Below are 72,089 nucleotides of genomic sequence, written 5' to 3'. Positions count from 1 at the left end.
CCCAGCGCCCAACGGCAGGCCTTTCCAGACCCACTCTCTACAAATCATATTGTTAGGGCCCTTTACATACGAGCCCAAAGTCTTCCTTGGGCCGTTAAAAATTGTGTTCCTACAATTGGCGCCGTCTGTGGGAAGGCTTGCACGCTGGCGCAGGTTGCGGTGGAGTCAACTCTCTGGCAAGCAGAGGTTCGCAGGGTTTCCTCCATCTCCGCCTATATGCAGTTATTGCTCCGATATAAACTTCTGCTAGGGGCTACGCCTTGCAGTGCCAATGGCGCGGACAGCTCTAGGGGCTTCTGGCCTCAAGTCGGCTCTCCCCGCCCGGATCTAGGGGCTAACCTTCGAAAAATAAATAAATACAGAGGAAAAACTGCTTAAAATTACAAGTTTTGGACAGAACTAAGGCCTTGCATGGTCCTCGGACTCAAGCCTATGGAGAAACCAAGTAGTTAAAAGAAAAAATCACAAGTTTTGGACAGAACCAAGGCCTTGCATAGTCCTCGGACTCAAGCCTATGGGGAAACCAAGTACAGAAGAAAAAATCACAAGTTTTGGACAGAACCAAGGCCTTGCATGGTCCTCGGACTCAAGCCTATGGGGAAACCAAGTACAGAAGAAAAAATCACAAGTTTTGGACAGAATCAAGGCCTTGCATGGTCCTCGGACTCAAGCCTATGGGGAAACCAAGTACTTAAAAGAAAAAATCACAAGTTTTGGACAGAACCAAGGCCTTGCATGGTCCTCAGACTCAAGCCTATGGGGAAACCAAGTACAGAAGAAAAAATCACAAGTTTTGGACAGAACCAAGGCCTTGCATGGTCCTCGAACTCAAGCCTATGGGGAAACCAAGTACGTAAAAGAAAAAATCACAAGTTTTGGACAGAACCAAGGCCTTACATGGTCCTCAGACTCAAGCCTATGGGGAAACCAAGTACAGAAGAAAAAATCACAAGTTTTGGACAGAACCAAGGCCTTGCATGGTCCTCGGACTCAAGCCTATGGGAAAACCAAGTACAGAAGAAAAATCAAAAATTTTGGACAGAACCAAGGCTTTGCATGGTCCTCGGACTCAAGCCTATGGGGAAACCAAATACTCAAGAAAAATTACAAGTTTTGGACAGAACCAAGACCTTGCATGGTCCTCGGACTCAAGCCTATGGGGAAACCAAGTACTCAAGAAAAATTACAAGTTTTGGACAGAACCAAGGCCTTGCATGGTCCTCGAACTCAAGCCTGTGGGGACACCAACTACTTAAAAGGAAAACTACGTTGCATGAACCTTAGAATCTACTCGAGGAGAACTCCCCATTAACAGTTGGGTTAATCCCTAAAATTGCACGGATCCCCCAGTCTACTCTTGGATCCTCAGTACCAAAGGGATTGATGTAATATAGGGCAATATGTTACCAAAAGCATAATCGAAGTCCCTCACTACTTGGCTACCCTCTCGGATGAATTATTTAGAGTTCATTGTTCTCGGACATTTGTTTTGCATGTATCGCACAGCCCTCGGCCGTTATCTCGGTTAGTTTCATGAATTTAATTTATTGAGAATTACCATTGCTATACTTGATAATGTCAATAAGTTTAAACTAGTAGGAATTTGTTTTAAGGCATTTTTCTGCTCTAAGTATCCTTAAGGGCAAGCGTATATTTAATATTCATACACAAAATAGCTGTTGCAGAAAAGAAAAGTATTTAGAAAGAAATAAACTCATCTTTTATTAAGACAAAGAAATAGTACAGTGTACAATGAAAAGTTGGAATAAGCTTATACTAAAGCTAACTACGTAAGTGAAAAGAAAAAATACAAGAGAATGAAGATAAAGCCGAAGAAGAAGCACAGAGGAGAGGTTGGCTGCTGCTCCAAGATGTTGATTAAGGGAATCATTCCTCAATACTTTTACATGCCCATAACTCAGGCAGCCAAAGAACCCAACATGGGGCCTACACCGTTGAAGAAAAGGTGCAGAGAGCGCCTGGCTTCGGGCTAGCGCCGCTAAAGAAAATGTGCAGGGAACCCAACTTGAGGTCCGCACCGTTGAAGAAAAGGTGCCGGGAACCGGAAGTTGAGGAGCCCCCACGAAAATTTGCCTGCGACAAGGCAGACGGCGCTGATGGTGGAAATTCTTTCTTCTGACATACCAAAAATCTGGCATGACCAGAACCTGCTTCGGATTTTGACTGAAAGAGGGAGAAATACCATCTTCCCCCTGTCAAAACGGGGGACTGGCTTGAATCTGTGCCATCCTTGCCCGTACCACATCACCTTGAGTATTATGAGGATTCGGTGCCTCTGAAGCGTGCGAAGACTTTTCATCCCCATCCATGCCTCAAACATCTTGCTTTGAGGCAGAATGGCACCAGAAATGGAGATCGTGGATATGGCAGAAGGAGTATGATTCTGAAGGGAACAGGAGAGTTCATATGTAAGGGGAGTGACCGCCTACCCTATTTATACACAGAGCAAACCGATGGCATTTAATTTATGCAAATTTCCAAGGAATGCTACGGACAAGGCAGACTTGGCTCAATTTCCAACCTTATCCTCAGCCGTAGGATCTGAAGATCCTCGTGAAGGCACACCTCGAGTACCGAAATGTCAAAGGACTCCGCGTGAGTGGAAAATAAAGGAGTGGTCCTCATCTTGACATGCCTCCCATGTAAATGGAAAAGCGCAAATAATAATAGAGTGCAGGATTTTGAGCAAGCCATAATATGGGCCTAACGTCACCAAAACCCTCCTCCCCAACTAAAAAGTCGGGCAGCAGGATTTTGAGGGGCTATTGTGGGGCCCGAAATTTGAGGTCCCAGCCCACTTTGTATTAAAGGCCCAAAGCCCAGGCCGAGGAGCCCTACTGCCAAGGACGCGCAATGAAAGCTCCTTGAAGGCCCAAGGATGTGGCCGAGGACGACTTTACGTCCAACCTCTCACAAAAAGCTCCTGAAGAAAAGGACAGATTCAGTACAAGAGCAGCACAAGGGAGAAGGCTGCCAGCACCTTAATGTGGAGCCCATCGCCTGACAAACCCATACTCATACCATGCTATCCAGTTTTTCCCAACCACTCTGACGTGAGGATTGATAAGACGAGTAACCATCCCAAAGAAGGAGAAACTGACACGTAGATGAAGAAAGGGAAATGAATACTAGTATAAAAGGGAAAAGAGAGCTAAAAAGGAAGGGGTCCAAAGAAAGGAGGAGAGAAAAGAGGAAGGCTGGTAAGAAGGTAATGCTCCCCGGATTAAGTCCGAGGAGCCAAACCTTTCGAACCATATCAACGTAAGGCTCAGCTATACAGTCCCAGCCTACCTTTGTATGAGTTCTCATGAAACCCGGACCAGACCCCTGCCTAGCGCCCAACGGCAGGCCTTTCCAGACCCACTCTCTACAAATCATATTGTTAGGGCCCTTTACATACGAGCCCAAAGTCTTCCTTGGGCCGTTAAAAATTGTGTCCCTACAGCAATAATTTAAAATATATATATATATATATATATATATATAGAAAATTTACATTTTATACCTAATAATATCCTTACAAAATTTTTTAAAGTGTTAACAAAATATAAAAATGACTATCAATAGTATTTAAATTATATATATAGGAATTATATTATGCATCGATCTTATTGTATATCTTTAAGTGTATCAATGCATATGCATGGAATTACAAGCTAGTAATAATAATAGGTAAAACTGAGAGAAAATTCAATTAGATTTCAAATTGGAATTCAATTAGAGTTTAAATTTGTGCTAAGTGTCTTATCTAAATTTTAAATTTTTGTGCCAAGTGAGTTAATTTAGTGTAAAAATTAGATTTTAATTAGAGTTTAATTTTGCACCACGTGTCCCATTTAATCTAAATTTTTTAATTTTTGTGATAAATGGATTAATTTAGTGTAGAAAACGAAGAGTCCAATATAAATAAACCATAAAAACCTAATCATATAACTAAAAACAATTCAAATTTATAAGTCATTTATGTAATATACCATGACTATGATATATATATATATATATATATATATTAACCAAAGGTTAAAGAAAATTTAATTAGAATCAAAATTGGATTTTGCTTTTGTTAGCTTTCCATACAAATTAAATTATTTAGATTTTTGCTATTTTTTTTCTAAACTAATGAGCATATTTTTTTTTTCATACAGTTTCTACTTTCTATTTAGATATTTTGTATGTGAAGATATTGAACGTAACAAACTGTAATCGCATTGAACAATCCCATACACCTATCCCCTTTCAATTTAGGAGATACTATTTGACCAGTTTATTATTTTATTTTGTGTTGTATTTAGCAAAATTTCGCAGAAAATAATTATGAATTGATATTGTATATGTAGTATTCAATAGTGATTTTTAAAATCATATACGTAATAGTAATGTAACGAGAAACTTAGCGTAATCAATATCATGAAAATTGTAAGAAAAAACTATTTTAATACATCCAAATGTCCTAGTCAAACTATATCCTATATGTTTAATAACCTAAGCTAACATTAACAGCACAACTACAATTCATCATTCCCGTGTATAAGCATGGGTTACATATTAGTATATATTAATAGGCAAAACTTAGAGAAAGTCTAGTTAGAATTTCAAATTAGAGTACAATTTTGCATCATATGTCCTAAATTATTTATTTTTTAGAGAGCTTTATTCTCTAATTTTATATTCAAATGTGGGATCACATCATAAATATTTATCTAAGTGAGTTATTGAGTACAAAAACAAAAGAGTCTAGAATAAATGAATCGTAAAAAAAAAAAAGTGCTTCACAGTAACAAAAATTAAGAAGTAATAAAAAAATAAATAATAAATAAATATGGATAGTTTACATTTTATAACTAATAATATTCTTACAAAACTTTTTAAAGAGTTAACAAAATATAAGAATAGCTATTAATAGTATTTAAATTATATATATAGAAATTATACTATGTATACGTATTTTATTGTATATCTTTAAATGTATCCACACACATGCATGTATATATAGACTAGAGAAAATTCAATTAAATTCTATAATTAAAGTCCAATTTTGCACCATGTGTCTTAAGTTATTTATTTTTAGAGAGAGTTTTATTTCTTAATTTTAGAGTCAAATGTGAGACCACATCATAAATATCTATCCAAGTGAGCTATTGAATACAAAAACCAAAGAGTTTGGAATTAATGAATAGAAAAAAAAAAAATTTAAATAGACAATTTACATTTTCTAACTAATAATATTCTTATAAGACTTTTTAAAGAGTTAAAAAAATATAAGAATGAATATCAATAATATTTAAATTATATATGTAAGAATTATACTATGAATCTTAATGTATATCTTTTAAGTATATTCATGCATATGTATAGGGTTACAAACTAGTATATATTAATAGTTAAAACTAATAGAAAATCCAATTAAATTTTAAATTGAAATTCAATTAGAGTCTAATCTTGTGTCATATGTCTCATCTAATTTAAGATTTTTATTTTTTGTATCAAGTGAGTTAATTTAGTATGCATTTGGCAATACTTATTTTTATTAACTTATTTTACTATTCAGCTTATTTTTGTTACTATCCATGGGTCTCACTGCACTTTTTAGTACTATTCATGGATCCCACTATACTATTTCAGTTAACTTTTACCTTTATCTACAGTACTTTCAGTAAAATGTTTTCAGTTTCAGCAAAATAAGTGGATCCCAAATAGACCCTTAGTGTAAAAATTGGATTTTAATTAGAGTTTAATTTTGCGCCACATGTCCCATCTAATCTAAATTTTTAAAAAAATTTGTACCAAGTGAGTTAATTCAGTGTAGAAAACGAGGGATCTAATATAAATAAACCTAGGTAATATATAACGAGTGGTCTAATATAAATAAACCTAGGTAACATATATAAAACCAAAACTTAGAAAAAATTGGTTAGAATCAAAATTAGATTTTGCCTTTGTTAGCTTTTCATACAAATTAAATTGTTTAGATTTTTGCAGTTATTTTTTTTTTCCTGAACTAATGAGTATATTTTTTATACTGTTTATATTTAAATATTTTGTATGTGAAAATCTTGAATGTAACAAACTGTAATTGAGCTAAACAATTCCATACACCCATCTCTATTCAATTTAGGAGATACTATCGAACCAATTTATTCTTTTATTTTGTGTTGTATTTAGTAGAATTTCACAGACAATGATAGTGAATTAATATTGTATATGTAGTGTCTAATAGTAATTTTCAAAATTAATGAGAAACTTGGCATAACCAATATCTCAGCCTGATCCTACTAATTTATGTAATTTTTTAATACAATTTGAATCGTGTAAGGGATTTCTGATTATGGAATGGTACGATTTTTTTGAATTATATACCAATTTTAAGTTTTAATAACCATGCTGTGAAGACCATCTTCAAGGAATCGAATGCAAATTTTAGGAAATTAAGGACCTTCTAACTAACATTCAATCTCTTCTTTCCATCTTTCACGGGTTGGGACCATTTTTTTTTAAGAAAAAAGGTAGTCTCACGAGTTGGGAGGTTTATTGTACCACACACCAAGATCAAAAAGAGTATTGGACATTTATTGATACTATTTAGCTTTTACCCAATGTTGTTGTTGTTGTTGTTGTTGTTGTTTTTTTTTTTTTTTTTTGTTTTTTTTTAAGGAACTACCCAATGTTGTTAATTTCAGAGTACAAATATTTAGGAGGTTTTTGGGAGATGGTTTTGGTCATAATCGTGGGTGTGTCATCTGTGATGCATTCATATCTATAGAGTTTAAAGATTTTGGAATAGTAGAAGGTTTTTGCTTTTAGTTGGTCTACATGTTGTAGAGTCTAGGTAAAGGTTTAATTTAGATTGTAATAACTTTTCTTGGTATAGTTATTGAGTAATGCTATAATCACAAACTATTTTACAATATTTTTACAAAGTGTTGACCTGGGCCAACTTCTTAATGGTTTTTATTTAGACCCACTATTAACATCACTTTTTTATTTATAAATAACCGCTCACCACATCAGCGGTTTGTAGATTTTTTTGTAAAAAAAGTTTTTATTTCTAGCATTACTCATAGTTATTTGTTCTATTTGGAAAGATTTCTCATGTGGTGGTTTTTCTCTTGAATAGCTTTCTAGCCTTTCCTTGGGTTTTCCACTTCATTACCATATTGATGTCTCCTTTCTAATCATATTATGGGCTTTTGCTCTTTCTTTTTAAAATATCCAACAAAATGTCCAATATTTGAAATTAATTAGGAAAATGCCCCATTACTTGCTTACATTGATTATTTGTGAATTAAAAATGGCGTTATTGGATTGATTGAATAACTTGGTCAATTCACATTATAAGTAACAACGGAAATTTCCCAACACTATCTATAGTGAAGCTTAATTTGCCTTATTACTCAAGTTTCCTGCAGGTAATTGGACATTTTTGAATGGAAAACCATTATAAATATACAAGTTTCTTTGATCAATATTCATCAGATAATAAGCTAAGCCAGTAATAATTTATTGTTCGAACAGAAATTGACACCTTATCAACCTATATTATATATATATATATATATATATATATTTATATATTATGCGTACACGTTTACTTAATCCTATGTTTAGAAATTAGGAAAATGCCTATAAAAAAAATAAATAAAAAATTGGGAAAATGTTTTGAATCAATTCCATGGTCTAGATTGGATTTGGTGCTCAAGTCCAAATCTACTATTTTCATTTCAAAAGGAATCATATCCGCCTAACTAGATCATCAATTATTTTCATCTTATTCGAAAAAAAAGGGGGAAAAAAAAAAAAATTCTAACGGTTGTTGGCCAAAATCATATCCCATGTTTTAATTAATTTAGATCAGTTGGAGGATCTTATAGTTTAAAAATCCTTGATTCCACATGCCATGGCTTTATGCGAAATGGAGAACTTTATTCTTACAAAGAAATATATAATTCTATTACAAAAGAGTTAACCAGTAATCAACTAACCATTCATCCCTTCAACTAGAAGTATATTAACTATATAGTTATATATTTATTTATTTGATTTTCGAGCTACGAAGAGATCCTTAAAGATTAGTATCACATAGTTTTAAGAGCCATTAATTTCATGATGTGTTTCTTTTTTAATTTGGATAATAACAATGTTCTAATTATGAGGGAATTGTTAAATTCAGAATAATTTTGATTGGAGTCTTTGGAGATATGCAACAATTTTTTTAGTTTTTACCTTTGTCTTGGTCATATTGTTGTGTCTTGGACCTTTTGGACAAAGGATAAACCATTAACTTAAAATATAATTAATAATAAATACTTTCATATATATACACCTATAGTGCATTCTTTGTTGTTGTAATATTATACTCATAATTTTATGATGATCTACTTCTCTACCTGTAAAAAAATTCAATTATACACTTCCACCCAAGCTGTACATGTACAGGAAATGGTCCAAATGAACATGGATAGAGCCAAAAGGATTTGCTGAAATGGGATTCACATCCCCGACAACTTGTGATCTACTAAACATTGCATGTGTAGTAGGTATGGAACAAAAAGAATTCCAGAAATTGTCGCTTCCCAGTAACCAAACACCAGCTCTCTCTAATCAAGTTGTCACTTCTTATACATTTGTGAGAATTTGAGAAAACAATTTATTGGAATGGCCTAAATCCTATAATGATAATGCATCCTTCTAATCAATGACAAGAAAACAAATTTCCAAGGGTAAACTAGAAAGATCCCATTAACACCAAAAAAGAAAAAGAAAAAAAAGGGAGAAGAAGATGGAAGTGCTCTATTTGTCATGTTGATGACTACATGGATGAGCTTAGATGAATCAGAACCTTGCATTATTGTACGACTGATGTATATGGGTAATGAATACTTGGAAAAAGGATTATCATGAAGGTATTGGTCATTGATCCTTTGATACTTAAAATGTTAATGAATTTTTTTTTTTCAAAGCATATTATTTTTGGAAATTCGAGTGCATGTATACCAATGCTCTTGTTTTCCTTTTCTAAAAAAGGATCTTTAGGAGGATTATTTTCCTGAACATTTACTGTTGTGGTTAATGGAGAATACTGTTACGACTACTTGTGTTAGAATGCAATTAATATGTCGATTACTCATCTAAATATAGGTCAAGTTGAGGTTATCCTCACTCCTTCCAAGTTTTCTCGAGTTGATTTGTTTTTGTTATGAAATAGCAGAAGCTCTAACATCAATTATTATTATTTGGAGCTAGCAGAAGCGCATTCACATGAACCAAAAAATAAAACATCCACAAGAGACAATGATTTAATGTGGTTCAACCAACTCTATGCCTACATCCATGGGCAACGCCAAAAAAAATATCCAATATCAACGATATGGATTATAACAACATTGATCAAACCTCACAACACTCACAACTCACACAAACAACATCCACAAATCTCATCAACACACAAACGAAACCTCTCATAAACACAATTTCACAATCCCAATACCCCATCACACTCAATAACTCTCTCACACTCACATAACAAACAAATTCTCAACACATAATAGTGGGTAATCTTTCAATCCCAGAAATTTACCAAATTACTCTTCAAAGAAACTCGCTCGTGTTTTTTTATGAGTCTTTTTCCTCTCCCCACGTGGATGGAACCCTGGGTAAAAGCCACAACAATAAGTGAGAGGGTGTCGTAGGCTAGCTATGCTATGTTGATGGGAAAATTCTTAGGTACTCCTAAAACACAAAAAAATGAAGTTTCCTTCTCTCACATTCATGGTGGACCATACTATGAATTTAATAAGTGGACTTCACCATAAATGTGAGAGGAGAGAGTACCATTTTTCGTGCTATGAGAGTATCTAAAAATTGCTAAAGTTTATGATGTAGACCGGATGCTGACTACATGCATATCACCAACGAAAGAACAATTCATAGAATCTAAATCCAAAACCAACATTCTAACCCATTATGTTCTTCCGATTGGACATGTGCTATGTTGAGTTTGTCTTTAAAAACATAATGGATGCAAAAAATATTTCCTTCTTTTTGAATAATAAAATGGACTCAATGTGAGAATCTTTCACCACAGCTAAGCAATTATATGTTAAGAGCAGCAACCATTTATTTGTCTGCATCTAACATCACCTTTTTACTTTATCTATAAGCAATTTTGTTCTTGGATGAAGGAGATATATAATTCACTAAAACAAGCAGTGGAAAGATATTAATTAAGTACAAATCCCAAAATAGTATTTATGTAATTATTTTGTTTCTAGTCTCAAAAATCAACTGTTTAACCCTCTTGACTTAGTTTTTGTTATCAAATTTTCCAATCTCTAGAATAGTCAAAAAGGTTTACATTGTGGGGGGTGTTGATCTCTTTTCAACTACTAAAACGGTCGCGATCAGAATGGCATTCAACACATGACCAAAGAATAGAATAAATCATCCTATCTTGTTATAATATTATTCCTTGCTTGTAGGATAGTCCATTCAAACTTTGGCTTTAGAGTTGTTGGAATAGGATCAATTTCAAACAGATGACCCACATTCTTACTGACCCGTCATTGACTTAGTCAATAGTCACTACACTACCAAACCCATCTCGTACGACAATAATTTGCCAATAGAATCGAATCAATTAAACTAGGGAATTTGTGTCAGAGAATTATAAATCTTCAAACTGTTTCCATGTACGTTTCCAACAGTACTACAACTAATTGTATTAGATTCCAACACAATTTAAGACCAACTTTTCAGAGACTAATTAGCACTGACATTATGACAATGCCAAGCATTTTGCATGTGATTGAAGGTTTTTCTTTCCTTTTGACATGATTGAAGACCGAAAGTTTAAAGTCTAGGTTTAGAAGCATGTCAAATACTGGTCAACTCAGAAGCCCATAGCTTTTCTGATTGTTAAAGAATTAAAGCCCATTGTTTAGGAACATGCAAAAGCAAATTTACCACAATTCCCGTGGTAATTCAGTGCATGCCTCAATTGCCCTAAATATGCCTAGGACTCTAGCAATTCAAGTCCCACGCGCTATAGCTTTGCATGAAATATTGAGACCACACTAGCTAGGCTCAATAAGTACACAATAAAAATTGGTCCATGATCTACGTACGCTTATCTATTATATAGCTGAATACCTAGCCAAGACTTTGATAATGGCATTTTGTTTTCCTAGTAAGGAAGAGGAGGGCATGCATTTTTTTTCTTTCTTTCTTGGGATGTATTCAGGGTATGAAGTTTATTGATGTAATTCTAAGTCAAGCTCAAAATGAGTATAAAAATGACAATAACAATCAAGTTGCTTTGCATCACTATTAAACACGCTTAAGCGTTAAAAAAAATGTGAATTTAATAATTTAATGTAACAACGTTCATGATTTATTCTCAATTGACATTTCTGCAAAAATTAGAGACCTTTACGTGTGTTTTGGTACACAAACGAGACTTTTTCCCCCATAAAGTGTAGCCCTAGGTAAGTGCCCCTAACGCGCATGATCATTGAGCATGGGCACAACTTTTACCCCAATTTTCACTGAAATTGTTTTCCCTATGCCATGTCCAATCATCCTTCTCCTTTGGCCCTTTGCACTCATTTAAAATCCCATAAGAGAGGCCCCACGGGAAAAAATGTAGAACGTTTTCTTGCAGATTTCACCATCTTTGCAAATACACACCTTTCCTTCTTTTTAGCTTCCCCTAGCCTCCAACCTTTTATGGCATGCTTTGCTTTTGTTCCTACTGGGTACCAATAATGCAATTTTATTGCCAAAATTAAGATAAAACATGGAAAAAAAAGGAAGTGTAGTTGGTACTTGGTACAGAGTCTTTTCCCTACCTTTTCTCATTTCACACTTTTCTCTTTTTTTTGGTTGGTTACTCTTCTTTTTCCTTCTTTCTCTTTGTTTGAGAGTGTTTGATAGTACTCTAACTGACGTATTTGGTTGGTTGCACTTGCATATAAAATATGTGCATGAATAAATTTACATCAATTTAATAATGGCACGAAAACTCAAAGAGTTACGCAATGCCATGTCTAAGGATAACATATATAGTAGGGGTACCTGATGTTAACAGCAACACTTATAGTATGTTTGGATACCGCTTATTTTACTGAAAACTGGAAATACTGTAGTAAAATAATTTTTAAATATATGAATAGTACTGTGAAAACCATTTTTAATGAAAGTTTTGGTGAAAAAAGAGGTTTGTGGGTTCCGTGAACAATGCACGGGACCCACTAAAAAAGACAGAAACGCGCTTCTCAAAAAAAAAAGACCAAAACGTAGACGCTCAAGTTATCATCCGTATCCAAACGGATACCTAGTCAAAGAGAAATTAAATTGATTCAAGATAGTTTACTCTTATCTTAATCCTTGATTGATAGTTGTGGGGGGTAAAAGACCAGGAGGTCCATGTCAATGTCTACATTGGGCCAAAGGTCCAGTCCAAGGAAAAACCCATTCTCGGCCATGGGAATAACCCTCCTCGGCATGGATGTAGCCGAGGACAAAGGGGGCAACCTGCCACTAGTAGTGACACTCCAGGTCATTCCACGGAACAGAAAAAGTACTAAAGTAGAAAAGGACAACGGAGAAAATGGAAATGTCAGAGGGAAAAGCTACCATGATTTCATTCAGTGCCTTGTGCTTGATATAGCCATGTTTTTCTGCCTTTACAACCACTCCCAACAACTAGAGAGGAGGGCTGATGGGACAAGTACCTACCCTAGGAACCTCATTCAAGAGGAAGGAAACTACTATAAAAAGGAAGTGGAGGGAGACAGAAAAAGGGGCTGAGACCTCGAACACACCAAAAAGTCATCAGAAAAAGCTCCTCGGACCGTGCCGAGGACCAATCCTCTCTGTTAAACTCAGTTCATCTCAGCTTGATCGTGAAGAACACCGTGTTAACCATTGTCCATACACTAAAGCCTAACTCTTTGGCCCACTCTCTACAAATTGATTGTACTGGGCTTACTGGTCTAAAGTCCCATACATCTTGGACTTGAACTGAAAAACGTGACCCTACAATAGTGATCATCAGCAATGTTTAAACTTTAATCACGGATTAGACACAAATATTAGTATAATAGCTATTTGCAACTTTCTTTTTCCTTTCACACCAAAAGAAACTAAAATGAGAGAATTAAGGGGGGCGCCTCCCTCCTTTTGGCCTGTTGTCTAGTCTCGCATTTGAAATTAATAAACTGCTATAACATATGAAACATTTTAAGCAAATATATTTAGTTGTTTGATTCTACCCCCCTAATAAACCAAAAACAATGAGATATGATCATTGACTCAAATGCGTTAAATTGTTTGATTGTGCACCGTACATAAGAAAAATGCATCTAAGCATTTGAATATGAGAGAAAATAAGCTTGCCCATTTCTTTGAACCAGAACTAGTTTGTCAAGGAATCTGATAGACACCATTCACAATTATAGATGCTTTTAAAAAACCCAAAAAAAAAAAAAAAAAAACCATTATTTCTGTCTTAGTTTTTAGCTGTCGACATGAATTATGTCACGTTCATATATATTCTTCATTTTTGCAAATCCAAAACAACTGAGAGAACGGTGCCTTCATGGGAAAAAAGTATAGCAGCCAGAGATGTGGGGCTGGTCAAGCCTCAAGAAAGCAAAGAGTTGAACAGCCACCCAATAAGCCAGGACCCACACCCACCAAAAAAATAAGAACCACGCATAGATCATGGCCAATTAATTTGGCCATCATGCCCACAAACTCACAAAGCCTTAGCCACAAATAAAAGGGTAGGGGTCCATTATTATGTGGTCACATTCATGCTCCACTAGTCCTGTTTCTTTTACCCTCTAGATAATTCCATTCATATATTTTAGAAAAAGATATATATATATATATATATATATGTGTGTGTGTGTGTGTGTTAATTTTATATATATTTGTGGGCTTTCGGGGTGCCCTAAGCGTTCCTGTTTCTTTCTTTATTTTTCTCTCCGACTACACTATTTATTTTTAATGATATCTCAATCTCTAATTCTTATGCAAAGCCAAGTGCTTCACATAAGAAACATTAAAACATAAAACTATGCTAATCCATGGTATTATATATACAACATCATGATCACATTATTTACGTCATTCTTATAATATTTTATTACAAGGAAAAAGACAGAATAGTATTAACAATTATTATAGGCAGATAATGTAGAAGAATCAACCAATTGCAGCTTGCTAATTTGGATAGCTTCTAAAAATTACCATACAAGCTCACTGGTCGAACGTTGGAGCTAGCAGCTGCTAGATTCTAAAAATTGCGAGTAGGCTTTTATGTATATTTCATGAATTAAGCTTTCACACCTTATTTTTTATTTTTTCAAAGATGAAACTAAATCTCATATGCTTACAATATAATTAAAGTTGGATTTTAGAAATTGTGATTAGAGCACTCACAGCAGTGGTGTTAAATAGCTATATTTTAATTGGTTTCTCTCTCTTCTTTTATTAAATTAATCTTTTTTCTCTCTTTCTTTCTTTCTTTTCTCTTTCTTTTTCACATTCACTCTTTCTTCTTCACCGAACCAAACCCAACACTTCTCCCTTTCAATTTTTTTTTTTTTTTTTGTTCCTTCCTCCAGCCATTTTTTCTCTATTTTTTCTTTCTACATCACCTTTCTTCTTCACTAAACCCAACCCTTCTCTTCTCCACCTTCATTTTTTTATTTCTTTCTTCCTCCAACTCCTTACCACTCCTTAGCCACTGCTCGCCAAGCCACCTGCGACCCAAGTCCTAAGTTGTTGCTGACATAAGTCCCAAACCACCGGCGACCTAAGCCTGGTGGTGGTGGGTTTTTTTTTTTTTTTTTAATTAGAGTTGTGGGTGGTGGTTGTTGAGGTGGGTTTGTGGTGGTGGTGGTGGGTTGTTGATTGGGTTGTGTTTGTGGGTTGTGTTTGTGGTCTGTGTTCGTGGTGGTGGTGGGTTGTCCCAAGCCATTACTGTGGGCAGTTGTTGTTGGCTGTGGCGGTGGTGTGGGTTTTTTTTGTTGTGGATTTGTGGGTTTGTTGAATTTTAGTTGTTTTTATGTGTGATTTTGGTCGGTTTTTGAGATGATTTTGTTGCAAATTTAATGGATTTGGGTTGTGTTAATGGTGGCCTGTGGACAGTAGAGGTGGTTGTGGGTTGTGGGTGGCAGTGGAGGTGGTTGGGGTTTTGGGTTTGCTTATTGTTCTTCAGAATCTTTAGATGATCGGTTTGTGGTTTTTTTTTTTTTTGCAATTATTTTATTGTAGTAGATATATTATTTTATTGTGATGTTTATATTATCTTATTGTGTTGAAAGCTAAAATAGATCTACTACTACAGGATGTTTTGTAAAATGAGTAGGTAAAATAGATAAAATAACTTTTTGTGGTGCCAAATAGCTAAAAAAATAGCTCTACTGCTGTGAATGATCTTATGTGGTTATCTTCTTTTTGCGACAAGTATCTACCTTCTCACAGGGCTGGCCCAAAGGTTTCAGAGGCCAAAGGCAAAATTTCCAAATGGGGCCTTATGTTATCACTTAAATAATATTTAACTAGCATTTTATATAATAATTAAAAAAAAAAATCATTCTTTCTACATTTTAATATGATTTTTTTTTTAGAAAATGTTAAAGTTATAACAAATTTTACTACAAACTGATATTGTAACGGATGTGATCAAGGACATGAGACTTACAAAAATGCTAGAGATATTATAAATTTTACAACATGAGAATTATAAAGATATACCACCAATCACAAAAATTCATTCAAAAATGTATTCAATAGTTTGTTGAAGTCCACCTATCACATTCATTGTTACAGCAAATTATAAAAATTATGTAAACCACCGCACACCCTTGGCACAGAGATCACTCCACAAGTATAAATGCTTGTGGAGGTGTAGAGGAAAAAGGTCAGGGTTCAAGTTTTCAAGAGGGCTTCACATACATATATACTTAGATTAGATTAGAGTAGGATTTTTATCTTATATAAAAAAAAATAAAAAAATAAAAAAAAAATTATGCTTAGTAACACGTCTATTTGTAAGACTTATTTATTTAAATTTATTTTATTTCTATCTCTAGCATTACTTAATTATTTGGGTCTTTTTAACGGTGAAAAAAAATGTAAACTATTTTTTTTTTTAGTATCTCTCAAAAGTATTTATTAAAAAAAAAACATTTTTTGCCTTCCAAATTTGGGGCCTTTATCTAGTAGAGGGCTCTAGGCAATGGCCTAATTGGCCTAAGCCTAAGCCTAGGGCCGGCCTTGCTAGTTCTCATTTATTATTAAGAAAATTTAACTTCAATTAAACTTTATCGGTTTTTAGAAGTTATATTTGCACAAGTGGTTTTATTTTTTTATTTTTTTTTTTTTTTAATTTGCGACAAGTGCCTACACTCTAATTTATTATTAAGATAATCAACCTTAGATTAAACTCCGTTGCTAATAGTGTATTCTATGTAAAACTAACACCTAAGTTTTAATAAATTTTAAATTCTATTATCAAAAGTTTCAAGTACTTTAAAATATTATAATTTTAATATTTTAATATAGTAAAATTTACATCCAACATACTGTGCTTTCACAAAGTAACTCAATATTCGTATGTATTACACATCATGAAATGAATGTGATTTTGTCATCTAACTCATTAATTATTAAGATAACTAATTTATTTAGATAAGACTCTTTTAAAGTAAAATAATAATAATAATAATAATAATAATAATAATAATAATAATAATAATAATAATAAAAAATAAAAAAAGATAACTACTTTACTTTAAATAAGACTCTTTTAAAGTAAAAAAATGACACACTAATTATTAATATAATTGTGATTTATTTACATATATTAATATTTAATTAAGCTGTGCATTTCACAAACATAATACTAATATATTATTATTTTAGTAAGATCTTGTTTTTTCTAAACATGTTATTTATTTATTGATAGGTATTTCTAAGGATTATGATTGTTTGTAAAACTACGTATTCTACCATTTAAAAAATAAAAACTAATATGACAAGATTATATGGAAGGGTGAAAAAGACTATATGAAATCTTTATAAATTTTAAAATTAATTAAAAATTGGCTGAGTTTCTCACGATGTGTGGTACATTTTTAAATATCTTGTGAGGAATAATCTGTGTTATTTTTAAAAACAATCTCAATTCAGTCCAAAATGATTTTATTCTATATTCTCTAATAGCCGGTATCTGCAAATTAGTTACACGTTAGTTAAAAATGATATAATGTAGTTTTTCCTCCATTTTTTTCTAATATAGAAAGTATTAATTATTACCAAATTAATTAAAATTATTGCTTTTTCTAAGTGGGCAATTGTTTTTTTATGGTAAAGTACTGTCTAGTCCCCACTCCCCACCCCTGATGGCTTTTTTACTTCTTTGACACTGCTTTTAGAGCCTATAAATTTGCCACCCTCAGAGATCATACTTCAACAAAGCATAAGAAAGTGAGAGCAGCAGGAGTGAGAGAAGGAAGAAAGAAAGAAAAGAGAGAATGGAGACTTTCCCAGTTATTGACTTGGAGAAGCTAAATGGTGAAGGGAGAGGAGAAGTTATGGAACTGATAAAAGATGCTTGTGAGAACTGGGGCTTTTTTGAGGTACTAGTATAGTAATATATTTATATTATTTGCTATTCTTTTGAAGCAATTATTATGTAGAAAGCTTTACTAACTGTTGTCTTGGACATCATTTTTAGTTGGTCAATCATGGCATTTCTCATGATTTCATGGACTCTGTGGAGAAGCTGACAAAGGAGCATTACAGGAAGTGTATGGAACAGAGGTTCAAGGAAATGGTGGAGAGTAAGGGCCTAGAAGCTGTTCAGTCTGAAATCAATGATTTGGACTGGGAAAGCACCTTTTTCTTGCGCCACCTTCCTGTCTCAAACATATCTGAAATCCCTGATCTTGATGAAGATTATAGGTTACAACTATAACTTTACACTTAATTTTTCTCATACTAGTTGTATTACAAAATATATATGACAGGTGTTACTAAAAAAAGACATATATATATATATATATATATATATGGACACCATTATGTCACTCTGTATTGATTTCATGTATTGCTTCTGACTCGTTTTCTTAATTTGGTGAAGGCCAGCTAGCTATCCTTGACACAATTATTGTTGCTTGACCAATTTCAGGAAGGCAATGAAGGAATTTGCATTTCAATTAGAGAAACTAGCTGAGCAACTCTTGGACTTGCTGTGTGAGAATCTTGGGTTGGAGAAAGGATACCTGAAAAAGGCCTTTTATGGGTCCAAGGGCCCAACTTTTGGCACCAAGGTTAGCAACTACCCTCCTTGCCCCAAGCCAGACCTGATCAAGGGCCTTCGGGCCCACACCGATGCAGGTGGCATCATCCTTCTCTTCCAAGATGACAAGGTCAGTGGCCTCCAACTCCTCAAGGATGGCAAATGGATTGATGTTCCCCCAATGCGCCACTCCATTGTGATCAACATTGGTGACCAACTTGAGGTATATTTGGCCAAGGCCAACCCAACCTGTTTGCCACTTTATCATATTGTACTTCCTTAGCATACTAACTTTCATAGGTCATTTCCACTTATAATATCATTCATGTGCTGTTATCTTTTAATAAATATGTTATTTGAAATGGTTTTAGAATGTAATAAAGAGAATGTGTGCCCTCTATTCTTTAGCTTTATGAGGGTGATTTTATATATATATATATATATATATATATATCCTATGGTGCTAATTTCCTTCTTGTTCCTTTTATAGGTCATTACCAATGGCAAATACAAGAGTGTGATGCACCGTGTGGTTGTTCAACCGGACGGTAACAGAATGTCCATTGCATCATTCTACAACCCAGGCAGTGATGCTGTGATCTATCCAGCACCGCTATTGATTGAGAAAGAAGCTGAAAAAGGCCAAGTATACCCAAAGTTCGTGTTCGAAGACTACATGAATCTCTATGCTGGCCTGAAGTTCCAGGCCAAGGAACCAAGATTTGAAGCCATGAAGGCCATGGAATCCACCATTAATTTGGGTCCTATTCCCACCGTCTGAGTCCTCTCATGACAGAAAGAAGTAACTGGTTTTAAGTGTGTGTTTATGTTAATAAGCAACAAGTCTCAGTGATGAGTCTTGCTGGATAAGTTTGTTGTTTAGGTATGCTTTGACTAGCATGGAACTTATAGTTATAGGTCTTGGACTTACAGGTCCTATTTCGCCACGTATGTGCTGGTACTGTTGGTTAGGTGAACTACTTAGAAAATGACTATAACTTAGCACTTTTGATGTGTCTTAAGATTCAGTTTGGCTTATTATGCTTGAGAACATATTTTGGGAATCCATATCAGAATCAGTTTAAAGGAATGTGTAAATTAATAAACAATAAGGAGACCATCTATAAAGGGTAAAAAACAGGTTCCAAGCTGTTTTTTCTAGTTTCAGGTCCTACTATGGTAGCGGACTCTAATGTGCAAGCTTAAAAGGAGGAGTTGTTGAGTTTAAAGAAGCTCAGCCCTGGAAAGGCAGATTGCATAAAAGAATAAGGTATATCCTATAAGAAGGAAATGCTCAATGATTATCATATTCTCCTTAAGATAACTATGATATGCCCCGTAAATATGATTTCCTTTTTAGACTTTCAATATCACATAAAAAATCTATCTTCTGCAAGTGGACCACTAACAAAATATAAACATGCCCCAGCTCAGGAAAGATTCACTCCCCAAGGCCATAGTAAAGTAATTGCTACCGTACCACTGGAGGCACACAAACAGGAGTACATTTTATTGATACCACTAATTTTTTTGTTAAAAGTTCTTGCCACCAATATGAGGGGACCCAGGTTCTTGATACCCTCATGTTATTGGATAGCTGGGATACACAAAGCACTATCCTTTTCTTAATTGAAATGTTGTAAATAAAAAGATGGTTGTTTGTTTTCAGAATCCTTGAAATCAAATTCCTCCCGAGTATTAGAAAGTGCAAGAATAAAACATTGAAAATCCCACATCAGCTCTGATGAAAACAGACTTAGAAACCAGATAGTATAAAGAATTCCAAGACTTCAGAAAGAAACTCTAAGTAGGGAGACAAAAACCAGCAGCAGGAATAAATTAAGTTAGGATTGGAGTAAGACTTGATGCATAGAGGAACACTAAATGCACTACTATGCTGGAACCATATAACTGAAATACATTAATCAAAAGTGCAGGTGACTTGAACCACTGCTACCGCTTTATTCTAACTCGCATCACTAGACGTGGAAACAACAGACTTCTGAGGTAGGGAAACAAATTCCTAGAGCTGGTCTCGAATCAAATTTATTCTGGCCATATCTATTATTTTTACAGGTTGAATAGTCATCTAGATTAAGGGATGTTATGTTGGCCGCGAGCAGTGTTGCATCTGGGTTTCAATGCTTTAACTTGTGGAAAGTAAAAATTACATGAAATGAATGTTGTGCAACACGACTGATCAAAAAGGTATAGTCATCATACCAGAGGGATAAATGCAGATTTATAAGGCAAGAGTAAGATATAAATTAGGATCGGCAATTGTGAGGAAGACTAATTTGCAGTTTCTACAGAAATATAAAACTCCTACTTCATTCTTTCAAAATGCTTGACTTGTTTAGTTTCCATTGTTGACAAATGAAAAAATGGTCAGGTAACAAATAAACACCCAAAGACGAGAGAACTCAACTATGCTTATCAGAAACCAACCTCAACAGTGTTAGGATGAGATAAGGAGTGACAAACCTTATCTCATAGGCAAGGAAGAATGTGATTTAATAAAATATCTGGCCCCAAACACAGTGGAATGGAATAACAAGATAGGAGACATATAGTTGAATAAATTTCAACCCAACTATGCTTTTATCGATCTCAGCAAGCTCTCACTGGAAATCTTGCATGAACACACTAGCATATTTTAAATATTTCAACCAATGAAATATCAATTGCCTAATTATATTTACCAAGTAGGATGCAAAGGTTTCTCTTTTCAATGACAAGCCAGAAGTTCACCTAGGTTCAATGCACAATCCACATTGATTTCCAAACGTGTCAGAACCCATAAAACCTGAATTGAGGTAAGAGGCATATACCTTACCTCCCACTTTAGTGACATCACATACAAACGCATCATAACCATGCACCCAGAATAATCTAAACATAAAACAGCCATCAATCATTCACACCAATAAGTCTCTTCTTAAGTATTATTACCATTCTTGTTTTGCTAAATGTCTCAAGTATTATAAGTCACTTTCAAAGATTAGGTCACATCACACTATTTTTTTCTATGTCATCATCTGTAAGTGCAATGCAGCATAATATGACGGATCTTTCACAGGTATATTAAAAAAAAAATTCAAACTAAAATATATGGGTAAGTGATCACCAGCTCAAGTGGTCCTCTCCCCTCCTGCTCAAGAGCAAGAAAATGGATGTGGGAGGATGGAGTAACCTGTCACTTGTATTATCATCACTTTATCCCAAAAAATAAAATAAAATCATAGGGCTGAGGTTTTGTTCCCTCAATTTTATTGCCAGATTTTTTTTCCCTTTTCGTTTCGGGTGCAGTAGGGCAAGGCAGTTGCACAGTTCACAATATTCATTTTCTACACATTTGAAAAATACACATCAACAGTTCTGCAGCCTAAAGGTTCACAAAAGAAACTGCTTGATGAAAACAAATTATGAAATATAACAAATGAAAAAAGTCCAAACAATGATTTAGACAAAATTGGCACTCAGAATGGCAAGGCCAGAATCATACCCTAAGCAAATGAACTAGTTTATTGAAAACTCATCCGTATTCAAACAATGTTTTAGAAAATTTCACCTTGAAAATCAGCATGGAGAACTGAAAGCACAAAATCTTTTGAGTAAACGGCTGCTTAAGGATGGCACCTGATTTGTCAGTACCAAAAGGAAAGATTTCTAGATAGCCACCATTTCAATAAGAAAAAAATCATATCCTTTCTCTAGTTCATGCTCATGATTGATGAGATACTTGAAGGCAAGCAGTGATGCAGGTATATGATATCAATCCATATCACTTTCCTGATTCTTGATCAACCACATCACTCTTAACTTCATGAGTCACATCTGTGTCTAACTTTGCAACCTTTTTCTCATCTCCTTCCAATGCATCTCCATTAGAGCAGTGGTTCTTCAGAACCATCGAAATGTCAGCCTCAGAAGCTCCAGCAAGCTTAAAGCGTTCAACAGCAGCATCCAGGTTTTTCTTCCAACCCCCCAGCCCTAGTTTGCACTCGACTTGAGATCGCTCAAAAAGCATGTTACCCCAGAAGAGATGTATCTGTGATCTCATCACAGCTGCTTGTTCTGCTGCTTCATCTGCTGAAATTTCACCCTGACTGCCAAGGCTAGAGGGCTCACCTTCAGTATTACTTCCTTGTTTCTTTCTTCTTTTTGATAACTCTTCCTTCTTGCTTGCACTTGGATCTTTTAGCTCTTTTGCTCTCTGCTCCTCAAGCTTTTCCCACATCTCAGTCGCAGCCTTCATCTTTTCCTCAGCACTATCAAAAAGGTCGAGCGTTTCTGCAGAATCCCAGCTTGAGAGATCTATTTTCTTAGCAAGTGCAAATGACCAATGAAGCTTGGCCATTTCAAATTGCTGCTGCCCCAGAGCAAGCAATCCCTCATAAAAATCAGGTTTGATAAGAAGTGCCTCCTCATACTTCACTCTGGCCAGAGAATATCTTTCCTTAACCCAGTCATAAGCTGTTTGAAGCTGTGCTGCCACTACATCCTTTCCAGCAGATTCATCTAAGGGAATGCGTTTTCTAGCTGCACACATATGAACATTTCCCCAATTGAAGAAAGCCAAAGCAGCCACCTCCTGGAACTTTGCGGCAGCCTTGTCAAAAAGACCTTGAGCATCTTCACTTGTCACCGTCTCCTCAAGTGCCTCAGAACAAAGCTCCATCCCAAGCTCATGCAAATCAATATGCGCATCTGGGTCAATACCAACATGGGTGCGGAAAAGCTGAGCAAATTCAAACAACCAATCATCCATCTCCACTTCCTTGCATTCAGGATCTTCTGCAGCTCCTGGTTTCTCCTTCTGAGCTTCTTTCTCTGGCTTATCAATTATGGCATCAGCAGGTTCCAACACAGATTCACTTAGTGACGAATTAGAGCCACTATCATCTCCCTTATTTCCCTCGCTCTCCATAGCCTTCTCCTCCTCTTCTTCCAATAATGGTGGCTCCTGCTCAGGACTCACCTCCACAATGTGCAATCTCAACATCCCAATTGAGTCTGCCTTATCTGTTTCAGGATCTTTTGGGACGAGGCTATCCACACAAGACTCTGCAAATCTGAGTTCCCCCGTACAGGTTATGGTCACCAAATCACCATCATTGTCCTTATACTTGATCAAAACTGACTTTGATGATGGAAACCGTTTGCTCACAATCTCCCTTAAAACTCTGAAACTGCATTTCACCGGCATCTGGGAAAGCCTTATGTCATGATCATAAACAAGCTTCAACAGCCTCCATTGGATTGCAGCCTTTGTAGGTTGCCCATGAGTAAGCAATGACACTGATGAAGAAGACGATTGTTCCTTCTGGCTATCCTTGCTTGGATTAGCAGGTTTTGAAGAGCCACTTGAAGGCTTCAACACAAGTTTCGGCAATTGGGCTTTAGACTCAGGACCATTTTCATTGGGTAGAACAGTTTGGGGTCTCTCTGGCTTATTATTAAGCGATACCACTGATCCCCCTGCTGTAGTAGTTGGCTTCTTTCCTACTGGCCGGGCAGGCAAACACGGCCCTAAGCCAGCAATTGGGGCACCACGAACTGCAGAAGCCCCAAGGGCAGCAGGGGATGGGCGGCTCTGGAGGTCCTGCTGTGCATCCTGGCGAGGACCCAATGCCATCCTCAACCTTCGTGCAATCTCCAAAGCATCACCATGATTTGGATCAGCCCCCAACAACACCTGCACATCCTGCATCGCCATTTCATACTTCCCTATCGCCTCAAATGCCCGAGCCCTCCTAAGTAGAGCCCGGACAAACCGGGGCTGGACCTGAAGCGCCATGGTACACTCAGCAATCACAGTGTCATAGTCAATGGGCTTCATTTGCATCAAACAAGCCGCCCTATTGCTATGAAACACAGCTCTATCCAGGTGGGTTTTAGGGGTAAGTTTAAGAGCATTATCATACTGCTCAAGAGCACCCACATAGTCCTTATTCTGAAACCTCTTGTTCCCTTCTTCTTTGAGCTCATGAGCCCTTTTCAAAAAGATTGATGAGTCCAAATCAACACCACCATTAGCATTTGCAGTTGAATTATCACCTGAAACTTGGTTTGCACTACCCTTCTTCTTCCTACCCCCTGATTTCCCCATTTAATTTCAATCTCTCTCTCTCTCTCTCTAAAACACACACAAATATCTATCTATATGTATCTAAATGAATAAAAAAGCAGCAAGCTTGCAAAGAAAAAAAAAGTATAAAATTGTGTTTATGAATAAAGACAGAGAAATGGGTACTTACAATTTACAAATAATAAGCTCAAAGATGCAAGCTTTTCTGTGAAGATTTTAGCTTCTGTTTGATTGCCCCAGAAGATGGGTTGGGTTGAAGATGAAGAGGGATTTAGTTGGGAGATACGTTTGCTTGGTTTTGGAGCTCAGTTGGTATGGGAGAGAGAGAAATTGGTAATGGAAGTGAAGGGAAAAGATTGAGGAGGGTTTAGGAAAGACGCTGTGGATGAAACCCTAGAGCTAGAGATGGTGGGATCAGAATCTTTTGTCATTTTTGATAATCAAAGTTTTGCAGTTGGTCATCCTTGACCGTTCGATACGTCCAATGTTGTTTGATCATTCACTCTCTAGATCAATCTCCTTAAATCGGACATGTTCATCACATCCAGCAGGGTCCACGGGATCCAAATGAATCCCTATGTTGCTGATTCGACAAGTGGCAATATAAATCGTTGTCCATTTATCCCACCGGTTTTTTTTTTTTTTTTTCCTGTAATGTTGTAAGAAATTAATAATATGTGAAAAATCTACCTAGTAAAGTGTTCTAGCAAAACAAAGGGGTATTTGTGGTGCAGTGTTCTATCATATGTTCACTTATTGAAGTGTTAGAGAAAAATTGGTGATACTACTTCAGTTCAGGGTTTTTGACTTCTTTTTCTTCTTTTTTTTGGTCCTATGATGTAATATGTGAAAAATGTATCCTAGTACATAAAGTACTATGTTGGTGAGCACTAAGTATTTGTGGTAATTTTTCAAGATGTTAAAAAGTACTATAGAAAAAAAAAGTTATTTTGAAATATTTTTGTCAACATCTTTTATTTTTCCCATTAAAAGACTTTTTTTTTTTTTTAATGGTAGATTTTTTCCCCCGTGAATAAGGTTACACATATTCGAGAAAAATAGGGTACAAAGGGAACCGAGGAGATGGGATTGCAAGTTAAGGTCTCCATGATCATACTAGATATTAATGGATGTACCATAGCCAATAGAGAAGCAAATGCCTCTATTTACTATTTAGTAGACCTTTTTAGACGGGAGATGAGCTTTATAGAGCAGCTATATTTTTGAATTTACAACCTCTGAGTCTGAGATATTAGAGGTGAGTATATTGACCCATTATGTGTCATTTTTGAAACTATGTTGTGTTTGTTTTGGGTGTAAAAGAAATATGGAAAATATTTTACACCATCGTTTGTGTTTAGGTTGGTTGGAAAACTCGGTCAAACTAAAAATGAATTATAGTTGATTGTAAAATTTCACCCCCTTAAGTATAAAACCATTTATACTTGTATTTCACTTTCAAACAAATTACACCCATTTTCAGCTCTGAGAGAGAGAGAGAGAGAGAGAGAGAGAGAGAGAGAGAGAGAGAGAGAGAGAGGAGAGAGAGAGAGAGAGAGAGAGAGAGAGAGAGAGAGAGAGAGAGAGAGAGAGAGAGAGAGAGAGACAGAGAGAGAGAGAGAGAGAGAGAGAGAGAGAGAGAGAGAGAGAACACTAACCGCTACTCCAGCCCGACTCCACCGCTATCTATGGTCAGTTCTCTCACCACCGATTAAGATAAACTTTTCCTCCTTCCTCTCTCTTCCTCCCTCTTTCTCCCTCTTCCTCCCTTTGCCTCCATCTTTCTCCCTCTTCCTCCAACTTTCTCCCTCTTCCTTACTTTGCCACCATGTCACTCATGATCTAACCTTGCTCTCTCTCCCTTTCTCAGGATTAGTGTCTAGTTTGAGAAAGATTAAATTTTTTTTTTTTTTTTTTTGTTTCTTTGGTTTATATATTGAGATTTTCTATCATTATATTTGTTTGGAATCTGAGAAAATATGCAAGACTAGTATAAAATATTTTATTTGAAGGATTTTCAGGAACACAACCAAACACCTTAAAATATTTTCCTCCAGCATTTTTTGGGATGCAACAAAACATTTGAAAAGATTTTCCTTTCAGAAAAATATTTTCACTTAAAAATATTTTAAACTCCGAAAACATTTTACATTGAGCCAAACATAGCCTATAATTCAACCAATTTTTGCACCATTATCTTCTTGGGATCAATGACCTTTCTAGATCCTAAATTCCCTATTTATCTTCAATATCTTGGAGGTAGAGATGTATCTTTGTATTAAAAAATATATATATTAAAGGAGGATAAATTTGATTTGAAATTTGCTTTTTGGAAATTAGAAGGAAACCATAATATATATTTCTAGGATTGAAATTGATTAATGCAAAGATTAAATGGTTGCCAAGTCTTACGTTTCTGTCAAAGGCCTTGTAGCTGTATTGACACCATCCCATGCACAAAGTGCTTGGGAGTCTATACGGGAAATGGTTCAAGCTGCGGGGTTAGCAGCATATTATAATTATTTCTCAAAAAAAAAGTCTTACGTTTCTGTTTGAGAGAACACAATAAGGTCATCCTGATACATTAAAGTAGGAAATTGGGGCAGATTGGCGCAATTTTGATTCATTTGAGGATGCCTTCTTAATACTACAACAAATGTCTGGAAAGGACATCAACGGAAAAGGATGAAGAGGAAAATGAAAGTTCCCTCATGTTGTTGGCAAGCCGGGAATTGATGTCAGATGCTAGAAATATGGATTTACTTAGCCATCTCAAAAATTGGGCTCGATAAATGGGTATGGACTAAGAATTTTATAAATGGGCTTTTGGGCATAAGGAAAAATTTCAAGGGGGATTTTACTATTTTAGTGGAGGATATGAACTTTTTAATAAGAGTTCGGGTCTTTTTTCTTTTTTTTTTTTTTTAAAGAAGAGTTAGGGTTAAGTTAGTAAACCAAAATATTTTATTCATTTATTTTCAAATAAAATTTTATAAAATATATTCTCAAGGATCTTTAGAGATCGAATGGCATTTTTTTTTTTTTTTTTTTAATGAACACATCAAATATTTAAATCTCTCTTTTCACTTACAATATGTTATAAAAAAAAATGGAATGGAAATTTAATAATTAGAGAAACTGGGTAAGAATTGAATGGCAATATTTTGCGCAAGGAAAATGCATGTTATGCATGCTCAACACGCATGGTTAAAATAAATATTTATATAAAAGGAAATACCATTTTTTTTAAATAAGAGTTAAAAATATATTCTCAAGGATCTTTAGATGGAATGGTTTTTTTTTTTTTTTAATAAAGACATCAAATATATAAATCCCTCATTTCACTTACAATATGTTATTAAAAAAAAAAATGAAATGGAATAATTAGAGAAACTGGGTAAGAATTGAATGGCAATATTTTGTGCAGGGAAAATGCATGTTATATATGCATGCTCCACATGCGTGGTTAAAATAAATATCTATATTTTAATATTTATATAAAATGAAATACGTTGATTATTTGTTAGCTTCTTCTAAGATGTAATATATAAACTTTTAAAAGCTCATACTTTTCCCCAATATATTTATCATAATATATATCAAGTTTTTAGAGTTATAAAATAATGCTAAACTATGTTAATTTAAAGTTTAGAACTCATTACTTTTTTAGATAAAGCAATCCACTACACTAAACAATTTTTTATTAATTAAATATATATAATACTTAAATATTTGTAGCGGACTTTCCACGAGCTAATTGGTGTCTCCTGAGTATTGATTTAGTATTCTCTAGTCTTTTCTTGAAAATAATTTTCCAAAGCACATGTATTTCGGGGCCAAAAAAAATCAAGTTACATTTTAAACTCTATACTTCAAAGAGAGCTTCAAGGGAGATTTTATTATTTTAGTGGAGGATATGAACTTTTTAATAAGAGTTAGGGTCATTTTATATCTTTTCTTTTCTTTTTTTAAGAAGAGTTAGGGTTAAGTTAGTAAACCAAAATATTTTAATTATTTATTTTTAAAATAAAAAATATTCTCAAGAATCTTTAGATCAAATTGTATTTGTTTTTTAATAAAGACATCAAATATTTAAACTCCTCTTTTCACTTACAATATGTTATAATAAAAAAAAGTTGAAATGGAATGGAAATTTAATAATTAAAGAAATTGGGTAAGAATTGAATGCCTATATATATATATATATATTTGGTAAATTGCAAAATTAGTCCCTATTCTTTACACAATATCTCAATGTGGTTTTTAACCTTTTAATTGTGTTAATTTGGTCCCTAACCTTTTTAGTATTGTGCTAATTTATTCCCTACTGTTATCTTTTGGATGGAAAACGTTAATGTGTCAAATGGAATAATAAAAAAGTATTTTTCATGTAAATGAATTGCCACGTCAGTTAAAAAAACTCAAATTAAAAGTAAGACACATGACCACCAAGATCCCTAAAATCTCTCTCTCTCTCTCTCTCTCTCTCTCTCTCTCTCTCTCTCTCTCTCTCTCTCTCTCTCTCTCTCTCTCTCTCTCTCTCTCTCTCTCTCTCTCTCTCTCTCTCTCTCTCTCTCTCTCTCTCTCTCTCTCTCTCTCTCTCTCTCTCGTTAATCACCATTGTTGCAACAAAAGTGGGAAAGTGGTTGATATTGATTGAGCATCCTTTATTACAATACTTAATTAATGTCATATCAAACTCAAATTTTTCCATTGACTTGGCACCTATAATTTAGATTTATCAACTCAAGGTTTCCACGAGCTTGTATATGTTATCATGGAATTAGCTGGAAAGCCTAATATTACAAACTATTTCTCAATACTTTGTTTAATTGACCCACAAGGTGCACGGCGAAGGATGACGATTTATTATGGCAATTTGATCAAGATTTTTGAAGGTATCATCAATGAACAAGTACTAAGAACTTCATTAGAGGTTTCTAAGGCAAGAAACAATTTACTTGATTCCTTCCTAAATCTCGTTGAAGAAGATAATTTGGAATTAAGCTGCCACGATTTCAAACATATGCTTCTAGTAATTGAGAATTGACTACTTTTTTTTTTTTTTTTTTACAACTAAGGTGGCAATATAGTAGGCAGATGATATGGCATGAAAAATAAGTTTTTATTATTTTGTTTGACACATCAACTTTTTCCATCCAAAGAGTAACAACAAGGACTAAATTGACAAAGCAGTAAAAAGGTTGAGGACCAAATTGACACAATTGAAATGTTAGGGACCAAATTGAGATATGATGTAAAAGATAGGGACCAAAGTGAGATATGGTGTAAAGGCTAGGGACCAACTTTGTAATTTACTTTTCCTTTTTTTTTTAAGAAACTTGAATGCCAGTATTATGTGCAGAAAAAATGCATGCTATACATGCTCCACATGTGTGGTTAAATTAAATATTTATATTTTAATATTTATATAAAATGAAATACTTTGATTAGTTGTTAGCTTCTTTTAACGATGTAATATAAACTTTTGAAAGCTCATACTTTTCCACAATATATCATAATATATATTAAGTTTTTTGAGTTATAAAATAATGCTAGACTATATTAATTTATAGTTTGTGGGAGGGAATGATTCGAACACAATCTAGAGCCCGTGGGCTCAGTCCGAGGATGGAAAATGAACAGACCCATTGTTTGAAGAGCCCAAGGAATGAATGCACCTTGAGATTGCCTCATTTGACCACTTGCACCAAAAGATAAATCACCATGGAAGACATTAGAGACGTGCAAGAAAAGAAGAGAGGAAATATCTGGGGAAGGTAGCCATCACCTCCACATTCAATGCACTGCACCAACTTAGTTGACCGCATTAATGAGGAAAAGACAAATGAACAGTAGTTCCATAGCTCACAACACTCTTTACCACCTTCAGTAAGGTCTTAATGGACAAGCATCCCAATTACTACCCATAGACGCTTAGGTGGAGGGCTCAGATGCATTAGGAGGGACTATATAAGGGAAGGGGCTCTCTTTAAAAAGGGGTTGGAACGATAGAACTTGAACAAGAGGGAAGAGAGTATCAACTTGTATCAAGATTTGATCAAATAATATATGAACATTGCGTTATCAGACAAGCTTGAGGAAGAGTTTATACTTGTTTTGCACTTCTTTTCATCGTATTAAGAGTCAAGACTTCATTGATTTCATACTTGGATCATATAGAGCATTATAGTTGACTTAACAAGTCCACTCTTTTATAAATTAATTGTGTTGGGTCAGAAATACCTAGTACACTATTCTAAGTGGGCCTGGGGGCCATTTTTCAGCTCTTACATAGTTTATAACTCATTGTTTTTTAGATAAAGCAATCCAGTGATCCACTACACTAAACAATATTTTATTGTGGGTTTCAACTAGCTCAATTGGTAAAGTCTTTGATAGTTAAATAAGAGATTTAATGTTCAAATCAACTTACCCCAAAAATCAATTGGTGTCTTGTCTGATGATAAGAAAAAAAATTCTTTATTAATTAAATATATTTAATGCCTAAATATTTTAACAGACTATCCACGAGCTAACAATGGGTGTAATATGAGTTTTGATTTAGTACTCTGTAGATTCTTGAAAATAATTTTCCAAATCACATGTATTTTGGGGCCAAAAAAAATTAAGTTACATTTTAAACTCTATACTTCAAGGGCAGCTTCAAACTAAACCTTAAAAAATAATATTGATACAAATGAATCCTATAGCTTGATTATTTTCACATTGAACATTCGACTTTTAAAATTGCATCAATTTAAACCCTCAATTAATTGTGAAAATCAAACTCCTAAATCAAATCCAAAAAGTATAGTGTGGGGCCCAAAATCTGGGGTTCCAGCCCACTTTGTATTAAGGGCCCAAAACCCAGGCCGAGGAGCCCTACTACTAAGGACGCACAATGAAAGCTCTTTGAAAGCCCAAGGATGTGGCCGAGGACGACTTTACGTCCAAACATCTCACAAAAACGCCTGAAGAAAATGACAGACTTAGTACAAGAGCAGCACGAGGGAGAAGGCTGCCAACACCTTAATGTGGAGCTCAGCGCCTGACAAACCCATACTCATACCATACTATCCAGTTTTTCCCAACCACTCTGATGTGAGGATTGACAAGACGAGTAACCACCCCAAACAAGGAGAAACGGACACGTAGGTGAAGAATGGGAAGGAAATACTAGTATAAAAGGGAAGCTCGTTGCATTGACAAAGGGGGCGGCCCAGGAACCAGGAGGAAGGAGGAGAAGGAACTCATAAAGAATAAGGATGACGAGGACAAGACGCTCCTCGGAATTATTCCGAGGAGATAGATCTTCACACCGCATCCGTGTAAGGCTTAGCCATACAGGCCAAACCCACCTTCATATGGGCTTCCATGAAAATCCCGACCAAGCCGTCGCCCAACGACCAAGGTCCAGCCTTTCCAACCCCACTCTATACAAAACGTATTGTTCGGGCCCCTTTACATACGAGTCCATCCTTGGGTCGTTAAAAATTGTGTCCTTACATATAGAGTTTAAATTGAAAATGATTTTCTTTGAAGTTAGAAAAAGCTACAGTATAAGGTTGAGTTCATAAAAGTCTCAAATTATAGAATTTATTTTAAAACCACTTGTACGATATATGGATTATTGCAAAACTTTTTATTTTTTGGAATTAGGTTTATGGAAAAATTTTGAAATAGTTTTTTATTTTTATTTTTTTGATAAACAAACTTTGAAATAGTTATGTATGCACAAATGTACAATATCTTAGATTTTTCAATTAAATTGAAATAAATGATTGCTTTGATAAATGAAATACAATAATTTTATCTTTTAAAAAAATTCAATAATTACAAATTTTCAACAAAGAATGAGAGATTTAAATTTTGAATATCATAAACATACAGATGTTAACTGATTTTTAAAATTTTATCCTTTTCAAGGACATATTAAAACTCAATGTAACTATTTGTTTAAATTTTATTTTATGTTTTAACGTGGAATTAATTTCTTTTAAAAAAAAAAGGTGTGATTTCAATTTTTATTTTTTATTTAAAAAAAAAAAAAAAAATCCTACAAACATGGTAGCGTAAGGGCATTGTCGTAATTGAACAATGACAAGTAGCTAGGGTTGGTAAATAAGGATACGATCTGGAAGCGGAGGAAAAGGTCAGCAGCCACTCTATATATATAAGCTCTCAAAATTATACAACCCTTCCAATCTTCTTTTCTCGCTTCAAATTCGTTTTTAGGGTTTGGGTTTCAAATGGGTCTATTTAATTTTTATAAAGGTTTTTCATTGTTTTCTTGTTCCTAAGTTTTGTCGGAATCAAAAGCCTCTGTTCTGTTTTAAAGAAATGAGAGACAGTTTGTATGTCTCTGCGTTGAGGAGAACACCGAGGTAGAACAAAATCAACGGCCGAGATATCGTTTCAGTCGTCATTTTATGGATTGGCGATCTGATTGTTGCTCGTCCACATTTATTTATTTATTTATATATATATATATATATATTTTTTTTTTTTCTTTTGGTTGAATCTTGAGATTTGAGAATGAATTGCAAAGAGAGCAAATGATGTACAAAAACAGATTTATATTTCTTCACTTTGAACCGATCGGAGAGCTCATATCCGTGCGGAAAGCTGTGGCTACTGATGCCCTCTTTGGCAATCTACTTTTCGGTTAACATGAATTTATTTATTTGTTTTTTAAAGTATGTTTATAAAAGTGCAAATTTTTTTTTTTTTTTTTTTTTTTTTTTTTTTTTTTTCCCTTTGTTTTGTGTTTGATATTTTGTTGTAATTTCGGCCTTGTGAAATTGTCTTTAAAGAGGTTCTTGATTGGTTTGTAGATGAACCAAGAAGTTTTGAGTCTTTTGACCTGTTTTATGTTCGGTGCCACTTGGGTCCAGTGGCCAGTTGACACGTGTGAAATGTGTCCAGTAGGACTGTCCTGGATCCAGTGGCCAATTGACATGTGAAATGTGTCCAGTAAAACTCACCACTGGACACAAATCCTATTTCCTATATGCATCTTGCGAGGAAGAAAATACACTTCTTTATAGATTTTAGGGTATATTTGAAACATTAGGAGATGGAGAATGGAATCTAATCTCGGCATATGCATTAGGGACCTTCATAAACTAGTCAAAATCATATTAAAATTCATATAGCTTGTGTCCAATTTGCCTACAAGGGCAGATGCCCAACAAAAACAACTCTTTATAGCTTATGTTGATGAAGCTGCGGGATGTGTTCACACACAGCGACAGAGATTTGTACATATTATCTTATTTCATTAATTAATAAATTAGGAAACGGAGGTAATTCACAAGATAAGATAGTTGAGAGAGTTTTTCTCAAAAAAAAAAAAAAAAGATAGTTGAGAGAGTTCAAAAAGAAAGCTAATTATTTGAAGAACACACAACATCGGGGCCCTTTATGAAACGATTGGACATTGAACCATGTCTCTTTTGTGCTGCTATGTTAGTGTCTCCTTGAACATGAAAATGATATAGGGGACTGCCTCAAGCTGGAAAGATCAAACAACTCTATGAACCTCTGGTCGGACACTCTGGCCTTAGCAGCAGCAAACCTCTGGTACTCGTCGAAAACTGATGACAGGCACCATCGTTGCAATCTTCTTAAACATCCAACCAAACAACCAGTGCGATGCTGCACAAACCGAATAATAGCACATGAGTTTGAATGAAAAAAAACAGAAAATCAAAATCAATCACAATATGATACCTTCCCTCTCTTGCAATGAATCAGGACTGGGTGTTTAGTCACATCTGGCATGGCAGAGCAGATAAAACGTGCATTACCAGAATGTAAAAAGAGCAGGTTATTCTATAATTTGGACATAAAAATTTAAATGTGAATGATTATACCAAGAACAACTCTGAGTGCATTGCGGATTTTTTCCTCAGGAATGTTTACAAAAGGCTCCTGCCATGGTATTAACAAATCACATACTGTGTGTGAGAAAAAGCTTCCATTGACACTAACAGTTTCTTATCAATAATTACTAGCTCAAAGGAAGAACCAGCATTACAAACCTCTTAAGGGGATTTATTAGTACATATCAAGCAACTTGCACAAAATTTGGTTACATTAGCAAAAACCCCAAAGCATATTCAATCTTTTCAACAGCCTCAACAGATTTCCACAATTTTCAATTCTATGATTTAGTTCATCTAACCAATGAAAAATTCTTCAGTTTCTTTCAAAAAACACTTCAAGCAATGACACCATATTTCATGAAACAAACAAATCAATCATTTAAAAAAAATGAACCTCAAGACTTCCACTTTTCATAACGAAGTCAAACAATATAACAAACAAACATTTTTAATCAAGTCAAGAAGCCAATAGTTTTTCTCCAATAAAACTTTATGAGGTATATTGGGACCCAAATAACACCTACGAAAGTAGAGATTAGCACGTCATAGTTGCATTTCTTATATGAGTAAATAAAGAGGGCAACATCAATCACACTATGAATGATCTTTAACAATTGTGAAATTTTTTACCACTCATTGATAAATTGTACTGTTCCAAATTTTTTATAAATCCTTTAAAGTAATGCCTGGTTAATAAATACCATTTTTTGGTCAACAAAATAGCGTGCCAGTCACTACCTTACTAATATCATTATTAATTCTTTATTATAAATTATATTATAATTAAACAAGTAACTAACACTAAAAAAAATGCTAAACTTAAAATTCAGCTAATTAAAATTTAAACAGAAAATTAGAGTCAACGATATCACAAACACAAAGTAAAACAACTATGAAAAACCGAACCTTACAACCATCGATTTCGAACGTGAACAGCTCAATCTTATTATCTTTCAAGAATTTCTTGCTCACTTCAGGATACGGCTCCGTGCACAAAGATCTAATCAAAATCAAATCAAATCAAATCTTAGCAAACAATTCAAAAAAAAAAAAAAAAAATCACGAAACGTTTTTTTTAGACTTTTACTTACATAACGGAACGGAGGCCTAGGGATTTCAAGAAGCCGAAATTAGCGTCATCGGGGAAACCGGACCGGAAGATGCCATAATCGACCATCGAGAAATTCAGCGGCGGAATCAGCAGTTCCAATCCGTCTCCGTCGGAATCATCGTCTCCGGTCAACGGAGGAGTCCTAGGAGAAGGAGGCGCCGGAGCGTGAGAGTTACAGACGGCGGGGCCGGATGAAAACATCATCGACGACGGCGGCGGCGGCTCGATCATCACGGGGCGCGCTTCTCCTTCTCCTCCTCCTCCTCCCAAGCTCTCAATCACCATTGATTTCGCGCCAAAAATTTTGAAAGAGAGAGAGAGAGAGAGAAAAAAAAAAAAAAAAAGTACTGTAAAGTAAGGGAATCTCAGAGGAGTTTTAGTGTATATACAAGAGAGAATCGTGGGGTATGGAATAATTTGGGATCTGTGTGTTTCTTTCTTTTATCTTCGCAGAAATGATGGGTTTGTTGAGATTTAGTATTTATAAGCAAATTGAAACGTGGAGAGTAAGGAAAGTTCGAGTGGGGTTTCTCGTGAGGAAGGAGACTAAGCTGGCAGTTATACTTGGGGAAGTAAATGAAAAATGAAAAAAAATTACCAATGAAAATAAGACAATTGTGTGTTTTTTATTGGGTTTTGAGGTTTGACTGGGAATTTGGTGCCATAAATGTCAAACTCAATTTGTTAGGAATTCTAATATCTAAAAAAAAATTTGTTAGGAATTCGAAAGTTGGGAAAACACTTTGTGCCCTTTGATTGCTTCGGTTGATTCTACATTTGCATGTGCCAAACATGAGAGGAGAGGGATACACATAGGATGATTAAGATGTTGTACTTTTTTTTTTCTTTTTTTGGTTGAGGTTGTTTGCTTGTTTGCGTCGGTTGATTTTTATATGTTCATGCGTCAAATATACGACAAAAAGTGTACATGGATGTTTTGTAAAATATGTAAGATATTAAAATTCTGTTCTTACCGGTAGTTATTGCTAATTATTAAAGAATTTTATGGAGTGAGTAATCGAGAAGAAGTGTCAATCAAAATCTTTTAAAGATTTTTTTTGAGTTAATCCAAAGTTTAATTTATTCAAAAGTTAAAGTGAAAATGATATTTTTTGATTTTAAGATAAATAAATAAGATCTTTTTCCAACATTTGGGGAGATTCGTTGATCTATATTTTTCAAATTTGTGAGGTAACAATTTTATGGTAGTTCTTCTTTAGAGGGGAGATTTTTGAATTACGTAGATCTCACAAATTGTACTTCTAAACCCAGCAAATTGATATAAAGAACCCCAAGTTTATGTATACAATAATACCCTACCATTTTTTTTTTTTGTGTGTGTGTGTGGACCAATTGAGTTTTCTTGGGAGCATTAAGAGGCAGAAGCGTGATGATTCATGTTTCTCATTTTGGCAGTATTCTGTCACTAGGAAGCACTAGCAACGTGCCTCTTATTTGGCAGTATTATATTGTATTCACTAGGAGGCACAAGCACCATGCCTCAATAGTTTGGCTGTATTTTTAAGTCAAGACGTGTCACAGACTCACAGATCCACAATATGCTTTTATTATGCTTACGTGTACAATGACTTTTTTTTTTTTTTGAGAAACACAATGACTTTGTTCTTATTGTTGTAAGAAAGAATCTGGTGTCACGCATAATGTGAACTTTCTAAAAGGCTATTAAATTATTGGGGGAAGCTAAGGACACGTTATTTGACTCCCTCTGTCGAAAATCTAATATCTGTTATTATTATTATTTTTTTTTTTGGATCAGGGTGGTGCTAGACATTTTTGTTTGGGGACCAAGTCGTGGCACTAATATATTTATCAAGGTAATTCTCCACACATATATATACACACTCTTTTTTATTATATATACATATATATATATATATATATATATATACACACACACATTTTTTTATTTGATTTGTTATATATATATACACCCAACCAAAAAAAAAAGCTTAGTATTTTTGATCAAACTTATGTTTGATGGCGATCATTCATAAAATAAAATTAATTTTTACCATTTTTATAGTGAAATTCTTAAAAAGTTTCATTTTCAATACAAATTATCACAATTTATACTAAAGTAAATAAAAAAATCTTTTAATTGAACTAATGAAATTTTCAAAAACATGAATGATCCAAAACTTAGAGGAATAAGTTAAGCTCTGAACATATTTGAAGTTATCTTACTCTAATTCAGTATGTGGCAATTAAAGAGACATTTTGTGTCCGTTTGGGAACAACTTATTTAACTTTTTGCTGAAAACTTTTAGCTGAAAGTGTGTAAGAGTATACTTGAATCTTGAAAACAATTTGAAAAAGTGGGAAAATGTGAGATTTTAAAAAACTATACATAAGTTAAAAGCTAAAATTTGAGTTTATAAGCTGATGCCAAACACAACCTTATTGTGTAGTTTTAGTGGCAAGATTTTTTTAAATCAATAACTTGTTAATTGCTATTTAACGGATTAAAAAAATAAATTCAAACATGTTTGGTACCAAACTTTATCAAATATTTAACAGATATAAAAGTATATTTTATAATAAAAAATAGAATTGTGAAAAATAAAGTTATATTTTTATAACTATTAAACCAATTATTTTTTTAAGAGCATCATTGGATTAATTCAAATATTTGGAAAGACTAACTCTTTTTTTTAGACCAAATTTTGAAAACATTAAAACAATTATATATATTAAAAAAAATCAAAATTTAGGAGGCCTACATAGTTCCACCCCAATTTGGGATACATACGATCTGCCTACAAATTGTTATTCACGCATAAGAGTGAAGAGGTTTTAAACACAACATGTGATTGGGTGCTGCTCAGGCTCAGCAATTATTGATTTTTTGTGTAAATGTGTGAAACTTTCTCCTATAGACTTGAACCTCGGCATTTTTTTTTTTCTTAATTTGAGATAGAAATCATACTTTAAAATAATCTAATACTAAAATTTTCAATTAGCATTGGTCATAATAGGGCAACTCTAAATGGACCTAAATCTGATACTTTTTTTTTTGGGTGCTAAATCTGATACTTAGCTGTGATTACTTTATGTTAGAACTTCGATTTTGTATAAATCATTTCATGTTTTAACCTGATGCTCTCTTGGTCCAAAAGATTACCTAAAGTGTCTGCTCATCAGGGAGAACATAGGAAAAAAAAGTTATAAATCGTAAATGATCTGCAATTGCTCAGAGAAGTAATGACATACAAGTTTTTCTTTGATTTTTCGGCACAATAAATTGGTTTTAAACTTCAAGAATGGGGCCGTCGATCTAACCTGCCCACTGCACAATCAATACTATATACAAGATTAATACCTAGAGGATAGATTGAATTCTATACAATGAAGATTTCAAAAAAGATAAAGGTGTTTTTTATTCCTCATGCTGCAAGAACAAGGACTTTAATTGTTCCTTGGCTATTTGCAGTCAACATTGTTGGGCTATCACTCTTCCAACAAACAGCACTAATGAAGTATGATCCCATATCATCATCATTATCATCTATTTCCGAAGAACCAAATCTATGCCACGCCATAGGTTTGGAGATAGCCTGCAAGTAACAATCAAAATTGAGTTACTTCAAGATTGAGTTCATAACATATATGTTCTTTAGATGGATTGTTTCCTAACCTTGTGATAAACAAACACGTCATTTGTCTCACTGCCACAAGCTATGAATTCGCTATTAACTGTGAGACCCACAAAATTCTTCTCATTCATGTGGCCTCTATATGTGCGCGGCTGTGAAAAAAGAAAAACAATAGTTTGGACTATGGATATCATTGAGATAGAAAAACAGGGTTTTTTTTTTTTTTTTTTTTTTTTTTTGAGAGAGAGAGAGAGAGAGAGAGAGAGAGAGAGAAGTAGAAAGTGTCATGAACAGAGCCATATCAATTTAAATCTAATGCAGTCACAGCCCCATTAAAGCTACCATGAACAATTATGACTAAAAAAATATAATTTCCTATTTTCTGCAATCCCCTACAGACTATTGCTCTGGCTGCAACAACTACTTGTGTCTAGATTATCTCCAAATATTGTTAATTTCAACAGTCTCAAAATTTAATTTGACAATGTGAATTATTAATGAAGCATTAATAAAGAGACTGAGATTATGAAATTAGATGAAAAAAACAAGAGTGCACATACTTGGAGCTCAAAATGGACATTTAAAACCTGAACAATAACTAATAGTGTCCTGAGAACTTACTGGCAAATTTTCCTGTAAATCCCACACGCGCAATGTGCTATCGGTAGATGCAGAAGCAAGCTCATTGCTAGACAAGAATTTTACATATGAAACAGCTTTTTTATGCCCACTAAACACGTGCAGTGGCTGGCTGATATTTCTCAGGTCATAATAGTGAATGTGATGATCTGCAGAACCCACCTGCATAACTCCCAAGTATTAGAGGTTATATTTGGATTTAATCCAGCTAGGTTGCCAAATCTGATCTATGAGTTCTACTGATTTGAATTTCAATCAAATGTGAGTCAGGAAGGCATTATAAAAAACCACTGTTCTTTCAACAGTTATTTAAATAAAAGAAAAAGAATAAAAGGTGAAATATTAGCATCAACAATTTGAAGAAATTTGTATCTAGATAAAAAAATGTAAAAAAAAGAAGCAACCAGAAAAGTTTGAGGGAAACATACTGCCACATAAATGCTTGACCCAGGATTATACTTGACAGAACAAATATTCGCTTTCGTGTCGATGTTAAGAACACTTGCTTCTTGCTGTGTGCACCAAATTTTGACCTGTATAATACCATATTAAATGAATTCTAGCTGAGGCTACTTTTTAAGCATAACACCAAAATAAGCCCACATCAATATTTTATGAGTTCAAAGAAATAATAATCCAACTTGAGAGCTGGCACTTCCAAATGGACATGGCTAAATGACTAATGTGAAAATGCAGCTAGCTCATCTTCTTATTAAGGACCCTAAAACGGATAATAGTGTTTCTGTGTATTAGTTTGCATGAAACAGAAGAAAACATTTTTCACAGGAACATAATTGGCTTGGCATACAGATTTGATGCATTTATCTTGCCACAATGATGTTAAAAACGCACCTAAAGCTCAAAGCTTGAAGCCCCAAGGTCTGAGCACTTCGCTTGGCAAAAACAAAACCTCATTTAATGAAGCATACTTTAGGCATGCTTTTTGGTGCATTTTGAAGAAGCACGAAGCACACTTAGGTGTGCTTTTTTATTTTATTGCTAAAAAAGATACGAATCATTAAAATTAATTGCTTGATCTTGAAAGAAATAACATGAACCATAATTTACTATACAACCACTATTCTTAGGGTGGTGTATTACATAAACAGTTTTTTAAATTACATGTCAAAAGACACAAACAAGATTAATTTACCATTCTTGTGCTTTTTGGTCTCTGATTTTTAGATGTATTTTGATTGAACCATATACATCATTTGATCATAACTATCATGGTTATATATTATAAAGCATAAGAGAATTATATAAAATGTTATGTTTAAACTTTCTACATCTAGATTATATTATTATCCATTGATAATTGTTTTCAATTAACTATATAAATATTTTAAGAATTGAAATAAAATAAGTAAAATTTGAACTTTCAAACATCATACAATTGCACTTGCCTAATAGGTAATATATACAAATTTTGAGTTTGATTTTTTTTTTCCTACTATATGTTATGAATATTTCTATTAAAAGTTATTAAATTTTATATTTGAAAAATGTGTATTTCACTTCAATCAGGAGCATATAAATAGACCATCTTGGCAATGTCATGGCCAAGCATTGGACTCTTTCCATGAAGATAATGCAAGTGGATTGACTAAATTCTAATCTAAAAAGAAGTTGTGACCATAATTTAGGGGCTACATGGACTGAGAACATGTTGGAACAATTCAGTCCATCAGTATCAACACTGCTTCCCCCTACACGCCCCCAACCCCCCCAAAAAAAAAAAAAAAAAATCTGTCTGAAACGTCCTTTGTCCTTGATTGAATAATAGGCTATTTGAACTCAAGAAACCTCCCAGACTTCCTTGAATATATTAATAATCTTTGATTCTGACAGTCCACACATTTAACATGGCACACCTATAACTCATCAATTATCAAATTTATATCTCTATTTCATCTATGCTACCTTGAATATGGCACACCTATAACTCATCAATTATCAAATCTCTCTCTTTATCTAAAACACATATTACTATACAGCTCACCAAGTAGCACAATATACTCCAAATTATCCATTTCGAAGTACCTTGCAGTCATCACTGCCTGAGACAAGCATTGAGGGATCAGTGCGTGAAAAATCAACACTCCAAGCTCGCTTTTCATGCTCCTCATACTCCATCACACTCTGGAAGGAAAATATTCATGTTAAAGAAAAGGTCTACAACTAGAAGCTTGGAATGATGACCCAAATTATATGATGCATGTACACAGATCAAGTTGTAGGAGCATTTTATTTGTTGGGATAACTGAGATCATATGTTACATAGTGACTAAATGAGAAAAGGAGAAGCATTACTACCTGTCGAGTGGTTACGTCCCAAACAGTCACTATCCCATCATAATCACTACTAGCAATATGGTTTTTAGTGTACTTATTCCAGCTCAAGCAACTCAGCTTGGATCGCGTGGGCATCTCTACAATAGGGCAGTGGACATCTGCTGGTTCATTCACCACCTAGAAGCAATCACAAAGGCAATAGTAAATCAACCAAATAAATATAAAAATACAATTTGTGCAAATTAAGGAATTTTTTTGGGGGTGTAAACAGCAGCTCACAGTGCCTATTTGAAGAAGCCTAAATCAAGAATGTTAAGCTTAAGTAGTTGGATAGTCACAACAGTAATAAATGCTGAAAATTCCCAAGATGAATGGTAGTGATTTTTTGATCAATCATATTAGAAAAATAAATGATCTACCAAGAAAAGATAAATAAACAAAATACTGCCGTACCCATTTCATATTAAAATGTATGTTTTTATATTGGTAAAACCCATGACCTCACCCTTCACCTTGCACACCTTGCATTACAAGGAGAGGAGGTGCCACTTATGATAATTAAGGAGCTTGTTTTTGAGGTGTACTCATCAGCTCAAAGTGCCTAACTCCCTATTCGAAGAAGCCTAAATCAAGAGTGTTAAGCTTAAGCAATTAGATGATTGCAACAGTAATCAATAATTAATATTCCGAAGATGAATGGTAGTGACTATTTGATCAATCCAAATAGAAAAATAAATGATCTCCCCAGCAAGATAAATAAACAACATACTGCTGTATCAATTTACATAATTTTTTTTATTGCTAAAACCCACAACCTCACCCTTCACCTTGCTTTACAAGGAGAGGAGATGCCATTTGAGCTAGAGCTCAATGGCTTTATAGAACGTAAGAAAGCAACAAAAACATGATAGTAGAAAGTTGAGATCAACTAGGCCAATGTATTTAAGAATGTTAATAAAAATATGTAAAAGAAATGGCATGCAAGACTGTTTTCCATATTCCTTCCTAGAGAGCTGTCTGAAAGAAACAACAGACCTAAATGGCATGGAAGACTGTTTTCCATATTACTTCCTAGAGTGCTGTTTGAAAGAAACAACAGACCTATCATAGACACCCAACATAAAATGTCCAACACTTACTGAGGAAAACTCAAAAACCTTGATGCGCCTTGAAACACCAGCAATAGCAAACAACTCATCATCACGATCAAATTCTATACTGCAACAAATATGGTGGGGATTTGAAATTCAATAATTAAAAGTGTTAAGAGACGCTAAATAACAAGAACTTGGTTGCATTGCATTGCATTGACAGCTAGAAATTCCAGAACTCAGTTTGCTTGTTTTGTAGTTTTTGCATGATTTGGTAGGTCATTTAAATTTCCATTTACAAATGACTATGGCCATGAAAACTTCATGTTTAAATACGTCAAAGTAATATAAATATAATTAATGGTTATAGTTTACAAACCTCAGATGATAAAGAAGAATCACTCCGAGCAGATTTTCTGACCCTAAGGTTTGAATGAATGTGTACAATATGTAAGGCATTCAACTTACCTTGACACAATATTGGCAGCATGAAAAAGGTCACCATGCCTAAGTTCAGCAATGACCCTTAATCGACTATATCAAGCAACAAACAAGTGACATAAGCAACTAAAGAAAATAATGTTTCCCAACAAGGAAATGAATACAAAAGCTAAAATCAATGCCACAAAATGTTGGTACCTGTATCGTGTAAAGGTGGACAGCACAGACTGAAAATCATCAAGAGAAGGATTATAACCTTCTCTACTTAAGGTATTTGGGTCCCTTTCTTCCTGCTCGTCTGATTGTCCGTTCCAAATTCGCCGCTTTTGCAAATAACACTCTTGGAGCTCATTGAACTGTTGCAAGAGAGGGTAGAAAGAGTAAATTACATGCATAAAATTAAATCTAAACCATCATAGTAATATTGAAGTCACTAGGCCATTCATCTAAAGTACAGATCAATTTACACAATTTCTCAAGGCAACATCCGCCAACTTCTAAGCAGTCTTAGTCTCAGTAGTAGTTATTCAAGAAGCATAAGTACGGGTATGATACGATACGGGATATGGTGATATAGCAATTTGTGAAATATTAGGATATGATATGGTGGGAATACATGTATTAACTAATTATTAAATTTTATTTTTATTTTTATATATTGCTAAGCGTTTATTTTTAATAAATTGTTAAGAATGTATCAATTTAAGAATAATAACGGATAATAAAATGAATCCATGGCCATCAAATAATGTTTAGTGCACGTTTGGCATGGCTTAAAAAGGCAACTTTTTTTTTTTACTATTTAGCTTATTTTTGTTACTATTCATAGATCCCATTGCACTTTTTTGTATTATTCATAGGTCCCACTGTACTATTTTAACTACCTTTTAGCTTTATCTATAATATTTTTAGCAAAAAACTTTCAGTTTCAGCTAAATAAGTTGTTTCCAAACAGACACTTAGAATATAAACCATGATCCAAAAGAGTAAAGAGTAAATAAAAGATAACTAAATAAGTGTTCAACATTGAAACTAATATATAAAAAATAAAAATAAAAATCCTCATAAGTTTGGGTATTTCTCACTATCCATATCCAGGCCGTATCCCGGACGTATCAACACTTAAAAAAAATAATAAACTAAAAAAGTAAAAATGCTGGGACACATGCAGAGATATCCCAAAAGTATTGGGTACAGATACGGGTACTTGAGCAAAATCGAGTATCCATGCATCCTATTCTTAGAAGGTATAATTAGGGTGTTTGGCCAACAGAATGTATCAATAAAGCAGCTTAAGGGACTTTCCCTCCGAAAGAACAGAAAGCCTACATCTGGCATCAAAATTCAATAGAATATAATAAATTAATAATCCAAATCTTGTCTAATGGACCACAGCCACTACACTATCAGACAGTGGCGGCTCCAAGAATATTTTCTAACAGGTTATTCAAATTCATGTTGAAGAGGTTGACAATGACCTTTTTGTAAATAATATTTTCTTATTTCATCTTGATCATTAGGATGATAAGATAAAATATTTTCTTGTAACACATGATCCGAAGGAAGATTTTTTAAGCCAACACAAGTTTTCTTAAGAGATGAATCTTAGATAGGAGATAAATCTTGTGGTACGAGTGATTTCCTTATCTAAATATTATCCATAGTATTAGTAAGAGAAAATAGGATAAATTATAAGTTCATTGATCATATTGTTTCTTAGTATAATGATATTAATTATTGTTGGAAACCAAAATTAATTATTACTTAGAATACTATAATTTATTATTTATTAATTTTTGTTTTTATTCTTTTCATTTCTTTTATTTAATAATTAAACTCAACTTTGACAATTTATTACCTTTTGTAATTCATTAAGAAGAAATTTGTTATATCTTTAGCATTACTCTATTAAGAATTCAATAAAACAATACAATCATTAAAAAAGGAAAATTGTCTTCACTCCCCACTATCCCACGCTCCACTTCCACTACATTATACTTAATTGTCTTTTAGTGTTTATACTTTACTGTCCACTTAATTTTATTTACTGAGATTTAAGATCAACAAATTACTCATTTTTGTTGTTGGGCTTGCTAATTTTTTTTTCAGATTTGAGATCAAATTGGTTTGTTATTGGGTTTTTTTCTTTTTGTTTACAAAGGCCAAGATAAAGGTTGGTGTTGAATTGGTTTGTTGTTGGGCTTTTTTTTTTTTTTTTTGACAGGATGCTGTTGGGCTTATTTTATAATGTTCAAATTTTTATTTTTAAAGTGGTCAAAACAAAAAAATTATATGTAATTTTTTTTCCAATGTGGCGCTGCCACTGCTGTAAGATGCTAAAGGACAGGATAATAGGATAACTCAATTCAATGTACCAATTAGAAGATATAAAAATATCTGTAAGATCACTAACCTGTAAATGGACCCGCTTTTTTCTTGCTACAGCTGGTGCTGATGGAGAAACAGATTGCATATCTAAACCACTGTAAACATCCTTTCTTTGGAGTGATTGGGAGCTCAGTTGAACCTTTGCATCAGCTATCTTGTCCTGTGATCCCATCTGCCCTTGTAAAGAGTAAGCACTGCAGTTACTGCCACTTCCTTGTTTCTCACTAAACAAACCCTGCGCTCTTTCTGCTATAGTTTCCTCATTAAGCATCCACAGTTTTACTGAGAATCTCTCTTTTGCCCTGTAAAGTTCTGTTCTAAATCTCTCTACAGCATTTACGTCCTCCTTTATAAATTGGAGATCGGCTTGTATCTACACGATAATCAGAAGACCATCAATTTACGAACTAAACATGAACCGAAATTCAACAAATGATACAATGGCAGTCATCTAACAATGAAACAACAAAAATGTTTGACGCCATGTATGCAGCAATTACAACTAAAGGGTCCCCAATCCTCCCAGAAACATGTATAGACTGTAGAATTCTAGTTTATGCATCTTGAATAAACAAGCAATAGTCACTTGTGGGACTGCAGGAAAGAGCAGTTAAGACAATCGTAGCACATGGCACTCAGAGGGTTCTCCCCAAGGTTCAGATATTCAAAGTTCCAGATACCTTAGTTTTTTTAAAGAATAAAATAAGCACCTGACTTCTTCAAGCATGCTCCACTTGACTATAATCCAATGCCTCATAAACTCATATACAATAGAACGGATGATTTCTGATATTCAAAGAGGTCTAATCTTTGACTCTATTATTACCCATTAGGTACAATCTGCAAGTGGCAACTCCACATGCCTCTTATGGTTCCACAACCAGATACTCCCACTAGAAAACATTGACATAAAAATAGGAAATAAAATAAAACTAAGGCACAAATAAATAAAATCAAGTTCAAAGACCTCATTAAGCTCTTCAAGCTTCTGTTTCCGCAGGGAATGTAAGAAGTCAAGCAAGATCTGCATGTTTGTCTCAGCTTCTTCTTGCTCCATTTTTCTCTTCTTTTCTGCGAGGAGAGACAGCAGGCCATCTAGCTCCTTAATTGACACCTTGCAGCCCTGTCTAAGATCACAAGAAAAAGTTAATAAAATATAATGAATCAAGCATAATTATGTAGTTAGAATAGATTTTTATAGTGAATGTAAACAGATGTTAGTGATAATGCATCCATTGATACAGCTGACAAGTAATTTAATTGACAAACGAAAAAAATAGGTCCCAACCAGTAAGATAAAAAATCCGCAGGCAACGTGGAAAATTTCTATATATTAACTGACCTGTTGTAATCCCTGACGAAGATGTTCAAATGGGGATGCAGATTTTGCTTTCTGATGAGAAGAATTTTTCTTCAATAACTGCAAGGTTCAACACGGATCAGTAAACAAGCAGTACTTTGAATTTATCAATGTCAAAATAGTAAGACACTAATAATGTTCAAACATAAGAGCGAGCAGTCAGATAAGTGAAGCTCAGTTCTACTTCCTACTCAATAATATCCTCTCTCTGTTTGCAAAAAATGCATGTCCAAATGCTTTCTGTTATATCACGAGCTCTAAATTTTTTTTGTTAGTTTCTGTTCAAAGTTTCTATTGGCTATGACTTAAAGGCTCTCAAGACAGTGAAAAAAATCACTATCAAAATTTGGGCTATGATATTGTACACCGTATAGAGGGTAAAATTTAAGAGCACATACCATAGATATGATAGACAAAAGCATACAATATAATATTTAATGAGATTCTATTAATGGTTAATGAGATTCTGAAATGGTGGTTATCATAAGATGCCAGCCAAATTTTCTAAGATTATGGACAATTATTTGAAGTGATATAATTGAACTAATTCTGTCCTTTCATCTGATGAGAAATATAAAGGAATAAACTATGACAAAATCACTCCAATACCTAAATCAAACTATTAATAAAAAGTGGCATGTAGGAATCAAGCATAATCAATATCATCGGGTGATTTGGGCTCAGGTTTGTGATCCTCTTCTTTCTGGAGGTTTGGCTATTAGGAGCTTGAGGCGCTTCAACAAGCATTATTAGGGAAGTGGCTGTGGAGGTTTGGGCTTGAGAGGGATGCGTTATGGAGGAGGGTGATTGAAGTGAAATATGGTCGTGACTGGGGGGGGGGGGGGGGGGGGTTGTGGATAGTGCAGTAGATCTGATGCAATATGGAGGCTTGGCCTACTTTATCAAGTTACTTCCAGTTTGAGGTAGGGGATAGTTCTAGAGTAAAGTTCTGGTAGGATCGATGGTGTGGGGATAATTATCTTGTAATGTGCTTTCTGGAATTATTCAGGATTTGTCATGAGGAGGCTCGTGTGGCAGATCTGATGCAATATACAGACACGGTACTCCATTGGGATGTTAATTTCTTAAGAGCCGTGCAGGATTGGGAATTAGAGTCTTTGTCGAATTTTATGGATATGATCTATGGCGCATCAGTGAAAGGAAGTGGGCAGGATAAATTGTGCTGGAAACCTGAGAAGAACAAGGGATTTACGGTCCGTGGTTATTACAAGGTTCTTGACAATGGTGTCCAATCATTCCCTTGGAAGAGTATATGGATGTCAAAGATTCCTTATAGAGTTGCTTTCTTTATTTGGAGTGCAGCATTGGGGAAAATTTTGATGATTGACAATTTACGGAAAGAGAATGTGTGGCTTTCGGATTGGTGTTATATGTGTAAATGCTAGGGAATCAATTGACCATCTTTAACTCCACTATCCTATAGCTAAAAAATTATGGTCCATGGAGTTGGGTTTATTTGGAGTTTGTTAGGTGATGCCACAGTCCGTTGTTGAGTTGTTAGTGTGTTGGCAGGTCGTTTTCGCCATTAACGGAATGGTCATATGTGGTTGGCAGCCCATTGCTCAAAGTGGTGCATATGGAGGGAGAGAGACTATTGGTGTTTTGAGGACACAAAGAGAGTTATGCCTGATCTCAAATTAATTTTCTTTAGAACCTTGTTGGATTGGATGTCAGTTTTGCGTAATCTTTCTATATATTCTTCTTTTGATTTAATAGATTCATGTAATTTGCGTGATTGATTGTATGGTCCCCAGCTGTATACTTCCAGCATACTTGGGAGACTATTTTTGTTATATTAATAATAATATCCTTACTTATAAAAAGAAAGGAATCAAGCATAATCAAACTAACAATTTTAGCTTAAATTTCGATAAGAACAATCACAGCCACGTTCTGATGTCAAAATCAAAATTTAAACATATGCAACACGAAAATAAGCATAACAGTTAACGTTAATCCAATTCTAACTGAGCTTTATTTCTCTAAACTTGATCAAATTAACATTTACACTGGAAAGTCTTCAATCAAATGCCAAGAGACTGAACACTATTTCATTCTAAGAAGCATGGACACTTCAAAACCCCAGGCGTATCCGTGTCGGACATGCCTAGGACACTTTTGCATGCAATTCCTCATTATATTGGGAAAAAAAAAAAATATATATATATATATATATATTTAATTTAAAAAGAATATCTTTTAATTTTAGATATGCTTTTAAAGTTTTTTCTTTTTGGTGCTCACTACCGTATCCTCAAGGCTTTCAACCAGAGATTAATAACTGTTCACACCGGGTGGGCCACGAAGGGGTAAAGCGCTGGTCCAAGAAAGCTTTTAAAGATTTTGATAGTCATTTATTTTGAAAACTTATAAATAAACATAAAATATGCCTATAAATCAATAAAATATACCTAAAAATATATATTAATTAATTAATCAATTGTAATATCCCAACTTGTCGTGACCTAATTTTTCAAAAATTTTCCATTTTTAGAATTATGATTAAATGATTAAATTCACAAATTTTGCTTTTGGGATGAATTGGTAACTTACCATCCGTGTCCGTGTCCTTGCTTTATAGAATTTGGAATTTTGACCTTAATTGGTTTTGGACTGACATGGAAAATTAAATTATACTTTCTGAATATTTCACATAACTAAATTAAACATAGCAGTACCAGATCGTCAACAATGAATTGAACAGTTCAGCATTTCGTCATTTCATATATTTTTCCCACACATATTTTCTCAGAAGCCAAACAGAGAGACCATACCTTATCGAGCAGGAAATTAGGGAAGATGTGATTGGAGGTGAGGAAATGAGAGCAACAAGGACAATCGGACTTGTTGTTGAGGTGCGTCACAATGCACATGTAGCAGAAGCTGTGCCCACACGCTGTGAGAAACGCGTCCCTTATGATTTGCATGCATATCGGACACAACATCTCCTTGTCCACCTCATCACCACCACCACCTACAACTATATCCGCCGCTACTTCCGCCGACGGTTCCGGCGGAGGATCCGGTGGCGGTTGAGCTTGTTGCTGTTCCGGTGGTGGCGGCGGTGGTTCGGCGGTGGGATCCAGTGAAGTCTCGGCTTTCACTGAGGGGACCAGTGCGCCCATTGAAGTTGAAGTCTCTTCCATTTTTTTTCCTCTCTCTCTCTAAAAAAAATTTATGATTTTCTCGCTCTAGAAATGAAATGAAATTCGGTGGATTTGAGTTTTTGGTGTGAGAGTGTGGAATTTGGATTTTTTTTTTTTTTTTTTTTTTGTTGTTGTTGGGAGGAGTATCGTTCTGGAACAAAAGAAGAAAAGGAATGAGAGTGGAAATGGAAAAGGAATACGTCGAGTCTGTGAAATGACTGACTTATATGAGTGGTGGTTTTATGCGCGAGAGAGAGAGAGAGAGAGATTTTTGTGAGGGTGGAAACGGCCCACGTTAACGCGGGCGTTTTCCTCTGATTGATTAATTTATTTATTGGTTCAAATTTTTATACGACGCCGTCGTTTGGGTAAAGCGTTCAAACTTCGATCCTTACAAATGAGACTAACCCTCGTCGGCAGTGTTAACCTACTTTCATTAAACCTACAACTACTATTTTTTTTCTTTTTTCTTTTTTAAAATTTTTAATTTAAACCCCACATTTTTTGTATTGTGACAATCAATCAAAGCATGCTGTCTTGCTCGGCTCCTTTAAATTCTACCTCAACAAGAAATTTGGCACCAAGCTCCTATAGTTTTATGGGACAATTATTAAGCCTTATACTTTTAGTTCTATTAATTGGAACAATCATAATATCTTGTTTGACTCCATTAAATTCTGCCTCAACAATAAATTTGACACCAATACTCACTCATGCAAGAGAAGGGAAAAATAAATTGTACTGACTCATTGTATTATTTTCTCATAGAGAAAGAGACAAAAACATTACCAAAAGGACAATTTCATTAAGAAACTATCATTATTCTCTCTCTCTTTAAGAAGAACATCACAATTGTCTTCAGAAAAAGACAATATCCATGTTTATGTGTATTGACAACACATTTCTCACCATTAAATTTTTTTTTTTAACAGAGTGGGATTGAGGGTTTCAAAAGTATGGGATTTAAATCAACACAATTAAAAGTGTGTAATTTAGTTTGTAATAGTTATAAAACTATAGGTTGCATATAGATTTGAGGTATAATTGTAGTATAAATTGTTTGATTATAAATATTATATCACATGGTGATGTGAACTTCATAGATTTTGTTAAAAGAAAAAAACTTATGATTTTAGGGATTTGAAACAACAACTTACCCCTAGTCATTTAAAATCTGGATGTCATTTCAACCCATATACCAATATTGATTAAATACCTTCATAAATTTCATTATATATATAGATATATTATTTCATATTCAAGGCATGCATCTAACCTAAAAATTGAAATTGAAATACTTCCTTTTAAATTACATTTTTCCTATAAATATCCCATTTTATAACTTCTATTTTAACCTTAGGGGCAAATAGTCATTTACTGGGGTGTTTACCAAACTGCATAAATCGCACCAAAACCGCCCGCAAAATGACATAATCGCACCGCACCGCAAGTAATAGTGCACCGCACCGCACCACACCGCATGGTGCAGTGTGGTTTGCAGTTTTATAATAAGAAAACCACACTAACCGCACCGCACCGTACCCTCTCTATATATTAATATATTTATTTATTTTTAATATTAAATATATTATTAATAGTTTAATAACCCTAGTTTTCAAAAAAAAAAAAAAAATTAATAACCCTAGCAAGTGTTCACTAGAAAAGCCAACCAAAAATAAAGAAAAATTAGCTCAATAATTTAAAACTTGGCCCAAAAAATGGAAAAAAATAGTTTTGGGTTGAGTAGGAAAAGCCCAAAATTTGAAAAATATACCGACTTCAAACCGCATCTTATACACAGTATCGCACATGTGACCACAAAAATGAGGTGCGGTACAGTTATGGTTTTGGCTAAACTCTAAACCACACCATACTGCATCGCACCGCACATGTGACCGCAAAAATAAGGTGAGGTGCAATTATGATTTTAGCTAAATCGCACTGCAAAGTGCGGTGCTAAAAATGGCCCAAAACCGCACCACACCGCACTGCGAACACTCATTTATATCTTGCAGGCAAGATTCTAATTTTAACCTTTAGACCTTTGATTACTTTTCATAAAATGAATCTTGAGGATTCAAATATTAAAACAACGTGTCATAGGCCTCGATCAGACCATTCAATCATAAGATATTGTAGAATCATAATTCAACGGTTTGTATGCATCCATGTAATTAAGGCTGAATCATGTGGGATTAAGGATAATTAATTTTAAGTGGACTATTAGCCATTCATTTGAAAATAAGACAAACTTTAGCTATAAAATTGGTTGTAACTCAATATCGTTTTATTAGAGGTGAATTTTGACAAATTCACCATTAGATTACATTTTCTTTTTATATCTTTCATGTTTTCAAAATTTAAAAAAAAAAAAATTTAAGATCAATAGCTATATTATTAATAAATTGTTTAAAAAATTCTAATTTTCTTCACTCAATGTTCTCTTCCTCTTAGTGTATTTCTCACAATTTTCTTTTGCTCTTTATATTTTTCTCTTCTCTTTTGCTAGCTCTCACTCAAGCAATTTTTCAAGATTGAACCTGTCCTCACACTCTGGGACTTCTCTTCGCTCTTCTCTTCCGCACCAAATGGCCAATGGCGTCGTTTGTTTTTGTGTTGACTGTTCACCTACTTTTATTATTATTAGGGAAATGCTAACGAATTCCCTTAGGGTAATTAAAGAAAGTTTTTATAGGAAAAGAGAAAAAAAAATTAATGTTTTGACTTTTTATTTATTTATTTATTTTTATTTCCTATAAAAGTGGTGTCAAAACTTTCCTAAAATAGATTGTTAACCATTGTCCTAAGAGCACTCGTTAATATGACCCTTATTATTATTATTAAAAAAATTCAGGCGAGGGAGGTTACTCCTAGGGCCGGCTCAACAGTAGATGCAAGAGATGCAACCGCCTAAGGCCCCCAAATAAAAGAAGGCCCTACTTGTAAAAAAAAATTTTATATATAATATATTTATTTATATATTTTAGTTAAAAAAAATGTAAGCATTTTTATTGGTCAATAAAATGCATTAAAAATGCCTCATTGTATCCTAAAATGCAAAAGATTAAAAAGGAAAAAAAAAAAAAAAGTCAAAGTTCAGCTAACACAATTAAATTTTAGGAGACAAATATATTAACTCATTCTTGAAATATGCTAAAATTAAAATTAATAGCAGACAAATTCATTAATAATATAACGTAATTGTCTTGAAATATGCTAAAATAGAGATTATAAATGTCAAAAACAAAAGAAAAACCTCTCATCTCTCTGCCTCTCCATCTATATTCTTATGGTTTTACCTTTCTTTTCTTCATCTTCATCTTGATTTTTGATCTTTTTCCATCAACTCAGTTAGCCCCTCTAGCTTAAAATTTTTCTTTGTTGATTCCTGCATACCACTCTACCAGGCACCAGTCGGCAATCACAGAAGGTATTCTTCTGCTTCAGTTCTTTCTTCCCCTCTTTCTCTTTGTCTTTCCGAAAATAAAGACTCAAGAGTCTTCTATTTCTTTAACTTATATTATATATATTTTTAGTTTGTTTCACCCTTTCACCGCACTGCACAACTGTTTGATGGGATGGGACATGTTTTTTGTTCTGCCCCTTTGTGGACCTTTTTCTACTTTAAAACTTAGCCATAGAAATTGGAGAAAAGGCTGATCCGGCTGGATGGTTCTCAATTTTTTTTTAATAGGAGTACTGTGGTTAGTGGTTTCTCACGTCACGTGACAAACCACTGACCACAGTTTTTTTTTGGTTAAAGACCACAGTTATTCACTTATTTGGTCCGACGGTTTCTCAACCTTTTATTTATTTATTTATTTATTTTATTTATAATCTGACACTTTATCTATCATTATAAATTATTATGCCAATTAATAATTTGATGTATATCATATCAACTCATTTGTATTATAGTGACACTAATTTATTAAACCATGTATTAAATTAATTTTTATTTGTGCAGGTTTAAACTTTCAAGTGGTCACGGCTTTAGAAAAATTGCAATAACCAGATTCTATTGTTCTATACTTTAAATTTTATTTTTAGTTAAATTATCATTTTTAATTATAAATTGTGTTTTATTTATCTATAAATATTTTCTCATTATAAATGTCTACTAGAAAATATTTATCCGGATATGAAAAACTTCTTAAAAAGAGAAAAATTGAAAAACAAATTGAATCTCAAAAAGAATCTATGGATAAATTTGTTACTAGTATTAAAAAAAACACAATAGAAAGTTTGGGTGAAAATATTACAAATGAACAAGAAACTTATCAAAAAAGAGTTGGAAGATGATGAAATTATACAACAAAAAGAGAATAATGAAAATAGTCCTAATAATGTTGAAACATCTGATGTAACAATAATTGATAATGAAAAACAAAATAATTTAGAAGAAAATGAAAAAATGACTAACCTACTTACTAATTATATCTATGATCCAAGTCAATGGGAAAATATTGATACAAAATTAAGAGATTTATTAGTAGAAAAGGGTCCAATTAGAGAGAATGATCTAAAATTTCCTTTAGATAAAGAGCGTAGACATTTTTCTACTACATTTTATTTTAAAAAGTTATCAAATGGGGAGAAATTTGATAGAAGATGGCTAGTGTATTCAAAAGATTTGGATAAAGCATTTTGTTTTTGTTGCAAGCTGTTTAATTCAACAACACATGGTAATAGTACAAATCAACTTACTAATGAAGGAACTAATGATTGGAGAAATATTAGCAATAAGATTAAAAGTCATGAAACAAGCAAAGAGCATGTTACTAACATGAATGCTTGGATTGATTTAGAAATGAGATTATTGAAAAATAAAACAATTGATAAAAATTTCCAAGAACAAGTAAACAAAGAGAAAGATCATTGGAAAAAAGTGTTGTTAAGAATTATTGCTGTTGTAAAAAATCTTGGAAAAAATAATTTGGCCTTTCGAGGAAAAAAATGAAAAGATCTATCAAGAAAATAATGGAAATTTTTTAAGTCTAATTGAAATGATTGCAGAATTTGATCCAGTAATGCAAGAACATGTTCAACGTATTCAACATGGTGCAATACATAATCATTATCTTGGACATAATATACAAAATGAATTGATACAATTGTTAGCAAATGAAATTAAAGGTAAAATTATTAAAAAGATTAAGGAAGCAAAATATTTTTCAATTATACTTGATTGTACTCTAGATGTAAGTCATCAAGAACAAATGACTCTAGTATTACGATGTGTGAATATTTCAACTAGTCCAATAAAAATAGATGAGCATTTTGTAGAATTTTTAAAAGTAGATGATACTTCTGGAAAAGGTCTTTTTAATGAAATTATAAGTGTAATAAAAAGTCTTGAACTTGATATTAATGATGTACGTGGACAAGGATATGACAATGAGTCTAATATGAAAGAAAAAAAACAAGGGGTACAAAAAAGAATAATTGATATAAACCCTAGAGCATTTTACACACCATGTGGTTGTCATAATCTTAATCTTGTACTATGCGATGTGGCCAATTCTTGTCCTAAAGCTATATCTTTTTTTGGAGTAGTACAACGTATATATACATTGTTTTCTTCTTCCACAAAGTGATGGAAAATTTTACAAGATAATGTTTCAAGTTTAACTCTTAAACCATTGTCACAAACACGTTGGGAAAGTCGAATTGAAAGTGTAAAAGCAATAAAATTTCAAGCTTTAGAAATAAGAGATGCTTTGTTACAATTAGCAAAAACGAGTAAAGATCCTAAAACAAAAAGTGAAGCTGATTGTTTGGCAACATATGAGCTTGAAAGTTTTGAATTCTTGTTAGGCATGACTATTTGGTATGATATATTATTTGCCGTTAACTCTGTTAGTAAAAATTTACAATCAAAAGACATGCATATTGACGTTGCCATAGATCAACTAAAGGGTCTCATATCTTTTTTAAAAAGATATAGAGAAGATGGATTTACATCTGCTATGATTTCATCTAAATAGATTGCAATCAAAATGGAAATAGAGCCTATATTTCATGAAAAACGTATAATTCGTAGAAGAAAACAATTTGATGAGAATGTCAATGATGAGATAACACAATCTGCTGAAGAATCTTTTAGAATTAATTATTTTTTATATATAGTAGATCAAGCTATTTCATCAATTGAAAGTAGGTTTGAACAATTTCAAATATATGAGGATATTTTTGGTTTTTTATTTAATTTTGAAAAACTAAAAGCACTAGATGATAATAGTTTGAAAAAATATTGTCTTAATCTTGAAAGTTTTCTCAAACATGATGTTTATTATGATATTAATGGCTTAGATTTATATTCAATACTAATAGTTTTAAAAGAAGTTGTGCAAATAGATGAAAATACTCCAATTAATGTACTTAATTATTTAAAAAGACTAGATTCTTTTCCAAATGCATATATTGCTTATAGAATATTACTAACAATATCTGTTATGGTTGCATCTGCAGAAAGAAGTTTTTCAAAATTAAAATTAATAAAATCTTATTTAAGGTCTACTATGTCACAAGAAAGATTAAGTGGATTAGCTATATTATCAATTGAAAAAGAAATGTTAGAGGAACTTAAATACAAAAACTTAATTAGTAATTTTGCATATCAAAAAGCAAGAAAAATAGATTTTAAATAAAAAAATTCAATATATAAATATATTTTATTTTATTAATATTTAATTATAAAAAAACCCCATTTAAAATTTTCGCCTAAGGCCCCAAAACTTGTTGAGCCGGCCCTGGTTACTCCATACCGGTGGATTGCTGGTAGTGGAACTTGAACCTAGGCTTTTTGGATAAATCGTTCATACTTCAATCCTTACAAATTGGACTAACTCTCGTCCGCCGTGTCGACCTACTTTCATTAAGCCTACAACTACTTTTATTTTTCTTTTTCTTTTTTTAATTTAAACCCCACATTTTTTGTATTGTGACAATTAAGAAAAATTATTAAGTACTTCCGGAGTACCATAAATGCGTAGTCCCTCATCTCACATGAATGGTGGGTCCTATCATGAATTTAATTAGTAGGACCCACCATTCATGTGAGAGGAGGGAGTACGCATTTATGGTACTCCGGGAGTAAACAATAATTTCCCGACAATCAAAGCATGCTATCTCGCTCAACTCCATTAAATTCTACTTTCATTTCCCATAAAAATGGCGTCAAAACTTTCCTAAAATGGATTGTTAACCATTGCCCTAAGAGCACTCGTTAGCATGACCCTTATTATTATTATTATTATTATTATTATTTTAAAAAAAAATTCAGGCAAGGGAGGCTACTCCATACCGGTGGATTGCTGATAATTGGACTCGAACCTAGACCTTTTGGGTAAAGTGTTCAAACTTCGATCCTTACCAATTGAACTAATTCTAGTTGGCAGTGTTAACCTACTTTCATTAAACCTACAACTACCTTTTCTTTTTAATTTTTTTTTAAAAATTTAAACCCCACATTTTTTGTATTGTGACAATCAAAGCATGCTGTCTCCCTCGGCTCCTTTAAATTCTTCCTCAACAAGAAATTTGGCACCAAGCTCCTATAGTTTTATGGGACAATTATTAAACCTTATACTTTTAGTTCTATTAATTGGAACAATCATAATATCTTGTTTGACTCCATTAAATTCTGCCTCAACAATAAATTTGACACCAATACTCACGCAAGAGAAGGGAAAAATAAATTGAACTGACTCATTGTATTATTTTCTCATAGAGAAAGAGACAAAAACATTACCAAAAGGACAATTTCATTAAGAAACTATCATTATTCTCTCTCTCTTTAAAAAGAACATCACAATTGTCTTAGAAAAAGATAATATCCATATTTATGTGTATTGACAACACATTTCTCACCATTAAAACACATTTTAACAGAGTGGGATTGAGGGTTTCAAAAGTATGGGATTTAAATCAACACAATTAAAAGTGTGTAATTTAGTTTGTAATAGGTATAAAACTATAGGTTGCATATAGATTTGAGGATTTGAAGTATAATTGTAGTATAAATTGTTTGATTATAAATATTATATCACATGATGATGTGAACTTCATAGATTTTGCTAAAAGAAAAACACTTAAGATGTTAGGGATTTGAAACAACAACTTACCCCTAGTTATTTAAAATCTGGATGTCATTTCAACCCATATACTAATATTAATTAAATACCTTCATAAATTTCATTATATATATATATATATATTATTTCATATTCAAGGCATCTAACCTAAAAATTGAAATTGAAATACTTCCTTTTAAATTACATTTTTCCTATAAATATCCCATTTTATAACTTCTATTTTAACCTTAGGGACAAATAGTCATTTATATCTTGCGGGCAAGATTCTAATTTTAACCTTTAGACCTGTGATTACTTTCATAAAATGAATCTTGAGGATTCAACTATTAAAACGTGTCATAGGCCTCGATCGGACCATCAGATCATAAGATATTGTAGAATCAAAATTCAACAGTTTGTATGCATCCATGTAATTAAGGCTGAATCATGTGAGATTAAGGATAATTAATTTTAAGTGGACTATCAGCCATTCATTTGAAAATAAGATAAACTTTAGTTATAAAATTAGTTGTAATTCAATATTGTTTTATTAGAGGTGAATTTTGACAAATCCACAATTGAATAACATTTTCTTCTTATAACTTTCATGTTTGCAAAATTTTTAGAAAATTAAAAATCAATAGCTATGTTATCAATAAATTATTTAAAAAACTCTTTTTCTTTTCACTCACTGCTTTCTTCCTCACGGTATATCTCTCACAATTTTCTTTTACTCTTTATATTTTTCTCTTTTCTTTTGCTTTCTCTCACTCACACAGTTCTTCAAGAGTGCACCTGTCCTCACATTCTGGGACTTCTCTTCACTCTTCTCTTCTGCACCAAATGGTGGAATGGCCTTTCCCTTTATTTCTTCACCTTTTTCTTCTTTTCTTCTTTCAACGTGTCTCACAAGCTTAACATCGCAACTTCATTTATGTGGCTTGACTTTTGTACATCCCTTCATAAATGTTGCTCTGAACTTCTGTACATAATTATAGAGAAAAAACAGGATCGCTTCAATTCTTCTTTCTGGAAAGCTTTCTCCAGCAAGCTCAATCAACTTTGCTGACTTCTTGGCAATTTTTCCAACAAGCTCATTTAATGAGCTAGGCTAAAGAGTGGGCTGGACATGTGGGTGTCAGCACCCAACAGTATCGAGTATCTTTATCACTGATTCCTGGAATGATTGATTGAGTTAGTTTATTTTCAAAGGGTATAAGCTTCTGCTACAGACAGAGGCTCTTTAGCTGCTGAAGGGTTCTTGTGCAGTATAAGAACTCCTCAATTCTTATCCTGCACAAAATAGTAATTACAAGAACTCCTGCATACTTGGGAGACTATTTTTTTATAATAATAAAAATTACTTCACTTTTATATATATATATATATATATATATATTCTGACGTCAAAATCGAAATTAAAACGAATGCAACACGAAAATAAGCATAACATTTATCGTTAATCCAATTCTAAGTTTCTAACTGAGCGTCTTTCATTCAATTTCCAAGAGACTGAACACTATTTCATTATAAGAATCATGGACACTCCAATTCTAAGCTTTTGGGAGGATTGCATCCATGTCGAAGTCCGTGCTTAATTTGAAATTTTGGCCTTAAATTGGTTTTGGACTGATATGGAATACTAAATTATACTTTCTGAATATTTCACAAACTAAATTAAAAACATGCAGTTCCAGATTGTCAACAATGAATTGAACTAGCATTCGTCATTTCATATTTTCCCACACATTTTCTCGGAAGCCAAACGGAGACAATACCTTATCGAGTAGAAAATTTGGGAAGATGTGATTGGAGGTGAGGAAATGAGAGCAACAAGGACAATCGGACAATCAAAGCATGCTGTCTCGCTCCATTAAATTCTACTTTTTTTTAATAAGACCTAATACTTTATTGAACCTACTACTACAGTACTACTACTACTACTACTACTTTTTTTCTTTTACCCAGTTCAAACCCCACAGTTTTTGCATCATGACAATCAAAGCATGCTGTCTCGCTCTATTAAATTCTAGCTTGACGAAGTATGTATTATTCATAAGGTTTTATTTATTTATTTATTTTTCATTTAATTAAATAAGCAGCAACTTCTTTTTTGGTTTAAAAAAGAAGAAGAAGTTGCTGCTTATGTAATTAAAAAGCAGCAACTTCATTATAAATTTCTTGATTTAGGGGGGAAATATATTTTCAAGTGGGCTTTTCATTTTGGGGACACTGTCACGAACTCACCCATTCACATTGAGTTTAGCCCTATTGGAACTGGTTGGCGGGCCAAGGTCATGGTCTTTCATAGTGGCAACTCCACTAGGTATATTGAGGTCTAGATTTTAAATTGAATATGATGGCCAATCATCATGTATTTGTGTGTTTATAGTTTTTTATTATTTTTTTACATAATGTCATATTTTGCATGACATGCATCATATTGTGTGCTTGGAGATTTATTTTATTTTTTGTGTTGCCTGAAAACCAAGGTAGTAGTAGCCGTGGATCGCAGTTTGCCTTAGATTCGTGTCCCTTGTGGCCAACCTATCACCCCATCGCCCTATGATCACTTGATCATTTCTCATGGTTTGTAAAGACAAACCTTGCCGTTCAGACCAACATGACATTCCTTATGTCACAAGTTGAGATGTATAACGTCCTAATCATGGGAACCTTAAAGCTACCTTTCACCCATATTGTAAAAGCCCATAGAATCTACCCCTCGGTTTGGTTAATATGTATATTATATTGCATGTTTTTGCTCATTGCATGTTACTTGTGACATGAATAAAGATTCTAAAATCAAACCGCACTTCATGCAGGAGGGCTTGGTCTCGAGGATGGTAAATGATCAGAAAAATTTTGAGTCCAAGATTAATGCAAGCTCAAGCCAAAACGATTCAGCCAATGATCATACCAAGGCTCAAATTTAATTATAGTACTACACCCCATCAACACATATATCAAACATCATTACAATTTTTAACCCTTATATTCAACTCTCCTCTATGCCTAACACAAAGTCTCTATCCTCAATGAGGGGCATTCTGTAACTAACAAACTATATGTTAATATTCATTTAGTAATATAAAAAAAAATGATAACAACATAAAATATACATATTAGAAAACAGAAGGCATTTGAACATGCACATAGATCTTTGTATCTTACTTTTATTTATATGCTTTTCATTTAGAGTTTTCAGATTAAAACATAATCGTCCATGAAGATAATTCATTTATGCAATTGAAACTCTTAAAGTTTTTTTGTCTTTCATACAAATAGTATGTAATTCATTTATACATTAAATGGCAATAAAAATTGAGTGTAAACAACCTAATGAATTCAAATTTTGGTGTATATCAATACAACTTATCTTTTTTTATTTTATTTTATTTATTTATTTATTTTTATACAAGATAGAATTCTACTCTAATCTGATCTAAGTATATATGTGTGTGAAACTCTCTCTTAGAGACTTGAACCCCGACCCTTGCCCCCCACACATACTTGTGGAGTGACCATTGCACCAAGGGCATGCTGTGGTTACAACTTATCTTTATATTTGAAGAAAAGTACATATTTGTTATAGGTTCAAAAAATTATTAATGTTTATGTTTACGTTTATAATTATGAAATTTTTGTCTCATTATTGTATCCCAATCACATAGTTATTTATTTTCAACATATATATCCCTTTAAGATTTTTCAAATTGTATACTAAAAATAAACTATATACTAGGATAATTCAACTATCTTAACTTTCTTTTTAGGCCTTACATTTAGAGTTTTCAATTTAAAACAAATTCCTATAAAAAAAAATTTTAAAAAAATTCAATGAATGAAGATAATTCAACTTTATCTTGTTGTGTATATCCTCATAGGTATTTTTGTTAACATTGTATTAGAATTTTTCGTATCAATAATTTTTAAACTTTTTATTCTTAAGTTCCAAAATTTAATTTTTACTATAGATATTATGTGAAATTAAAAATCATTTAAATTTAAAATTTATTTCCTAGTAGGTTATTTAATAATAAATGTTGTCAATTAGTAAATTATTTATTTTGAGTGTTCTTAAAACTGAATAAAAATGGTGTGGATTTTACACATAGAAGAGAAACTTGAGAAAGCATTTCATGAACAGCTTCATTTACACATGTTATTCTATTAAATTCATAGTAAGTAGGAATACGAATATAAGACACAATGATTGTTATACCTTTAGATGTAATTTGGTATTTTTAGAATGCTAAAATATTGAAGAATATGGTGAATTAAAAATTTTAGTTTTTATTATTATAAATCATTTGTGTTAATAAGTTGGGTGAATTAAAAAAATTGTTTGGTTCTTGTGAATTTAAAAAAAAAAAAATCAATTCTTAAAACTATTGGACCAAATTTTGTTTTGTTCTAATCCTTATTTGAACATTTGTTAATCACTTTTTTTAAAAAAAAAGAAAAAAGAAAAAAGAAAAGAAAATAAAGGATATAATTTTATGTGTAAATTACCTAAATATTTATGTAAAAATTTCAATATATTTTCATCTTTACATTTGAAGAAAAATAACATTTGTTTAGCATATATATGTGTATGTATGTATATTTATATTTATGTTTATGTATGAGGATTTAATTAAAAAAAAAATGTATTTAGAACACATGATTCTTTATTTTCTACATTTCTATTTTAAAATTTTGAAATTGTATACAAATAATAAACTATAACTTTGTAGACACCCCATTTTGGGGTCGAACACTTAGTTAACAATAGAGTAATTTCAAGTCACTCAAGGATAAGAATATCATTTGGACCATTGAATGACCACAAATTCCATTTTAAGTAACATAGATTTCCATGATGCCATGATGGATGAATTAGATGATTTAGATTAGACATAAGTTTCTGTTTTAAATTCTTTTAATTGTTCAAAGGCCAAAGGTGGCTAGAGCTTATGATTAATGGATAAAACCAAAGTCTTTTGCTATAGGAGACTCGGTTTGAAAAGTCATTCTTCCCTTAGGAAATAAAGATTCTTATTTAGGAAGATAAAAGGGTCACCCTGGGGGACCAATGGACATAGGTGACATGGCCCTATTGTTAGAAAATTGTCTCAAATTCCAATTGTGACTTGAAAAGTTAATTAGGTTTTCTAGTTGAAGAAGGAAAAATTAATTTAGGTTTCCTTTGTGTGGAAGGAAAGACTATTCTTTGGTGTGGAAGGAAAGTCTATTCCTTGTTAAAAAAAGTAATGTATTCTTAATTCAAGAGGAAATAGAAAAAAGAGTCTTATAAATAGACAAAGATACAAAGAATTTGATGGTTTTGGCCCAAGGATCCTCCCTATGGAGAGAGGGAAAATAGAGCGTGAAATCAAGAGAGAGAAAAAAAAAGATTTTTGCTTGGGAGGAATGCAAGAAGGAGAAAAGAGCAGAGGGTTATTGCCTTCGAGAAGATAGGTAAGGAGGAGAGAGCAAAGTGTTGCCACCTTCGAGGAGATAGGCAGGAAAGAGAGAGTAAAGGATTGCCACATTCGAGGAGATAGCCAAGGAGGAGAGAGCAAGGAATATTGCTGCCTTTGATGAGATAGCCAAGAAGGAGAGAGTGAAGTGTTACCGCCTTCGAGACATAAAGAGAGTGCATGTGGGAGCAAAGAAAAATAAGAAGATTTTTCTTTAGTCGTAAAACACAAAGAGAGTGTATGTGAGAGAAAAGAAAAATAAGAGAGATTTTTCTTTAGCCGTGAGACATACACAAGAGATATTGTAATTGATTTGAGAATAATGAAATTAATTCGGAGTTTGTCCCATGCTTTTTCCCTTCAAAGAAAAAAAGGTTTTCATGTAAATATTTGTGTTTTGCGTGTGATTGCTATTTGGGATTAGTAATATTGGTGATAATATTATTCAGAGCCCAACACCTCTAAGTGCATTGTATAATTTCTACCAAAGTGGGAAAGATCATTCTTCATTAGTGAGGTTTAAGACAGAATTGAATACAAACTAACGGATATTAACGGTAATGAACATGCTAGATCTATCGATGGAAAGTTCTTAAAATTATACATGTCAAAGTATGAATGAATTGGTGTTGGTGCAAACACAATAATAATGGAAATAATACACAAAGAGAAACTGAATAGTACTTCTGAATATTATTAATATAAAGAAAGGAAATACACAACACTATTTGGACTGAGGCGCGGCACTCGCTCTCTTTAAGGAGATTCAAGCCCTTGGTTGGCTAACTCTTGTAACCGGTGCAGACTTTCTCTGACTTGTCTCCCCCAAGATACAACAGCCTAACAAGTGTCGTATGGCTAGAACAACTTTTGCACAAAGTGTTCAAGCCCAAAGCTCCACCAGAAAGAACACCCTTCCTTGTCAATAATCTCTCTATTTTTTAGTGTGTATTGTAAATTGCAGTAACATGGATTGGGTCTGAATGAGTCTATTTATAGGCTCAATGGGCCTTACGAAATTACTACCCAATTTATTCTGATTAATTAGGTCCAATTATTCTGATGTAGTGGGTGTTACAAGATTAATTGTTGGATATTACTCCACTCTTCACCTCCCCCTTGCGCACGTATCTAGCCAAATATCTGAGACAATTCATGTTAGCCCATTAATCACCACAATTAAAAAGAATAAAATAATCTCTCTCCTTTTCAATGTGGGATTAAACATTTTTCACAACTCTTCATCTTCCATATTTACTCTCACATCTTTACATTTATGTTATAACATTTACTCATTTTAATTATTTAATATTAAAATATTCCAACAATCCCCCACTCATTTTAATATTAAATTTTAGTTAAAGAGAGATTACCAGGCAAAGATGGGTCACTATGCATCATGAAGGTGTGCTCTGCATTGAACCTTCACTTAGTAAAACAGCGATCTCAACTCCAGAGTCGTAGTGGTCTCCGACTTGAACTAGGACTGCTTTAGGGAAATTAAGCATCACTGCTTACACATAACAACCCAGGTGTTGACATGAACTTTTATAGCTAGCACTTTATGGCCATGTGCTGATCCCAGTTTCATGAGTGTATTTGAGACTAAGTCCAAAATCTCATAGGGAGCGGCCCCACCCCCACACTCACATAGGTGAAATTTGTCAAGGGTGCTCCTGCAATTCTAACACCCCACTCATACGAGCTACAAATTTCATTAAGAGTTTTTTACTCAACCTCTCCACATTACAGGATAAATGCACTTACATCATAGAGATGAACAATTAAAAAATTATTTACAGAATAAATAATTAAAAAAAAATAGTGCATTTCTTACGACCATCACATGATTCGTTTTTCCCATTGAACCCAATTCTCAGGATCTCTGGTCCTTGGGTTGGGTATCCTCATACATGGCTCATGATTCTATGGACTTTAGTCCCATCCCCCTCGATGTATTCCAGACTCTATCTTTTGCCAAGGCCTTGGTAAATGGATCTGCAAGATTATCATTAGATTTAATATAATCCACAGTTATGATGCCACTACTCAAATAAGATCGCACGGTACTGTGCTTTCTTCTTATAGGTCTGGATTTACCGTTGTAGTAACGGTTTTTAACTCTACCAATTGTGGCAGTGCTATCACAATGAATTAATATAGGTGGAATTGGCTTTTCCCAAAGTGGAATTTCATATAACAAATCTCTAAGCCAATTTGCCTCTTCACTAGCTGAAGCTAATGCTATTAATTCAGCTTCCATTGTTGAATTAGCAATTATCGTTTGCTTTTTAGATTTCCAACAAATAGCACCACTACCTAAGGTAAAAATATAACCAGTGGTAGAGAGAGAATCACCTGACAAAGTATTCCAATCGGCATCACTAAAAGCTTCAATCACAGCAGGGTACTTTTTATAAAATAAGCCATAGTTTTTGGTACCAATTAAATATTTCATAACTCGCTCAATAGCTAGCCAATGATCTTTACTAGGCTTGCTAGTAAATCTACTAAGCACTCCTACTGCATATGCAATGTCAGGTCTAGTACAATCAGTAGCATAACGCAAACTACCAATGATACTAGCATAATCCTTTTGATTAAAAATCTCATCATCATTATTTACAGGAAATAAATGAACACTAGAATCAAAAGGAGTAGCTACACTTTTGTGATCATGAAAATTATATTTTCTCAATATTTTCTCAACGTAATGTGATTGATCAAGATATATTCCATCACATGTTTTTGTAATTTTCATGCCCAAAATAAAATTAGCCTCACCAAGATCTTTCATATCAAAATGGCTTTTAAGAATATTTTTTGTTTCATTTATAACATGCATATTTGAGCCAAAAATCAACATATCATCCACATAGAGGCTAATAATAACATGTAAATTATTCCATGATTTAGAATAAATACATTTATCACATTCATTTGATTTATAACCATTCTCAATCATGCAGGAATCAAACTTTTCATGCCACTGCTTAGGTGCTTGTTTTAAGCCATATAGGGATTTAGTTAGCTTACATACCTTGCTTTCTTGGCCAGGTTCTACAAAGCCTTCAGGTTGGTCCATATAAATCTCTTCCTCTAGGTCCCTATGTAGAAAAGCAGTTTTTACATCCATTTGATGAATTTTCAAATCAAAAATTGCAGCAATGGCAATTAACAATCTAATAGATGTAATTCTTGTTACCAGAGAAAATGTATCAAAGAAATCAAGATCAGCTTTTTGTTTAAAGCCTTTTGCAACAAGTCTAGCTTTAAACTTATCTATTGACCCATCCGGCTTCAACTTTTTCCTAAGGACCCATTTACAACCTATGGTCTTACAACCCGGTGGAAGATCTACTAATTTCCAAGTTCTATTAGAAATTAGAGATTCCATCTCATCATTTACAGCCTCTTTCCAAAATATAGCATCAGGTGATGTTAAAGCCTCTTTTAAATTTTGGGGATTTTCCTCAATGTTAAAAACATAATAATTAGGACCAAAATCCTTTTCAACTCTAGCTCTTTTACTCCTTCTAGGTTCCATTTCAAAATTTTCTTGATTTTGTAAATGTGAAGTAGAAGAACTAAGTTGTGACAAAGTATTTTCTTCACCCCCACTATTTTTCAATTTAAAAGGAAATTTTTCTTCATGAAAAATTGCATCACCAAATTCAAAAATTATTTTGTTTTCAAGATCAAAAAACCTATAGGCTGCACTATTAATCGCATAACAAAGAAAAGCACAAGTAGTAGCTCTTATACCTAATTTAGGCATTTTAGGGTCAGTAAGCCTTACATAAGCAAGACAACCCCATACTCTCAAATATCCCAAATTTGGCTTATGTCCTTTCCACATCTCAAAAGGTGTGGTGTGTGACTTTTTATGTGGCACCCTATTCAAAACATGACATGCAGTTAAAATAGCTTCACCCCAAAAATGTAAAGGTGCACCAGATTCAATTAACATGGCATTTGTTAACTCAATTAAAGTTCTATTTTTTCTTTTAGCCACACCATTAGAAGCAGGTGAATATGGTGCAGTAGTTTCATGGATAATTCCCAAAGACTGAGCAAATGAGTTGAATGCACTTGATTCATACTCACGGCCTCTATCACTTCTTATTCTTTTTATTTTTCTACCGAATTGATTTTCAACTTCTTTTAAAAAATCTTGAAATTTTTCAAAAGCATTACTTTTATTTTTCAACAAATAAATAGTTGTATATTTTGAGAAATCATCAATAAAAGTGATAATATATCTATTTCCTTCACGAGTTAAAATTCCCTCAAATTCACATAAATCGGAATGAATTAACTCAAGCAATTCGGTATTTCTTACAACATTTTTATGAGGCCTTTTTGTAATCTTAGCTTGACTACAAGTTTCACATTTTTCAAAATCTTTTGACAGTCTTGGAATTAATCCTAAAGTACTCATGATTCCCACATATCTACTATTTATATGACACAAACGAGCATGCCAAAAATTAATAGAAGAAAGCATATAAACTGAACCAGTAGATGCTTTATTATTCTCAACATTCAATTTAAACATTCCATCACAAGCATAACCCTTGCCCACAAATAATCCCTTTTTTGTGATTACATAATTATCAGATTCCATAGTTTGCTTGAAGCCAGCCTTGTTAAGCAAAAAACTTGACATCAAATTCTTTCTCATGGACGGAGTGTAAAGTACATCTTTCAATGTTAGCACACGTCCAGAAGTGAATTTCAATTCAACCTCACCACTCCCAAGAACCTTGGTTTTACTAGAGTCACCAAGCATAACAGTTTTTTCTTCTTCAAAAGGAGTGTACAATTTGAACCAATTCTTGTCATAGCAGACGTGCCTATTAGCACCGGAATCTGCCCACCACCCTTCAACATATTGCACCATATTGATGTCTGTAATCATAGCCACTAAAGGCTCTTCGGTTACGTTAGCCTGCGGGACAGATTCACGTTTCCGAAATTTGCAAAATCGAGCAATATGCCCACTCTTGCCACAGACAAAACAGGATCTATTAAATTGATCTTGTGAAGGGGGTCCTTGGTTCTTATTGTAATTTTTATTTGGGTTTCCCCTTCCTTGAGGTCTATTATTATTTTTAAAGGCTCTTTTTTTAGGGTTCAATTGAACATTTCTAGGAAAATGATTTTTGGGCATATTATTATTGGATGAAATAAGGTTTACCTTTGTGGTGGAATTACCATTGCTCTCTTGTGTCATGAGTGCATCTTGTCCTCTAGCCTCCTCCTCCACACGGATGTGTGTGATTAAAGTCTCCAAGGATGTCTCCTTTTGTTTGTGCCGCAAAGTCTTTTGGAACTCCCTCCAAGATTGTGGTAGTTTATCAATTATACCAGCTACCACCAAATTGTCTCCAATCTTTATGCCTTCGGATCTCAATTCTGCCACAATCATTTGAAAGTCTTGTGCTTGATCCACCACCGATTTTCCATCCACCATTTGGTAACGGAAAAATCTACTAGCAGCATACTTCTTTGCACCTGCCTCCTCGGTATCATACTTGCTTTGTAAAGCTTTCCAAGTTTTCTTAGCAGAATTGTAAGTTGTATTATAATAATCATAGAAATGATCGGCAAGACAATTCAATAGATAAGAGCGACAATTATATTCATCTTTTGTATACTTATCTATTTTTTCTTGATGGAGAATATATTCTTCCTCACTCATCTCATCGGTAGGAACTTTTGACGGATTCTTGTCAGTGAGTATGTAGGAGACTTTGAGAAGACTCAAGTAGAAGAGGACCTTTCCTTTCCACCTCTTGAAATGGGCTCCCTTAAAGCGAAAAGGCTTGTTGAGATCTCCAACAGGCTCATTTGGTTTCTCTTGTGTAGGCTCCATGTGTTTGAATCTCCTTAAAATTGTTGGTGCAAACACAATAATAATGGAAATAATACACAAAGAGAAACTGAATAGTACTTCTGAATATTATTAATATAAAGAAAGGAAATACACAACACTATTAGGACTGAGGCGCGGCACTCGCTCTCTTTAAGGAGATTCAAGCCCTTGGTTGGCTAAATCTAGTAACCAAGGGGCTGATTCATTTCCATTTTTGATACCTCCACTCTTCACCTCCCCCTTGCGCACGTATCTAGCCCAATATCTGAGACAATTCATGTTAGCCCATTAATCACCACAATTAAAAAGAATAAAATAATCTCTCTCCTTTTCAATGTGGGATTAAACATTTTTCACAACTCTTCATCTTCCATATTCACTCCCACATCTTTACATTTATGTTATAACATTTACTCATTTTAATTATTTAATATTAAAATGTTCCAACAATTGGCTTACAAGCACACAAAATATTAAGACAGTCATCAACTGTAGAAACCAAATGGTGGTTATTCCGTTAACTAGACAATGAATAAAAAATAATCTTGAGTAAGCCTAAATAACGGCTCCAAGTAAAATAGAGTTTGATGGCTTTAAACATAGTTCAAGATTTTTTTTTTGTTGTTGTTGTTGAGAATACTAATTATTTTAACACACGCAAGTTGAAAGAGGAGAAGATTTTAAAGAAATTAACAGTGGTGTATATACAATAAAGACGCTTCAAACATAGGCCTACTCAATATAAAAATATATACAATAATACCACTTTGTGTATTTAAGCTTGAAATTTCAAAAGACTCTTTCAAGCACTCCCAATTAGCTTCAGCCATGTATTTTCTGTCATAGCAATGTGATTTCATCTTTAAAGCAATGCAATTTCTTCTTCCAATCTGGAAAGAGCTTCAAAAGTTTGAGGGGCCCTCTCTACCTGCAACATTAGGTTGCTTTCTCAAGCTGGGATCTATGATGAGAAGGTCGGCATTTTACAACTGATAAAAAATAAGTTTGTCCACCTTTTTCTACATGCTTTTGGCTTTAATAAACTTGTCCGTCGCAGCACCAATAGTACTCAAGAATAAATTCAATAGACAATTTACTCATATTTTGCTCTCGAATGTGGTGTAAAAGATGTTTGCAAAGCTCCACAAAGTGCGATCTTATGTTATCGAGAAGAGTGAAACTAATTGGAGCAGAAAAATACTTCTTGATTGCCGCAAGAGATGCATCCAGTTATTAAGAAGAACATGTTGAGGTAGCTCCGGTTGAAGTAGAGACCAGATTAAAATATGGTATACATAATAGAGACCAAATAGCAAATACATGGTTTACCTTATAATTTTATATTAGTAATGCATTAAGTTATTTTCATATGTATTCTTTGATTTTTTGAATTTATTTAGTTAGCACAATAACACAACAACCAATTAATGTATTTTTAGCAAAGTTTTCATGATAACCATTTAAAGGTGAATAGTTAGGAAATTTGATAAGACAAATTAAAATTAAATTGCAACAAATCACAATTTAAAGTTAGATGTCATATATATTCCCCTAAATACAAAATATTTATGACTGCTATTAATATATATATATATATATATATATATATATTTATATATATATATTTATATATATATATAATTAGATTTAATTTTTGTGAAAAAATTATTAATGGACATTGAAAGCAATCAATAAGATGATGTGTCCTTATTGTCTGCCTTGAGAAAGTAACATTTTTTTTTTTTTTTTGAGAAGGAGAAAGTGACAAATGATAGAGACGTTTTTGTTTTTTCTTGTTTACTCCTAGAAGAGAAATATGTGTAGAAATTTCCTTTTGAAAAATTATTTAAAATATTATATAATATTGTATTAGTATTGCGTTAAGTTCTTTTCATATGTATTTTTTGATGTTTCGAATCTAATAATAATAATAATAATAATAATAGGTGAAACTGAAAGAAACACAAATTAAAATTTCAAATTATAGTTACAATTTTGTGCTATGTGTCTACATCTATGGGAAGAGCACCTCATAATTATCCTTCCAATTATTCAATTAAAATATGAAATTGAAGTTCAATTTTGCTCGGCTAAATGTATGTGAGCCTATTCTCATTAAAATCACTTCAATATATCGGGTCAAGTGAGCTACTGTGCTAATTAAGTTTTTTCTTGATTTTGTTGTCAAACGTGGAAACCAAAGAGGCTATTCCTTTTCTTTTTTTTCCTGATAGGCAAAGAGGCTATTTTTAT

General features: G+C 33.5%; 4 protein-coding genes and 1 non-coding gene across 6 annotated transcripts; 2 read left to right on the top strand and 3 right to left on the bottom strand.

Moving 5' to 3' along the window:
- The first annotated feature begins 17,492 nt into the window (after window positions 1–17,492).
- LOC115992552 (1-aminocyclopropane-1-carboxylate oxidase) lies at window positions 17,493–19,417 on the top strand. Its single transcript, XM_031116757.1, has 4 exons — window positions 17,493–17,669; window positions 17,768–17,994; window positions 18,221–18,554; window positions 18,822–19,417. The coding sequence occupies exons 1-4, from the start codon at window positions 17,565–17,567 to the stop codon at window positions 19,110–19,112; spliced, it is 957 nt and encodes a 318-aa protein (XP_030972617.1). The 5' UTR covers window positions 17,493–17,564; the 3' UTR covers window positions 19,113–19,417.
- A 2,289-nt stretch (window positions 19,418–21,706) lies between these two features.
- LOC115989722 (protein CLMP1-like) lies at window positions 21,707–24,891 on the bottom strand. The gene has a single exon (XM_031113549.1). It carries the CDS (start codon window positions 24,441–24,443, stop codon window positions 22,116–22,118), a length of 2,328 nt encoding a protein of 775 aa, XP_030969409.1. The 5' UTR covers window positions 24,444–24,891; the 3' UTR covers window positions 21,707–22,115.
- A 7,866-nt stretch (window positions 24,892–32,757) lies between these two features.
- On the top strand, window positions 32,758–32,888 carry LOC115993440. The gene has a single exon (XR_004092976.1). It is a non-coding gene; the product is annotated as a small nucleolar RNA snoR111 (small nucleolar RNA).
- Window positions 32,889–33,551: 663 nt separating this feature from the next.
- On the bottom strand, window positions 33,552–36,000 carry LOC115988387 (probable tyrosine-protein phosphatase DSP4). Of its 2 annotated transcripts, XM_031111930.1 has the most exons (4): window positions 35,404–36,000; window positions 35,219–35,312; window positions 34,301–34,358; window positions 33,552–34,201 (listed from the first exon to the last, which is right to left on the bottom strand). In XM_031111930.1, exons 1-4 carry the CDS (start codon window positions 35,706–35,708, stop codon window positions 34,140–34,142), a joined length of 519 nt encoding a protein of 172 aa, XP_030967790.1. In that variant the 5' UTR covers window positions 35,709–36,000; the 3' UTR covers window positions 33,552–34,139. The 2 variants fall into 2 exon arrangements, with proteins under 2 accessions (XP_030967790.1, XP_030967789.1); XM_031111929.1 differs by lacking the exon at window positions 34,301–34,358 and having other exon boundaries at window positions 33,552–34,082; window positions 35,404–35,998.
- A 2,611-nt stretch (window positions 36,001–38,611) lies between these two features.
- On the bottom strand, window positions 38,612–50,706 carry LOC115989804 (E3 ubiquitin-protein ligase COP1-like). Its single transcript, XM_031113683.1, has 13 exons — window positions 50,047–50,706; window positions 47,234–47,311; window positions 46,859–47,014; window positions 45,917–46,264; window positions 43,702–43,859; window positions 43,531–43,596; window positions 43,111–43,189; window positions 41,993–42,148; window positions 41,720–41,818; window positions 40,105–40,209; window positions 39,659–39,838; window positions 39,079–39,189; window positions 38,612–38,998 (listed from the first exon to the last, which is right to left on the bottom strand). The coding sequence occupies exons 1-13, from the start codon at window positions 50,416–50,418 to the stop codon at window positions 38,828–38,830; spliced, it is 2,079 nt and encodes a 692-aa protein (XP_030969543.1). The 5' UTR covers window positions 50,419–50,706; the 3' UTR covers window positions 38,612–38,827.
- Window positions 50,707–72,089: the final 21,383 nt, after the last annotated feature.

The sequence above is a fragment of the Quercus lobata genome, chromosome 5 (genome assembly GCF_001633185.2).
Source record: "Quercus lobata isolate SW786 chromosome 5, ValleyOak3.0 Primary Assembly, whole genome shotgun sequence".
NCBI lineage: Eukaryota > Viridiplantae > Streptophyta > Magnoliopsida > Fagales > Fagaceae > Quercus > Quercus lobata.
The sequence above is the reverse complement of the archived record's forward strand: the minus strand, read 5'-3'. Positions and strand labels throughout refer to the sequence as shown.

What these genes read in the sequence shown, in the direction of transcription:
- LOC115992552 (XM_031116757.1), top strand. Translation starts at nt 17,565, where the DNA reads ATGGAGACTTTCCCAGTTATTGACTTGGAGAAGCTAAATGGTGAAGGG. An exon ending in AGAACTGGGGCTTTTTTGAG is followed by an intron (nt 17,670 to 17,767) that starts GTACTAGTATAG and finishes CATCATTTTTAG; the next exon opens with TTGGTCAATCATGGCATTTC. An exon ending in ACATTGGTGACCAACTTGAG is followed by an intron (nt 18,555 to 18,821) that starts GTATATTTGGCC and finishes TTCCTTTTATAG; the next exon opens with GTCATTACCAATGGCAAATA.
- LOC115989722 (XM_031113549.1), bottom strand. Translation starts at nt 24,443, where the DNA reads ATGGGGAAATCAGGGGGTAGGAAGAAGAAGGGTAGTGCAAACCAAGTT.
- LOC115989804 (XM_031113683.1), bottom strand. Translation starts at nt 50,418, where the DNA reads ATGGAAGAGACTTCAACTTCAATGGGCGCACTGGTCCCCTCAGTGAAA. An exon ending in TCCACCTTTACACGATACAG is followed by an intron (nt 43,597 to 43,701) that starts GTACCAACATTT and finishes TGCTTGATATAG; the next exon opens with TCGATTAAGGGTCATTGCTG. An exon ending in GGGACGTAACCACTCGACAG is followed by an intron (nt 41,819 to 41,992) that starts GTAGTAATGCTT and finishes TTTTCCTTCCAG; the next exon opens with AGTGTGATGGAGTATGAGGA.
- LOC115988387 (XM_031111929.1), bottom strand. Translation starts at nt 35,708, where the DNA reads ATGGTGATTGAGAGCTTGGGAGGAGGAGGAGGAGAAGGAGAAGCGCGC. An exon ending in CTAGGCCTCCGTTCCGTTAT is followed by an intron (nt 35,313 to 35,403) that starts GTAAGTAAAAGT and finishes GATTTTGATTAG; the next exon opens with ATCTTTGTGCACGGAGCCGT. An exon ending in TCGAAATCGATGGTTGTAAG is followed by an intron (nt 34,083 to 35,218) that starts GTTCGGTTTTTC and finishes CGGTTTGTGCAG; the next exon opens with CATCGCACTGGTTGTTTGGT.